We start from the raw sequence: 72,089 nt of genomic DNA, 5'->3' as shown, positions 1-72,089 counted from the left end.
TGACAAGCAACAACAGTCTATGATGGATTGTTTAGTGTATATAATAATGATGCTAATAACATAGTATCTAACAATTATATGACATTTAATATGTGCTATGCATTGTTCTAAAGGCTTTCTATGTACTAATGCATCTATGAAATAGGTACTATTTTTCTTCCTATTTTGTAGAAGAGGAAAGTAAATTACAGAGAGATTAAGTAAGTAGCATTGCCATTGTTTCTCTGAACTGCCTATATTAACCTCCTAACTACTATTACTAAATATTAGTTCAAGGGGAAGATTAATGTGCAACAATGAGGATGGTAAAAATATGGAACTTTGAGGACTGAGGATCATTGTATTTACTGAGATCTACTATTGGAAGTCAAGGTACGCAGGGACAAGAAATAGTTTTAGCCTTCAGGATGCTTGAAATGCAACCAATGAAAGAAGAAAACATTGGAAATATTATTATTTCATGTCATTTTTCAAAATGCTCAGCTAATCATATTACATGTTTTTAGGTTAGTTTATTCAACAAACATTCATAGAGTACCTCTACGTGCAAGGTCTTGTTGAAGGAACTGTGATACAGCAGCGAACCAAACAAATAAAATTCCCTGCCCACATGGGACTTATATTCTAATGGGGGGAGAAACATATAAGCAGATAAATTAGTAAAATATATTGTAGATTAGATACTGCCAAGGACTGAGGATAAAGAATTAAGCAAAGAAGAAGGATAAGAAATGTCAATATGAGGGAAAAGGAAGGAATATAGATCCAGGGAAAATCTTACCGAGCAGGTGACTATTGAGTCAACACCTGGAGAAAGTGAGAGAGCTGGAGCTGGAGGGAAAACATTCTAGGCAGAGGGAGCAGCGAGTACAAAGGCTCACGGTTATGCCCATGTAGGGCAATTTTGAGAAACAATAGAAAGGGCAATGGGATTAGAGGAGAGTAGATAAGAAGGGAGAATTAGGAACTGGGTTTAGAAACTTAACATAGAGGGATGTGAGTGTGAGTATAGATCATGTAAGACACTGAGGGTTATTGAAACTTACTGGGATCACTCTGGCTACAGGCTGAGAAAATACTGAAGGAAAACAAAGGTAGAAGCAGTAGGCTTTGTTTACTATTGGAGGAATCCAAGTAAGAGATGGTCATGTGGGGTCCAGGGTGTAGCAGCGGGTCGGGGGGCAGGTGAGAGGGCGGGAAGTGGTCCAGTATATCACAGAAGAAATGGAATACCCATTTCAAGAAAACTAACCTTTTAACAAACCATGATAGTGATGTTTAAGGTAGTATATTAAAGGGATTAAGGGCAAAAACTATGATTGAGTAGAATGATAGCATCCTGATAAGAAAATCAATGTTCATCTAAGATTGCTATTTGATGGGTTTGGAAGGTATCCAAGCCTAAATACCTACAAAAAGAAGCTGATTGTTTTTAAAAAAAGAATTTTTATATCCCACTGAGTTACTGGCAAGGGGTTCAGAAATATACAGATTTTAAAAAGAAAAGAGTCCTACGAAAGTTTAGAAGAATGTTCTTTTAAAAAAATATGCTAACTGACTGATGATCAAAGAAAAACTTGGCAAATTCTCCTGGCAGTCAAATGAAAAGTAAAAAAGAAAAGATCAAAGAATAGATTTGTTAAATAACATAAACGTATTCCTAGAACTTCCAACTAGCTATTTATAGGCACGTATTCAAATGTCAAGCCAAAATTAAAATGGATGTCACTATTTTCTCTCTTAAACACAAACACGATTTATGGGCCAAAAGACTGTGTATCAATAGCACATGAGTCCAGAGTAGTGAGAGATTCAGTGCCTCACTTTGACATCGTCGCGGTCAAAACAAAATATCTTACTACTGGGGAAAATTAAACTCTTCCAAAATGGTTAGTCATTCTACAAACATTTGAGTGCCTATGGTGAACCAAATGCTAATGAATTATTCCAAAAACTTTTTAAGTGTCTTTCCTTTCTCAACATATGCAATCAATAAGTCAAAAATTCAGTATTCTAGACTTGGAAAGAGGCACAGAGATAATTTAATCCATCTTCCTTGACCCCCACCCATTTGATAGATGAAATAAATGGAACACTTAGAAGTGAAGAAGTTTTCTTAATGTCACATGGCTAGTTAGTTTCAACGTTGATATTGGAAAGCAGAGAACTCTTTCACTCTTTGCATCTTTATCTCATTCTATTAATTCCACAGTCACTTTCAAAAATTAATTTGTGTTTTTTTCTTCACTAAACCATTGAAAATGCACATGTTTCCTGTTTGGATTCACACAGGAGTCTATCCACAGTTCTGTGAGGACAAGTGAAAGGGAAATGAGTGAGGATGTCATGTCCCTGTCCTGCTGTGGAAGTGTAATCCAAGGCCACCCAACCCTTGCAGTGCAAGGGAGAAGCTCGTGGAATCACATACAAACAAGTCTGTTTCATTCATACTTGCACCCTTGATGCTACTTGGTACCTGGTACATACAAGACACTCAATACAATTTTGCTAAATAAATGAGTAGATTTCTCTTCCCTTATTGTCAACTGAACCCAGAAACTAGGAAAGGGTAAATCACAAGGATTAAACATGAGCTGTATCTTCCAGTTCTTCCTGGATGACATGTCTGCCTCTGCCGAGGTGGGAGCTGAGGCTGTTAAAGACAGAAGACCTTGGTGATGGCACCTGATTCTACCTTAGCCTGGGCTAAGACACAGGTGAAGGAAGAGATAAAGAATGTGTGGTGAGAGTCTCCAGATGTCAGAGGAGAGGAAAGTAATGTGAGTGCTAATGAGAAGGAATAAAGGAAACAGGGCAGGAAGAAATTCAAACACAATTTGCTATTTCTTTTAACACTGCCTGCAATGCCTTCCTCCTATTGTATATAGGTTATAAGTGCCTTTTCAGGACAGTGTTTTTTGAAATTCTGGTTCTTATGAAATTCGACGTACTAAACCATACTCCTAATTTAGATATATTTAGATATAAGACTCTAAAGCCTCAATTTCAAGACGGGGAAATGTAAGTATTTAAAGTATAGCCCCCTAATGCGATAGCAGAATGCGTATAGACAGTTTACTTTCCACCATAGGCACACAACAGAAGTTTTGTCTTTCACTGAAACTTGCTTTTCAAAATGAAATTTGGCAAATATTGAGTTGTAGGACTTTGAAATCCTTTCACTATGCAAGAGTATTCGCTTTGAAGTTTGACACACAGTCACTCCATAGCTGCATGGCTTCCTTCAAGTGTGATGCCAGAAAGCAGCTGACCTCTAGAGCATTTAGCAGTCATCTATTGTCCTTATGTCCAACCAGGAACAGGTAATAATTTACAGCCAGACAAGTGATTGTAATGGAGTCCTTTTAAAGATGAAATTTTTAAAAGTCAAAGTCATATTTTAGGGCTGGTATAAGCTCAGTTCATTCTCGATCAAAAGGTAAATGGCTGCAGTCATGAAGGAAATGTTCCTAACTTGAATGTCTTGTACACAAGAGGTGAGATGCATGCACAAATATATACACAAATGCGTACACACAGAAGTCAACTGCTCCCCTCTTCACTTACCTCGTCTTTACCTGGATCCAGCGGTAGGATGAGGAGAGGGAGGCACTTGCTTTGCAAGCCAAATTTAAGGGGCAAGAAAAAACTCACCAATCAAGGCAGGATCAGTAAGATTGCTATAAAAGCCACTATAGGAGTCTGGGATAAAAGGAAAAACTGATAATATTGATCCTGTTTTTATTTTAAATGTAGATATTTTCTTCATCATGAATTTTTTGCATTACATTTAATTTTTAAAATATTGTGTTAAAATATTATTTATTTTGATTGCTGAGTTTTTGATGCTTTTTAAATTTTGCCCCTGGGACAAGTATCTCACTTGCCTCATGCATCTTATCCTAGTTTCAGCCCCACCTGGATGAGTCTGCTTTATCAAAGAGAATGCGAGAAACATTCGTGGATTCAAGGATTCCATTCTATGATTTCAATTCTTCAATGAACATTGAAAATGTTCAGTCCCTGAAGAACCCCTCCCAAAGCATGGTATACGGGATTTTAGAAGGGCAATGGACAAGTTAGGGAAATGAACAAGTCAAAATATATCAGTATGAAAATCTAAGGCTTAGCAAGAATCTTGAGGATCGGAAAGTATATCCATGTTCTGAATTTGAGTCTCCTTGATTAACATCCACCCAAGAACACATCTGAACACCTGCAGTGATGGAGAATATGCTACTTCCCAACACAGGCCATTCTAACTAAAATCTGTTAGAATATTCTCCCTTACACTGAGTTATATTTGAGTCTTCCTTCTTGAAGTTTCACACTTTGGCTCATTTTGAGTCCCTTGAGCTATGATTTAACAAGGCTAATCCTTATCTCACTCTACTGCACTCTTTTAAAATGTAAAGGGAAATAAGAATGGCCTTCTCTGGAAGCAAGTGATTTTTCATTTGGACATTTATCCTAAGGAGATGATTATTAATTTCCTATTAAATGTTGTTTTGGAACTCAAATTCTATGGAAATAAGAATGAACATCTTGGTAGCCATAACCATCATCATTCAGTACTCAAATTGTTTTCGGGTACTGATCTTCTCAATCCTCGCTGGTCATCAGAATCTTCTGACGGAGTTTAAAAATAGGAATGCTTGAAAGTAACGTTTCAGATATTCATCTCCTTGGATCTGGGGTGGAGCCCAGCATCCTTGTTGTTTAAAAACTCCCCAGGAGATTCGAATCATAGTTCAGGCAGGGCTGGAAACCAGCGCAGTCCTACCTCACAGATGAACAGGGCCATCCATTTGCCCTCGACTTCTTCCAAGTCAGGCAAAGATCTGCAGGTTAAAATATTTATTTACTTTCAGAAAGTAAACCCCTTCTCCGTACTTAAGCTTCTCCTGCAAATGCGATGATTGTTTTATTGTCAAAAAGAGACTATGTGGGGATTGACTATTTTTCCTAGATTGCTCATGGGGTAGAAAAATTAGGTAAATACGGTGGTACCCTGAAGCAATATGTGACAGGTGTTCTTGAAGCCAGAGAAATCTTAGCGAATTTTCTGGATCTTAACTCACGGAAAACATTTAATTATCTTGTAAAACACTGCAATTATGGATAACAGTAATAACACTTTACGTCAAAAATTCTGTGCCTGTGTTGTTATCTCTTTGAGGCCTCATGAAAACTCTGTGATAAAGGAGAGAAATGAATCAGTATATCTCTTTACTTCAGTGGCATGTCCGTGGTCACAATTCTAGTGCCAGATATAGAAGACAGGCATTCTAGTGCTAATATTATTCGTTTAATCTAGTAAGAGCTACCATACTCGGAATATAGTCTCTATAAAATATGCCATAAGGTATTTTACCAGTTTAAGAAAAAAATAATAATTCAAACAGGAGAGTTAAAAAATACTGCAAATTAGCCAGGTTTATCTGAGAGTTTTATTGGGCTTTCAATTTGGCTAAAAGATAAGAAATTTTTCTAATTATTATTTTAGGATAAACATTCATTGGCTTATTGAAATTTTACTCTACCTGATTAACAGTTGATTTCAGACGCAAAAGCTGAGCCCCACAATTAGACAGAAAAGCCTGTGTGGTCTTGCTGGCTGTTTATTTAGGCAGAATGAGAAACACTTTTAAATCTGGCCATATTCCCTATTTTTAAACTATTTTCCATTTATAAGCACATAACAGGCGCCAGGAAATACCTTCAGGTTTTTTGTACTACTCTGAATTGGTTCTTTCAAGAAAGGATACCTTCAAGTTGGAAGGTATATCTTTAATTGAGAGTAATTTCAATTCTAGGATCCAATATACTCATGAGCAAGGGTCATGTGCCAAATATTGTACTAAGAACTCTAGATTCAGAGATGAATAAGACATAGTACTAATTCTCGTGTGTCTTTCTTCTAAATCTCAAAGAGATAACAGTTGGATAATGAGGCTAATCTATTTCAGATCCAAGGTGGCTCCTGACTGCAGCTTGGATTCTAACGCTGATCAGCCACACTTCCTCTAATCATATTGAATGAGATTGAAGCCAGAGAATTGTAGTGTCCAAAACAGAGAATCCGAATTCTTGAGCATTGATCTCTTTCAATATTTCAAGGCTATGTCTACTAGCCTATCTCATGGTGGTGGTTTTGTTTTGAGTTCATAAAAATTAATAAAATTAATAACCATTAAAGAGAAGTATCTTGATTTTAGAACAAGGAGTATTGCCATCATGCTTTCCAAATATCAAATTCATTTAGTAAACCCACCGTTTGTCAAATCATCATCTGTCAAATCAGGAGCTTTATGCACAGGAATTAATCAAAGTAAGATATATTTATATATTCAGAACTGAATTTTTTGAAAAATCTCTCACTCTGAACTTGTTAGATTTTGTTAAGCAAATTATTGCTGATTCGAAGCTTTTGAGTCATAACTGAATTTCACTGTAAATTCACGTAATCTTTAACCATTCCCCTTGAGATAGAAAGATACACATTGTCATCTCAATGTAGAAAATTATCACTAAAGAGAGCAAAAAGGAGATATAAAATGTGAGAATTTTCACAGACACCTTCCATGCTATAGTTGTCCAGTGTGTCATGTTGGATTCATTTCGACAGAAATGGCTTTCACAGAATGCCTACCAGACATGTTCCCACAGGCTGTTTTGCCATCTGTAGTATTAAAGAGTATCCATTATGGGTGCCTTGGGGCTAATCTTTTAGAACTGATTACAAAGTGTTCATGACGCATTACCCAAAGTGGAATTATTGGCTTTAATTTTTCCAAAAAAAAAAAAAAAATCCAACCAGTAGCCTTATTAAACCAGAAACAAAGAAGAGATGGTAATTTAGACTTTACTTCTGGATTGAAAGAATAAACACACACACACACATTTGCTTATGATAGATCTCTGTTAATATAATTTTTGACTAAATAGTCATAGAAAATTTACATGTAATATAATGTACTGTAGATACCACTTTCTCCTTGATTTGTTTATACAAAAGGCACATATCAAAATCCACAAGCATCTAGCTCATAAAAAGAGATTATGGGGTCTCATTTTCCTTAAATTTGGCATTCAGATGCAGTTGAAAATACAAGGAAAGCAGTAAAGATGTTCTAAAACCCTATATTATGAATACATTGATATATCCCAATTTAGTTAACAGAAAATAAAGATCATATGGATATTTTAAGTCATTTCCTTGAAGTTGTAACATTTCTCCCTTAAATGTTCTGATCAGTAAGCTATTGAAGGAAATTTTTATTTTTATAAATTAAGGTATCTTTTTTATAACCCCTAAAGAGTTGGAAATACCAATGTGGTTGTACAGCCAGTGTTCAGAATCATAGATACTCACGAGCACGAAGAAATCTTTTAAGTGGCTTCCAAAATAATTATTCTAGTTCTTTACTTTCTCTTTTATGCAGTGTCTTTGAACTTCTCAAATAGCACCATCTGAAAACATATTCTCAGCCTCAAATGACAAATTATGTTCCAATATGTTATCAAGAGAAAAAGGAATAACCATTATGCAAATTGGATGCTTAATTGCTGTCCTCTATTATTCATAAAAGCTTGATTTGAAACCAACCCCAGGGGTCATTCAGTCACTGAGTCCTCTCCCACTCCAAGAAGCCATAACATGTACCCTGCTAGGCTTCTCACAAGTGTATGCGTGCAACATACTTTGTGTTCATTTGAACTAAGTATCTGTGACAGCAGCCTGAATGGCCCATGAGCACAACTTTGGAGATTCCTAAATATAGGAAATTTCTTCTTTCTGAGGTGGGCATTTATTGTTTTTCTGACCACCTAATGTCCTTTTCCTAATAGAGAATTTTTCTTTGTCATTTTTGTCCACAGTCTTAATGCAACTGTAGGCGAAAATGCTCTTCACTTCCACTTCGCTAGAGCAGGCATTCATTCTTCACCAGATGCTTCCTCCCCAGCCCAAGGGGCAGGCACTTGATTGGACCAGAGAACTCTCTCCCAGGACTTTAAATCTTCTGCAGTGTGAAACAAAGATGAAATAAGAAGACAAATAATTGGGGATTTTAGATCCACTCTAGGGCTGGTATGCTAATCCGATAGTGCCTGCTGGCCCACAGATTTCCTTGCATCCAGCTTCTTGCTAAGTCAAAGTCTCCAACTTTCATTTCAGTTTTTGTGGCTCCTGATATCTTTCCAATCCGTCCTGTTTGCTTAAGTCAACCAGAATCTGTCTATATCGCCTGCAAGCAAAAAATTCTTTCATCAGAGTTCCTGGTAAGTTTCCCCTTTGTTCTTAAATTTACTTTCCAGAATTTGAACATATTCACAAATCCCACTTTTAAATATGAAATCCTACCTTCTATTGAACTCCCTTATTCTGGTCAAACAAATAAGTTCCTACAACTGTTACTTAGATTATTTGAATTCTAGACTGTAGACAACTCTGATCACATTTCTTCTCTGGAGATTAGACTCATAAAGAACTTGTAGTTTAATAAAACCCATGAGTTTATTGTTCTGCAGACTACTTGAATAGTTTGACTCCTAAGACAAAAGATGGAATTTAAGTAAAGATTTATCAAGAGGAAGTGATAGCTTTCTTCTAAGACTATATTTTAGATAGAGAAGAAAATAAAAAGTATTTTTGGCTTGAGGTATATGAGTATGAGCCAAAATAGAGGGGACATATCTTGTTTTCTGCAACAGAAAACTAAAGAATCTAAAGGGATCACATTTGGAGGATGACACGACATCATCCGAATGAAAAACACCTTGCTCTCTGAAGCCATGGACAGAAAAGAGAAGACTTCCAGGGTCTCAACAGGTAAGAGGTTGAGGAAAAGGTCACTTCAAGCATTTGAACATTTGAAAACAAAAACCTCACTCTGCAAAGGCAGTATTCTGCTTAAATGTTGGCAAATTTCTCCTTGCGTACATAGCTACGCAGTGGCATTGAAACAAAGGCTACTGCTTACGAACTAGCAGAGGGAAAACTAGTTCAGTGGCTCCAAATATTTTCAATCACCATCCTCTTCAGGAAAACACCCCTAATATGCAGATATGCATTTACTGTTAAGTACTTTACAAATTTCAGTATCTTAATAAATTAAGAACATTATGATGTATATAAAAATATAAATTAAGAATACTCAAAGAATGTGGTGAAATAAATACAGTTTAGAAGTTCTAATGCTTAATTCCTTGAATTCTGTGATCAGCTAGCATGAACTTTCGGGTGTATATAGTCTAGTTTAGAGACTCTGATCCATATGATAAGTATTTAGTGCTTAAATACATTTTCTTTCCACAAATGTCAATCTACACAGAAATACCAAGAAAAGACTTATCATAAATGATAAGCGTGGATCCTTTTATCTTTATTTCCTCACCTATCAAAGCAGTGTTCAGCTGTACCATTAAAACATAAGATAGTATATAATATTATTGTCATATTGGGTCTCTCTATTAAAAACATTTATTGTCAGCTTAGAGGGACAAATTGTAGAAGGATTATAGGATGATACTTTCTCAACTCTTCTAACAATTCCCTTTTTTTTTCCAAGGAAGATTAGGCCTGAGCTAACATCTGCTGCCAATCCTCCTCTTTTTGCTGAGGAAGGCTGGCCCTGAGCTAAGATCCATGCCCATCTTCCTCTACTTTATATGTGGGAAGCCTACCAAAGCATGGCTTGCCAAGCAGTGCCATGTCTGCACCGGGGATCCGAACCGGCAAACTCCGGGCCACCGAAGCAGAACGTGCGCACTTAACCGCTGTGCCACAGGGCCGGCCCCAAACATTTCTTAATTAGTGAAGCAATTTGCACAGTTCTCTTTACAAAAGGCGCTAACTAACTCTATTTTAAGGTGCATTTCACAAAAATCCCATTTCCAAGTCATACAAGTATGTTTATCTATCCTAATTAATTCATTTTGTAAAATGTGGCAAAATAGGTAGCTTGTAATCTTTAAGCCTGTGAACACATTGGGGTCCCCTTTGGGTTTTGTATTTGTCTGTATTTTTGGCACGTGAAGTTTGATGATTTTTTCATTGTAGGTTTTTGGTTGTTTTTCATATATGAAACACTAGCGATAGTCCGATCACATCTATTTTTCCAAAGGACTATCTGTATTGTCCCAGCTGGCGGGTCACCTCTGGATGCCGAACAGCAATTCAGATGAATCAGTCTGCAGCAGTAGCATGTTTTGCCTGAGAAGAGGAAACTGAACTCACTTGGGATGTGCAAAGACCCTCCTTAAATCCAGTCTTTTCCAGGCCTTAGAGAACATTTCTAATCTGAGCCTCCACCTGAGGAATGCATCACTACTCACTCGCTCATCAGAGAGGAGATTTTTAACTTCCAGGTGATGGAACAGTTCAGGGAAACCAGAACGGAAAAGACAGCGGGGTATTTCACATAACAAGCAACGTGGCCACAGATGTACCATTAGCTGCTGGCTTTTGGTATTGGCAATCCTATAAATGTAGTCTCTACCTCACATTTCCATGACTAATTGAATTTGTTAAGTCAGGCTGGAAGACTATTTCAGGTGAAATAAAAGCAATTCTTTGCAATAACATTTCACTGCAGTGTACTCACATAATTTAGCATTTATTTCAAACTCAATTTACTAAGGCAGCACGCATACAAAAATTAATGCTCCACATACACTCTGCAGTCACCACTGAATAAGCGCCTTTGACAAGTATGTGTCATACTTGTCTTTTTAACATCACCACTGACAGTTTGTAAGGTAATGAAGGTAACGCAACGGTGAGTAACACCTTCACACTCATACTGACATCAGTGAAAGTATAAAAGAGAAAAGTTTGTGAGATCTGCTTCCCAATACCTTGCTCAGATTTTCCATGGAGTTGGTAAAATTCTAGTTTTTAAAATAGACGCATTTGTCTGCAAAGAACAGACACACTCAAGTTAGCACAAGCAACAAGGCTTATAGGCTTATAAGGTTACAAGCAGATGTAAATTAACCTGGGAGAAACAGGACAACCTGGCTTGAGAAAGCCAGGAAGGGCAGGGCCTATAGTGAATCAGGCCATGGAATCTTATTCTGGAACTTTGTCATTGGATTGACTCAGCTACTTGTCTGCTCTGTGCTATCAGTTTCCAGTTGCCGAATTCAGTTTGTCCTTCCTGTCTATACTCTGCACAGAGGGAATCTGACTGACTCAACTCATATTTTCATAGCCTGCTGGCAAGTACCCACTGCACCTTGGGCTGTTGAGTAAATGGAGTTGCACAAAGCAGAGAGCATTAGGTGAATGTTAGGCAGAAGGTGAAGCTGGGGATCGCCAGAGCAGGGATTGGTGCATCTAGCATACCTAGTTTCCTGAACCGGTCGTCTGGTAGGCTAGACCAAACCAAGCATTCAATTCTACCAGTACCCAAAGTCTTTAGTTTCTAACTTCTTTGGGAAAAACACACCAATGTGGCTCACCCCCATGCCTTTCCTAGTGAGTCCAATTGTTTGTTCCCAATCCTAAATTGTCTCTAGACAGACATCCTTCTTGTTGCCATCTTGAACATACTTGATGCACACAATTAATGACTCTTGTCATTGTCAGCTTCTCCTCTACATATCCTCCTGAGCCAACTGATTTTAGCTCTGCCACTGTCACTAGATCATTAAAATAGAGATGTTTCCAGCTCACCAAGCTAGAGAAGTAGTTCTCAGAGGGAGGGGGGTATTGGTTCCCAGGAGACATTTGGTGATGTCTAAAGACATTTTTCATTGTCACGACTGAGTGAGTGCTACTGGTATCTAGTGACTAGAGGCCAGGGATACTGCCAAACATTCTACAATACACAGGACAACCCCCACAATGGAGAATTATCTGGTCTGAAATGTCGATAGTGCAGAGTTGGGAAACTGGTCTAGAGGCATTTGGAGACTGACACCCCAGGAGAACCTATGTGCAGGCTAATTTTGAACAGACATGTCTCTGACTTAGAACAAATGTTACGACCAGAAGGAGACCCCTACTGTGAACATCCACTTTCACAGGATTGGCCATCCAATTCAAGGTGACTGTCACCCTACACAGCATTCTTTTCCAGAATATGAAATTTCTGCTTATCCATGCACACACTCTGATGGAACTGGGGAAGTATTTCTCTTGACCTTTATTCCGATACAAAGCAGGATACCCAATTCTACATCTCCCCAAACATCTTCCCTGTTGCACTCACATATGCTTAGAAATCTGAATACAAATGGGACTCCTCATGCCCAGTTAAGAGCTTACAGATCAAGCCCTCATTAATCCTCAGCTACTTCAGTGAATTTAGGGAGGCTTACTCAACTTGATCTTCACAAATGCCTGGAATTCAAATGAAAGGGTTGATCAATCTAGTGAGGAGCTAGCATTTTTTTCTGGGTGTTTGCTGTATGCCAGACCCTGTGCTGGCTTGGAGTAAATTGTAGAATTGAAACATATACCCTTTCACTGATTATATCATTGTTTCTCTCAGATAAAATTTGTCTCTTTTTATGAATATAATCTTACTTTTACGTCAATGGTAGCACACAATGCCACGCCTATCTTTGTTTCTCACTGACTATTTTCTGAACACAAGAATTTTTCTCAACTCTTTACTCTTCCCCAATGCATGTGAGGAACACATTCACACTTCCACACTCCCATCAATAACGATAAAGTGGCTACGCTTAAGTAGATGTGCAGTGCGTTGTATTCAAATACGTATTGGGTGGGAGAAAAAAAGAGAGAGGGATGTGAGAATCTTGCAAATGTAACTGATTCCCCAGACCTCCAGTTGAAAGTGACTGCTTTCTACTTTCTTACCAACATCTCAGTCCCAGGGAAGCATTTACTGGTTTCCAAAATATCTTAAACTTTATTTCTGCCTCAATACCTACTGCATCCTTTGCTCATAAATTTTCCTAAAACCAGAACTACAATAACAGAATAATGGCTAATTATTTTGAGGATTTATTAGGTATGAAGCACAATTGAAATGTTTATATATCTATAAGGTGGCTGCATATGGGGCAGATATGTAACTATGAGGTAGCTATTATGTCCCCCCTAATGCAGAGGAAGCAACTGAGGCACGGAAAGTTCTTATGAGGTTAGATATTGGCAGGCTGGCTCTAGAACCTGAGCTGCCCCTACATTTTACCTACCTAAACCTTTTCAGTTCTTTTTTGATCCTCCCTTGTGAACCCAGTCGGCTTTATGTCTCAGGAACCTGCTCTTCAAATCAGAGCATTATTTCACGTACTTTGGAAATTCAACGTGCGCTTGTTTATTTCTCTGGTATGGTTGTGTTGCATCTTTGAATTTGTGCACAGGTACTGGATAGTGCGATCTCTGAGGGTAAACCCTGCTGCACTCGCTTCACCTTTATCTTTCTAGTTAGTCTACCATTATCCTGACTTCCAGCAGACACTCAAAATCTAGTTGCTTGTATTTAGTACTGAAAAATAATCAAATGGAGTCCAGAAGGGCAAAAATAATTTCAGCCGTATTCCAAATGAGAGGATTTTTTTTGTGTTCAATTTTCGAAGACTAAAGACCTGAGGCACTGCCTTATGTCATCTCCCAGATTTTTCCCTCAGGAGCAGGGAGCTCTGGCAGCACAGATGATGTGATGGGGAGGGAAGATGGACCCATTGGTGGCCACACAAGCACATGAGAAGCCACTCTTCTGGGTGGCTCTGACTCAGACCACTAATGCTGCACCTTTCACTCTGTTTCCCTGAATGTTTTTCCCTTCTCAGAGTCAGAACCACCATGGAAAGTGAACAAGTTTGCAGAATTTCCTCAGAGAAAGCAGAGCCAATCCCCTTTGTCTGGTCTATTCCACATCACTGCTCCTATAACATTTGATGTTACCTTGTTCGTTATCATATTTTATGCTCTAAAATGATTTTTTTGAAATTCCTTTGCAGGGTTCTCTGTCTCTAAAGATGTTCAATGTAGTTCACTGACTTTATTCAAATAAAATTAATATACTCATTAAAAGCATGCTTAAAATATAAGAATTCCTCTTCCATTCTTAAGAGGAATATGTTTTCTAGGTGTGTGTTCACATATGTTGACATCAATAGGTATTTGGTTACATATATAAATGTGACTCATGAATACTAGTGACAGTGAGGAACCAAAGCTGGATGTTCATGAATTACATATGCGACATACTATACACGTATATTCAATGTGACCTTGTTCACTTGATATTTCGTATAGTTTCTTCTGGAAGCAAAGTTTGCAGTTCTAAGCAACAGATGTTAAAACTTTTTATATTGCACAGTAAAAAGTCCTCCACACATCATAAGGGCAAGATCAACTTGAATGAGATTGGATGCTGATATAATTTATAATTTACTTAGTGCCTAACAGAGAGCAAAGATAACCCAACCAATATGACATTCGATAACAAAAAAGAAACATTGCAAATATAATCAAATGGCTAGAAGATGAAGCAGCTGTATAAGCAACATTGTGGAAAGCCAAATACAGGACTTTGAGTCTAAGTGTTGGACACCATATGCAAATTTTATAGCTCACTCTTCCTGAGTAAGAAATCTTGTGCATGATTTAAATGTCATAAACATTTTACAAGTCTTTCCTAGCAGCAGATTTCCTGTACTGGGAGTTAAAGGGCAAGTGTAAACCTGAGAACATGTTCTACATATGTATGACAGATATAAAAACACACAGAATGTCCTTCACAAACATATCAGGCTGACCACTTTTATCCTGAAGAGAAACTTCCAGATTGAATCCATATTCTGATGGGCTCACCGATATTTGACATCTGTAGCTCTGAAAGTATAGTAGTCTCCTTTATAATTATATGGACAATGGGCTCATGTTCTACGAGTTATTTCAACTTTTTATCATTCAGAATTTCTTCTCTCTCTTTTTTTTTATGTCAAACCCAGAAATACAAGACACGTAGTTTATCCAGATAGAATAAACTATTCTCTACTTAGTTTCCAATGCACTCCATTAATGTGGTTAATTTCATACGTTGATTATGGCCTGCACAGCATAATTGCAGGAACCAGGAGCTTAAAATCAGTTCTCTGCCTTCAAATGACTTGATAAGTTTGTATTACCTGACTACAGATTTGGGAAAGAGGGAGGAGAAAGGATGAGAGTGAGAAGAGGTGTATCACTTTGAGCGACACAGTAAGAAGAGGAGACAATGATGAATGGATAGCAGCTTGTGTTTGTGTTTTGCTTAAGGCCAGATTGAGGTAAAAATATCAAATAAATGCCTTCCCTTTCGTCTGCCACCCTAAAAGAAACTTCTCAAATGGGTTAATTATCTACAAAGTAAAAGGCTGGCTCTATAAGCCAGAAAGAGAGAGACAAAAGCTTAAATGCAGAGAAAGGAATCTGGATCTGTTTTTCTTTTTAAACTCGGATTATGGTCTAGACCAGTTTATTAGCACTTTTACTTTAATCCTCTCAGGGAAATTAAAAATTGCAAGTCAACAAATCTTGATATAACGAATCCAACCTATTTGACATGGCATCCTTATGTTTTCTGGTTTTTTTCTGATGTCATGGAAATACCATTATCAAACTGGAATTGGAGAAAGCAGCAGAAAATATATAGCCTGAAAATATAAATCATGGTCTCATATCTGCACCATTTCAAGTATCTGGAAATTATGTTTAATTTGAATGACTGATGTTTCCAATGATCTTGTTGCCTTCCACTAATTCTAAAGGATATGGTCAGCAGGCAAAGGAAAGTCATTATGCCCTGCTTATTGGTTATATATTCAGAAATCTCAATCATAAAAGAGGGTTTCCTTCTCTGCTGCAGATTGAAACCCCAAAGAATGTGAATTTTAAACATGCCGGATCTTGAGAATTAAGCTCTTACGTATCTGGATACTCAAGTTATTTATTTATGTAAGAAACATTTTACAAGGCTCTTTTTTAATGTCTGAGCCAGTAGCGCAGCCTTATGTACATTGAGAAGATATTAGCCTAAGAGAAGGATTGTTTCAGCACACTAAATGAATTAAGATCATCAGACATGCCCTGAGACCACTGTGGAATCTAATATATAACATCAGGAAAGTTTATTTTTCCATGTATCTTTCTTCCAATTATTGTATATTCTAGCTCTGCCACTTCATGTAACATGATGTAAAGACTTCTCTATTAAAGTCATAGCAATAAATGCCAGTGCTTCTGGTCCACTTTATGTGGGATAAACACCCTACACGTGGTATTCATTTCAAGCGCATTTCGTCTGTGTTTGCTGTCATTGAGCTAGATAACAAATATAACAGCATGGAAGGTAATGCAATGCAGAAGATATTATTATTTTATCTGGATTTTTAATCCAACTTCCAAGAATGTTTTTCATGTCTGACGAAAAAGGAGACTGTAATCCTATCAGCGGACAATCTGTTAATAACAAACATCAAGGAAGCATAATTCGTCTGCTTTGATAACTTTGTTGAGGGAGGTTTAGAAACTACTCTGAAAATTAGCTGTAATCCACTTGGAAGAAAAGATGTAAGCACATGAGAGAAAGGACTTTTCCCACTGGGTATGGCTACTTGGTTAAGCGCAATCACATAACATTTTGAAATTACATTCCCTCAAAAGTTTAAGTGAAATATTAGGTGTGTGGCTTTATCAGAATCCTGAAGTTTATTATTTCTGTGCTGGGCCAAATTTTTATTCCATTCTCTGCTCCTCACTATAAAGTTCTTTAGATCTTACTAATATGACACTCATTTTGCATATGCTTTTCGCCTTGTTGCCTGATTTTTTTTTTTGAGCAATATGTCTTGTTTTATCTACTAGATTAGAAGGCTGCCAGAAGAGCTATCTTATGACAGATTTCTATAAAACTTAAAATGTTACTAGGTACCCAGAATGTTTGAGATTAAATATATTATATCATCTTATTTTTCCCGTTGGACCACACAGCTCCCCTTCTTCTCTATTTTTTGATTGTGCAATATCTATTCCTCGAATCTGACATATAGTCAGTGGTCAATAAATGTTTCTAGGATTGAATTATTTAGTTTTTCTCATTTAGTGGTATTCCCATCGGTACAAAAAGTATTACGTTAATCCTACAAATATGTAATTTACATCTAGTTACTACATCTAGGTAGTAACTTATTCAACTGGTCAAGGCTGGTCTAATTTTAACTATCTTCTGAACTATTCCCAGCATTTGTTCCTCAAGCTAGTTGAGGATTCATTACTTTATTTAAATGTTAGTTTTCATCCATTCTATTATGGATGTCAAAAGAGAGAATAAAATAGTATCAATGTTGAGTTGTTGAAATACAAATTTTGGACAGAGCAGAATTGCTTCCCATAACATACACTGACACTTCTGAAAGGCATTTCAAATTGAATTAAATGGTCACATAAAGAAATGTACGGATTTATTATTGCCTGGTGTGTGTGTGTGTGTATATATATATATATATATATATATATATATATACACACACATATGTGTATATATGTATGCATATACAACAATATGCAACCAACAGGCAATTAAAAATGAAATAAATGGGCTTAATATGCCTGAGTTTATAAAGTGAAAAAATAGCCTATGTTGAGAGTGTTTATTCAATTGAATATTATAAATTATTCTTTGATTAGACTTTCCCACAAAGAAAAGAATCTCTTTTTCTGGACATATAAAATAGGGAATCAATACTAAATTGTGATACATGATAATATTACCAGAAGTAATTGTCTGCTAAGAAGGTAAAACCTCTGGTTTTAAATATACATATCTAAAAAGTGATTTATAAAGCAAACACCATTGAATTTTTCTGTCTTCATCTTCATATTGAATTGTGTTCCTCTTCAGTACTGGCGATACCCTCTCTCAGATTCTGGGAGCTGACTGTTATGGTTATACCATAAATATGATACTTTATGCGTTTGACATAATGCATGAAATAAGCCTTGGGTGTATTGGGACCAAGCTAAGTTCATTATTTTTTCACTACCACACTGTAAAATGCATTTTAGTTCCTGTCCAAGTTATTTATGTCTTAAAATTAGATGTAATCTTTTCAAAGAAGTAAGGTGAGATATTGGAGGGAAAAGGACCGGATGTTACATTCGCAGCTTTCCATTTGTGAACTGTGTTCTCGGAGCCCTGGGACCTCAGCAACACAATTAAGGCTTTATCGATCTGCTCCCTTCATTACACTGCAGACAGACAGACTGTGGTGTACAGTTTACACATTTATGTGGCTTCTCCTGGTTTTTGGTTGTTTTTAAGTGAATCTAGAGTTTCAAAAAGGTGTAAAATAGACACTCTCTGAGCACCTCCAGGCTTTTGTGAAATAGTAGTAAAGGAAGTGAGGCTGGAGTTCCTCACACAGATGTAAGCCCCAATGCGAGATCAAGGCAGGACAACGGGGAGGCCAGGGACTCAGCCCTGAGGGCAGAGCATGGCTCCAGCCCCTTCCAGAGCCCTGTGCACATGTTTGCCGCTGGTAATGCTGCCTGCCATCTCCTTAGTTCTCACTCTGCACTAGGCTCTGTGCTAAACTGCCTTCCCGTGCTTTCTTCTACTCCTCACAATAAACCTGAAGGGTATGCACTGTCACCCCCATCTTGCAGATGAAGAAACTGAGGCACAGAGAAATTAAATAACTTGTTTCACGCCACAAAGCTGTGAAGAGACAAAGCTGGCATTCAAATCCAGCTTCTGAGCCTGAAGCTAGTCCTTTTATCTCCTACACATCAAGTTCGCCATTCCCAAACATGGCACTGTATTCAGCCTGTATCTCTGGGATTTCAAGCTGTTTTATTCCTTTAATAAATAGGCTGTTACCAATGATGCCTTGGTCTGAGCATGTTTGACAGGTCTCCTCTATTTTTAACTCCACTTGACTATAGGCAAGTGGGTCCCAACCCAGGTAAATGACTTGGTCCTTCTTCCACTGTGGACCATGGAGTTTGATGTCCACCCTTCAGGAGTGCCAAAATAAAATTCTGAATTCCTTCCCACTTTTTTTTTCTTTTCAAGCCAAGATTATCCCTGAGCTAACATCTGCCACCAATCTTCCTCTTTTTGCTGAGGAAGATTGGCCTGGAGCTAACATCTGTGCCCATCTTCCTCTACTTTATATGTGGGATGCCTGCCACAGCACGGTTTGATAAAGAGTGTGTAGGTCCATGCCCAGGATCCAAACTAGTGAACCCTGGGACAGTGGTTTATGAATTTGGTCAAAAAAATCTTTTTGAATTTACTACTCTACTCAGTGCCCTTAAAAAAGAGAAGAAAATGCCTGACACCAAAGTGGTATGCATGAACTTAACTCCTCAGCCACCAGGCTGGCACCCCCTGCTCACTTTTTAAAATAAAGATTTGTAAGACTTATGAGAAAGTCTAGGGTGAAACTAGAATGCAAAGATGGGTCAGTGGAAGGCAGTGTTGTTCTAGCTTTCTAGAAAGCTCTGGGCTTCCTCCTCAAAGTATCCCTTCTCCCACTGTTGCTACAGTCATCTAGGGCCAGTTCCTTCTCCACTAAGTGCCACCAGAGAAAGGAATTATGGAGACCGGGCTACTGGCCAAGTTCAGGAATCAGACCAGTCGAAGTCTGCATCCTGACCTAACACTCACAAGTTTTGGGTTTTCATACAATTAACCTCTATAAGCCTCAGTTTCCTTCTGTCTAAACAGGAATGATAATTGTACTGTAGCATCCAACTCTTTGGGGCTCTCACTTTTCTACCTCCAGCAGAGCTGTGGGTGCTGCCGTTTGAGGTGGGTCCTGCTCTCCTTACACTGTCAATACAGGTATGTTTTTCACAATTGCTTTTCAATCACTGTTGGTAAGGAAGAGGTGGGAAATCAGCAGGGTGGCTAGACTGCAAGTAATGGGAAAAGTCGGGGATTATTTGAACCCTTGGTGTTGTCATAAGTGGTTTCGAGTAGGTGGGGGCATGCTAGGAGTTGCAGGGGAGGAAAAATAATATTCTCTCTATCCTTCTAGGGTCTTGGTTGGGACCCCTCTGTAGTAAAAGATAAACAAGAGAAAAACAAACAGAAGTTTAATAACATGTATACCTCCCGCATACATGGGAAATATCCAGGAAAACTGAGTAACTCCCCAAAATGGGCCAAGCTACCACTTTAAATACTATTTTCAGCTAACGTCGAAAGACGTTGGGAGGGCTGGGGGTGGAGGATGGCTTTTTAATTGGAGGTTACAAGTAAAAGGACAGTAACAAGGAAAAAATGTGTATGGTTGTCATGTAGACCAAAGTCTCTGCCTGTCCATTGATCAGAGTTTCTAGAGATTCGGTCATCCCCCTCTTCCCGGTACAGAGAGAAACATCCTTACAAATGAAGATTCCTTTATAAAAGTGAATGTTTCTTACATAAGGGCAACTTCTACTTAGTTTTCAGAGCTTCTCCTGTGTCTGCTGTTTCTTAAAAATAATCAACCTAAAATAATCCTTATGACAAAGAGGCATATTTTGGGGTGGCATATTCTGCTCCCCTTCAGAGCTGAGGTCACAGGGAACACAGATGACCTTTATTATACTGTCCTTGGTCCTAGGGACCATTTCCATCAGCAGTGAGAGATGCTCAGAGCCAAACACAGGTTTGATGTGCGCAGGATCCATGCTGAAAAGGATCACTTCAGGCTCTTCAGCAATTCTTTCTAAGGACACACCTAGAGACAAGATTCATCCCAACACTGAAAGAATTTTCTTGAGGGATGCTTTGGAGGTAAGACTTTCAATTCAGTTAGGCCTCCTGCCAACCAGGCACATGCCAGTTCCCAAATCACATTGGTAGAAGAGTAGAGCCCAGCAATAAAATACCTGAAAATTATAACTTGCTCATAAGCAGGCCCTGACACCAGCTGAGTGAAGTTTTCCTGTAAACTCACTTTTGTCATTCACAGCAGGTCTTCCCTGAGGCTTCTCCTGTCAACTCGGTCCCTGGAGAAGTGCCCAACCGTCAACACCCACACTTATCCTAGCACCTTTGTTCTCAAAATGAACACTCTCTTTGAAGACTATAAAGACTCAGATTCAAATATCATCATAAATTGTTAAAGAAATGAGTCCATGTGAATATAAACAGCTATCGAACAGGCAAGATGCAACAATACATATTATTTTCCAATCCAAAAAACAGTGATTAAATCAAAAGATTTTCATGAGTGGCTCTAAATTTCAGTGAGCCGGGCCAGAAAATGCCTGAGAGGACGAATATTACCCACAAAGAGTTGAGGTGAGTGGTTCTTAACTCCTTTTTATCTTCACATGATGCTTAAAACCCAGTTGTATTAGGTTCCTATTGCTGCCATAGGAAATCACCACAGACTCTACGGCTTAAAACAACACAAACATTATCTTGCAGTTCTGCAGTTCAGAATTCTGAAAAGCAAGATGTTGGCAGGACTGCGTTCCTTCAGGAGGCTCCAGGAGAGAATGCATTTCCGTGTCTTTTCCAGCTTCTAGAGATTGTCCATGTTCCTTTGTTCTTGGCCCCTTCCTGAATCTCCAAAGCTCATCTCTCCAACCTCTGATGCTGCCATTGCAGCTCTCTCTCTGTGATCCTCCTGACTTCCTCTTATAAGGGTCCTTGTGATTATATTGAGTCCACCTAAATAATCCAAGATGATCTCTTCACAAGTTCTTTAACCTAAATGTAGCTACAAAGTCCTTTTTGCCACACAAGGTGATGTATTCCCAGGTTCCAGAGATGAGGATGTGGACATCTGTGGAGGGCCATTAGTCAGGTTACTTCACTAATTAACTGATTCCTATTGATCATTTCTAAGTCATTCTTTCCTTCCATTTAAAAGTATTGGGTATAAGGAACATAACATAAGGAATCTGCTAAGTTATAGTGACACAAAAATGAATAAGACTTTGCTCGTAACAATAAGAAAATCATCTAATACTTATTCAGTTCTTGATATCTGCTAGACACCCTGAGTATTTAATTCTTCTTCTCATCTCATAGTAAACGTGTGATGTAGGCACTATTAGTTTCTCCATCCTACAGCTGAGAAACCTGAGTCACTGAGAAGTTAAGTAATTTTCCAGTTTAAAAATCAGGCTCTGAACCTAGGCCGCATGTCCCCGAGCCTGTCACTTGCCTAGTTTGCTGCCAGACGGTCCTCTTTACAGTTCAATATCTACTTCTTGTCAGTATAAATCATTCAGACTTCAGCTAACTTTAAGAACAGTTCCTGGCACGTAGTAAGTACTCTGTAAATCATAATGATGGCAGTGATGATGATGACGGTAGTTATGATAATGAGGACTTGAAGAGCAAATTGGCTATCTTTATTAGGGAAAGGTTTGGCTAAGCAAGGGCTGAGCTCTAATGCTCACTTACTCATTAGCACTGCTGAGATATTACATCCAAACATAGAAGGATGAAATGACTGGGAGTTCCAGAAGCCAGGTCCTGATGAGCAAGGGGGAGAGTAACTAGTTCTCAATCGCCATTTTTATCTGAAGACTCTGCTTCTCTGCTCCTGGAATGAAACACTGTATTTGTCCTACAGCTTCCCTAATTATCAACTAATTAAGGAAATGATGGATAACTACTGCCTCTTCCCAGTAGTACAACAAGGGAGGTGGGCCAGGCCCTAAGCAAAGGGGTGTGACGGATACACAGCATGGCGTCTGCCATTAGCAGCCTAATCTCAGCTCCCAGGACAGTAAACCCAGCCAACCTTTTAAACCGCCCGGTGATTAGATTTACTCAACATTATGCCCCCTCTCAGATGTCCAAATCCAGGAAATTCTATATCATCTCACACTTAAGCTAAACATATTGAAGTACACAAATTAACATCTCAGTTTATTAGCAGCAACAAAAGGAAATGTCTACAAATGCAAACTTAATCATGATAATTGAATTTCTATTAACCATCCTGGGAGGTATAGCTGTACTAACAGGAAGGGAAAGAAAGTCATTTTAGTTGCTACCATGACAAAATGAGACTCCACGGAGATTAATCCCAACATTTTACTTACTTTAATTATTTTCTTCATTTTCTGAACCACTCTCACCCCCATCACTGTCCCTCCAATGGTTCGGGGTTTTAATCTTGCATTTTATTTCAAGCATATCATCACACTGGCTTTCTTTTTGCTGTATCAGTTTTTATTTGAGTCTATTAAAATAAATAATATTTAAGCCTTTGAACAAAAGTATTGAGTCAAGCTGAAATAACCACTTATAGACCAGGTGATGATGAAAATCACTTTATCTTGTAAGATTTCCAGATCAAATACAAGCCGGAAAGGCACATGAGGCACCATTATGATAGTTGCACAAGGTTCATATCAGAAAGCCCTGAAACTTGTAACATCCAGTTTGAAAGATTGGGGACACAAATTCTACACATATTTTCAAGCCAATCTGGCATTCATTTATTCAACACTTATTTAGTGAGTGATTATTACATTAGGGGCAGTGTTCTATGGGAGTGGATGCATCTGTATCAGGAGTGAGGGTGAAGATGGAGAATGTCAGAGAAGCTTCACAGAAGAGTTGGTCTTTGATATGTAATTTTAAAGAGATGGATGAGTAGAGAAGAGGAAGTGAAAAGAAATTGCAGACAGATAAAGCATTAGGAATAAAAGAGTGGAAGAAGGCTGGTTGAGCAAAAATCTTGAGGGTGTGAATGCCAGTCTAGAGATTTGGGAATTTTCTTTGGTAGGTAATAGAATGCCATGCCCAGGAAACTCATTAGAGATGAGTGGGAAAAAAGGGATAAGAGGATTCTCTCCGTGTTGGTCTCTCACTCCTTGCATTCTACAGATGTGCTGAGCCAGAGTAGGAAAGCAGTGTATTAGTTCCCTGTTGCTGCTGTAACAAGTTACTACAAACTTGGTAGCTTTCAACAATACAAATTTATCTTGCAGTTCTGAAGTCAGAAGTCCAGCGTGGTTGCCCTTGGCTAAAAACATGTGTCAGCAGAGCGGTGTTCCTATCTGGAGGCTCAGGGGGAGCAGACTTTCCCTTGTCTTTCGAAGCTTCTAAAGGCTGCCTGCTTTCCTTGGCTCATGGCCTCCCTCCTCCATCTTCAAAGCCAGCACCTTATGACCTTCTCAGTCTCATTTCTCTGGTTTTTCTGTTTTGTCCCCCTCTTCCACTTTCCAGGAGCCATTAGATTATAGTGGGCCCACTCAGATAATCCAGGAGAATCTCCTTATTTTAAAGCCAGCTGAATAGCAACTTTTATTCTATCTGCAATCTTGGTTCCCCTTTTGCCGTGTATCATAACATATTCACTCATTCCATGGATTAGGACATGGGCCTCTTAGGGAGGTGGTGGCACTATTCTGCCTACCAGTCAGGAAAGGCACTGAGTGGGGGGAACAATGATGAGATAGACTTGGAACATTCTGAGGTTATAACACTGGGTATTCTTTTAGTGGGAGAGCCTTATAAAAACGCATGGTTCCCAAAGCCTGGGGCTTTTAGCTGGTCACGAACTCAATACGAGCCAATCATTTGTTCAGGAAAGACCATGGGCTTTGGGAGTGATGCTGGCCACATTCTGCCAGTAAACCCACTGTATATTAGATACCTGTATTAGGTGCAGAATTAGACATTGAGTTAAGTCTCTTTCATTAATGAATCTCATTAAAAAGTCACAAGAACCAATTTTTTTTTTAATTGATGAGGACACTAAGTTTGACAAGGCAAGTTCAGCTAATACCAAGCAGGAGGAGAAAATGTCTGATTTCAAATCACTCAAGCTTAAGGTTATTTCCTTTCCTTGTTTGAAGGAAAATCAGGAAATTAGATTGACCAGTGAGATGAATTGTGCAAGTGCAGTGAATTGATAAAGTATTTTTTTTTACAAAAGTATCTTTCTTCTAAAAAACAAAATCCAGCTAATCTAAAAGGATGCAGAATCACTTTAAGAGTATTAATAAAAGCTTACTTTTATTGAACTCTTACTTAATATCAGGCAAGGGACTGAATGGCAGGCAATCTTCTGAAGAGTACTATAATAAGCATCTTTTTTTCCTATTTCACTGAGAAACAGATGCAAGCAATATTCCTGCAGTTGTATCTACCTGCCTCCTCATGTTGGCATCAAATACCGCTTTCCCTCCTATTACAATGAAGAACTGGCCATGAACCTATCTATCTTGGATCAACTCCTTCACTTGTGGATTAGATCTTATTCCACCCACCTCTTCAAAAACACTGCTTCTGCTAATGTCCACTCTCTCTTCTGCAGTGTTTATTTTTCCCTCTTCACTGGATCATTCATATTAGCGAAAATGTAAACCGTATGTTCTCCCATCTTAACAAACAAATATCTCTTTTGATTCCACTGCCCCCATCAACTTACTCTGTTCCACACAGAGAAAAACTGTTTGGAGAGTTGTCTATGCTCTCTGTGTACCATTCCTTGCCTCTGATTTCTCCCTCTCAAACCCCCCCACCTCTAGTCAGTGACTGGTGCCCCTACTATACCACCAAACTACTCTTGCAAAGGTCGCTTCTGACTTGGGCGATCATACAGTTTATCACCCAAACTGAGACACCTTTGAGAGTGAAAAGAGTGCCGTTAACAACTACATCAGGATAATAGGCAAAAACCTGGGTGGTCCATGGGCAAACCCTGTGTCTTAGACAGGGTTCTATAGAAGTAGACGCTGTAATGGAGAGTTCCATGCAGAAGGTTCATGGGGCAGCATTCCAAGAGGCACAACTGGAAGAAAGTGAGGAAGGCAAGATTAGGCAGAGGTGGAAGCTGACTCACCATGTGCCTACAAGTGAGGCTCAGCCCATCCTATGGGAGAGCTCTGAAGCCATGTTGGACCTTCATAGTGATGTTAAATTGAGGTAAGTTGGCTAACATTTGTGTCCCTGCGTCAGCCGTGGGCTGCCTATTGGGAGCTAGGGATTGTAACTTTGGGTGAGGAAGTTTCTTGTAGACGAGGGCAATTCCAGTGAGAGATAAGATGCAAGCCACAAGCAGCTGATATTCCCAATGGCTGGGGACACCTATGTCAGCCCTGAAAAGGGGGCATCTGGGGGGCATACTTTATTATCTATTACACTAAAATGTAGGGTCCTTCTACCAATGTCTGTCATGTGACTGAACACAATGATCAAGTGTCAGTTCTCACCTTAATAGGTGACATAGGCGATCTGTCCCTCTTCCTTGACATATGTTGACTTCTTCTCGTCTGGATATCACCTTGTCCTGGTGTTCCCATTCTCTCACTGGTCTCTTTTCAGCCTCCTAGTCTTGTGCCTCTTAATTTCTTTGATTAGTGACCCCTGAGCTCTGTCTTCTCTCACTATCCTAACTCCCCAGGTCAGGGTCTGCAAATTATTATTCAAAGGACAAATCCTGATTGTCTGTTGTGGTAAATCAAGTTTTCCTGGAACACAGTCACACTCATTCCTGTTGTCTATGGTTGCTTTTATGTTATAACCACAAAGTGCATAGTTGTGACAGAGAACGATGGCCCACAAAGTCAAAAATATTTCCTATCTCGTCCTTTGCAGGAAAGGTTTGGCCACCCTTACTCTAGGGGATCTGATTTCATGTCTAAGAAGAGAGCATCTCCTTCAGGTCTTTGCAGACATCATCTCTAGAGTGAGGTTCTTTCTGCCTTCACCACCTACAAACACCTCACATATTCTCTATACCTCTTCCTCATTTTAATTTTTCTTCCTTGTCACTATCTGTGTTAGTCAGAGTTCTCCAGAAAAACAGAACCAGTAGGATGTGTACATATAAAGAGAGAGATTCATTTCGAGGAATTCACTTATGTAATTATGGAGCCTGGTACGCCCAAACTCTTCAGGGTGGGCTGGCAGCCTGGAGATCTAGGGAAGAACCCATCTTGTAGTTCAAGTCCAAAGCTCACCTGCTGCAGTATTCCTTCCTGCTTGAGGAAACTCAGTCTTTTGTTCTATTACATCTTCAACTGATTGGATAAGGCCCACCCACATTATGGAGGATGATCTGATTTATTGATTCAGTCCACTGATCGAAATGTTAATTTCATCCAAAAATGTCCTCACAGAAACATCCACAGTAATGTTTGACCAAATATCTGGACACCATGGCTCAGCCAAGCTGACACATATATTAACCATCACACCACCTAATGTGCTTGTATATTTTATTGTGTTCTCCTACCCCAACTTAATAACGAGCTCCACGTGGAAGGGATTTTTGTTTGTTTTGTTGATGCCACACATCCCGAGTTCATAAAGCAGTTGCCCAGTCATAGCTGGTGTTTAATATATATCTGTCTGTTGAATGAATGGTTTTTGATACCATATACGTAACTCTCAAGTGTCTATCTTTGGCCTAGATCTTGTTTGGAACTTCTAGCAAGTATATCCAGTTACCTCACAGGCATCTCCACTTGGATTTATAAGGAATTTCAATATAATGTGTCAAAATGCAACCGACGACTTTCTCCCTGACACCGCCCCCATCTCCTTCAGTGAGTCCTTCCCTGACCCGCAGCCCCCGCCCCGTTTAAAACAGCACAGCCTCTTTCCCTCCCTCCTTCTTTATTTCTCTCAACCATACTTATCACTGTCTAATGTACTATCTATTATACTAGTTTATTTATTTGTAACCAGTAACCGTCCCATGACGAAAGTTACTTGAAGGAACAAATTTCTTTCTTTTTTTTATATTTTATTGTTTGCCTTAAGTTTGCTTTTTTTAAAAATTGTTTATTTTTTTTAATTGCAGTAACATTGGATTACAACATTATGTAGCTTTCAGATGTACATCGTAATATATTTCGAATTCTGTGTAGATTACATCATGTTCACCGCCCAAAAACCAATTATAGTCCATCCCCTCACATGTGAGCCTAATCACCCCTTTTGCCCTCCCCCCACTTTCCCTACGGTAACCACCAACCCAGTCTCCAATGCTATGTGTTTGTTTGTTGTTGTTTTTATCTTCTACTTATGAGTGAGATCATATGGTATTTGACTTTCTCCCTCTGACTTATTTCGCTCAGCATAATACCCTCAAGGACCATCCATGTTGTCACAAATGGCCGGATTTCATCATTTCTTATGGCTGAGTAGTATTCCATTGTGTATATATACCACATCTTCTTTATTCATTCATCCCAGATTTCTTTCTTTTACTTTCCTTTTTTTAAAAAACTGTTTTACAGAGGCTGACCCGGTGGCTCAGCAGTTAAGTTCACGCAGTGGCCCAGGGTTTGCCAGTTTGGAGCGGGGCAGGGACCTATGCAACGCTTATCAAGCCATGCTGTCGAAGGCGTCCCACATATAAAATAGAGGAAGAGGGAACAGATGTTAGCTCAGGGCCACTCTTCCTTAGCAAAAAGAGGAAGATTGGCAGCGAATGTTAGCTCAGGGCTAATCTTCCTCAAAAAGAAAAAAAAATAAAAAGATAAAACTGTTTTACGCTTTCTTGCTATATCCCCAGTCTCTGAAACAGTGCTTGGTGTATTTTATGTAAGCATATCTCAAATCTCAATATAGAAAATGAACAAAAAAGTTGCTACTCTAGTTAAAGAGAATGTAAATGCATAGAAATAATGCCACAAAGCCACCTACCTGTCCCAGAAGCATCTCTGCAGAAGTGGGCACATCCTAGAATATTCTAATCCACAAGCCTGTTAGAAGTCCCACCGCTCATTATATAAAGCACATTAAAATGCACCCACATTACAAGTTAAACATAAGTCTTTGCTCTAAAATTTGGCTTTGAATTAAATTGGCTATGAGTAACTGCTTAACGTTGATTCTGACTTCATATCAATCATTGCCTGTTTTCTGAAAAACTTTCAAGAAGGAGAAAATTCTAACCTATAAACTGTTTTCAATTATGACAATATGTTCACAGATACTAAATCCAACACTTAATATGGTTGGAAAAAATGCCATAAAGTAGATAATAAATGATAAATGAAATATTTGTTAATGCCAAACCAATTTTATAATTTCTGTATTTTTGAGCCAATACATTTCTTTTTTGGAATTTTTTGTTGGCCTCTGGCAGTTAGATTCAAAAGAGCCTGTCCAGAACCAGAATGTGTTTTATTTATTTATTTTTCTTTTGGTAAGGAAGATTGGCCCTGAGCTGACATCTGTTGCCAATCTTCCTCCATTTGCTTGAGGAAGATTGTCCCTGAGATAACAACCCTGCCAATCTTCTTCTACTTTATATGTGGGATGCCCCCACAGTGTGGCTTGTTGAGCGGTGTATATTTTCACGCCTGGGATCTGAAGCTTCGAATCCTGGGCGGCAAAAGTAGAGAGCACAAACTTAACCACTAAGCCATTGACCTGGCCACACAAGGTGTTTTAAAATCCACTTGTGTCAGGAGTCTGAGGAAGTCATTTGGAGTCAGTGTGCAGAGGCCCTTTAATACCACGCGTCAACGATTAAACTTGCTGGTAAAGGCAGTTGGGGGCTGTGGCAGCCTCTGGTGTGCACCACTCAGATTTCCCTTCAAGAGAGAACTTGCCTTGTAGGCTGACAGCCTGCAGCTGTGGGCTCTGCCTCAGCTTTAGAGCTGAGGCCGTGCTCTTCCTGAATAGCTCCCGGACCGTGACTACATGTGGTGGTAACACTGGGCCTGTGTCATTTCTGCCTAAAGTGGACTCCTCCAACACAGGATCCTTGGGCCAGAGACAGCATTGGTCTGGCTGGGACTTTCTCATAGATGCACTGCAGTCAGAGGACGCTTCTAACCAACCCTCTTTCCTTCCTCCTCTTTTTCCACAGATGTCAGACCTGTAATGGTCTGAAGGTCTTCTTGCTACCTCTGCTCTGCTCTCTCCCTCTTTATTTTTCACAGACGTTGCCCTCAATACATTTCCTGTGCTTCTCTGTCTTGACATCTGCTTCCTGTAGGACCCAAATGTCAGAGGGGCATAATCTAAGGTACTTCGCCTGACTTTTAAAATCATCATAAACTAGATCAATAATGCCTAGTCCAACTGGTTCCCCAGTGTTTCCCACACGGCCCTCCTCTGCAGGCAGGCAGACTCCAGCATATGCTGGTGATGCTGCCTCTAACATAGTCTCCACTTATCTAGGCCTGGGCTCATATGCTGTTTTCTGTGCTCCATGATTCCATGCATCCAAATCCTCGTATCTCAAAATTCAGTTTAATGCCATAACCCCAGACTTTGTGAATCTCCAAAATTCTACTGCATTTAGAGGAAAAATCTCATAGTCCATCCCTTACATATTTTGTTTATCTATTTAATTTTAATATTCTTGAGGTCAACTAATAAACTTTATAGCCCTTTTCTCTCTCATCAGCTAGTAGACTTTTAAAAATAGTAGATTCTTGGGGGGCCGGCCCCATGGCCAAGTGGTTGAGTTCACGCGTTCTGCTGCAGGCGACCCAGTGTTTCATCGGTTCGAATCCTGGGCGTGGCCATTGAGCCATGCTGGCGCAGCGTCCCACATGCCACAACTAGAAGGACCCACAACTAAGAATATACAACTATGTACCGGGGGGCTTTGGGGAAAAAAAGGAAAAAAAATAAAATCTAAAAGTAGTAGATTCTTAAAAATCTTTTGTTTTGGAACATAGTAGAGTCTTAAAAATTTTTTTGTTGATGGATTCAGATGTATGCACCAAAGACTGAAATGCTTTGGAAATAACTGAAACAGCTAAAGTCTAATAGCAGCTACTATCAGGTATTAAAGAAAAGAGCTGGACCTCAGAGCCTGTAGGGAAGTAGTCGTGTTTCTAACTAAATTTCAAACTTGTTAGGAGGTTGTACTGTGATTCAGTGATAAGAAGTCTGGACACTCGGAGGGAGCATAATACAGAAGTGGCTTTATCATATAAATCACATAAGATATATATTAAAAATTCGCATACAACCTTGACCAAAGCAGTTTTATTAACTCCTCTGCTAATGCAAACCACTTTCTGGGGGAAGGGAGAAACAAAAATACTCTTTGCCTTCTCTTTTTCCAAAGTCACGATTTATTTAATGAGTCTGAAACGGGATCTTTTTCAGGAAGTAATCCTGACAAACATATGCTTATCTCCTTTTGACAGCAACAATAAACTGAGATTCAAGAAAGCAGGGGACAGGAAGAAAAGAGGTTTGTGAGGTAGGTGTGTGGGTGGCTATGCAAACCTGGGTCTACGAGCTTCCACCATGAACAAGAACCGGCTTCGTGGGAGAAAGCAGAATGTATCACCGCCGACAAATATGGAGGATCTTTTGAGTCCTATTTGCCCTCTGGAGGGCATGCGACTCAACGAGACAGCACTGGGAAAGAAAACAGACAGTGTTTGAAAACCTAGCACCCAGCATCCTGAGAGCCAGTTCCTCTCCTGGAAACTGAGGAGGCAGGGGTCAGGAAACTTGGAGCCTTGAGGTCCCTCAGGTAAAGAGAGATCAAGACACAGGAAGAGCACAAATAAATTTCAGGATAATAGTTTAGGTGTTTCACTTCCAGATGGTTGGTTGCTCTTCTCTTTTGAATCAGGAACAATGAACCAATAGAAAACTCTTTATGAAAGAGAAAGTTCTGCCCACTTTTATAATTGTAATACTGCACTGATTCATAAAATTTAGTATATCATTTCTTTTCAGAGTCAATTTGAAGGTCACTATAATCTTTCTGTGTGGCAAAGCCGGTTAAGTGGCAATAAGGATGAGAGTCACTCCCTACTACACTCATTTTGTTATGTGATCCTTTTGCTACATATTTTCAAAACCTACTAATGACAAGGATCTGCTTCCAAAACAGAATGATTTAATTTAATGTGAATTTCTGTCAAAAACAAGTTACAGAATGACTTTTTAGTATGACCTTATTTACATAAATGTGTATAAATCTCATCATCCAAATACTTTATTTTTATGTTTTCAAAAAGAAGTGGAACTTTTTGACTTTTGACTGTAATCTCTTGGTGACTCAATTCATAGTACTAACACCCTAGTCCTGGTTCAAGTCCCTCTGATTTACCCACATGGCATTCATTAATTCAGGGATTAGTTTCAGGTCGGAATAAGAGAATTTGAGCTACATCTTTATGATCTCTGCGATGACGGATGCTGTTTATTTTGAAATCACTGTCATGGTTTATGTGAAACATATTGGTGAGGAGTAGAGACTTTCCCATTATCTCCAAGGAGGAGTTCACATCCCTCCATTGTAGAGAGTGGAAATGAAAGCATTCTTATCATTCACAAAAGTTTTTCTTTTAGTAACTGTTCTGCATAAGCAGCGAAAGAAACATTAAGCAAACTTTCTTACTGCATCTGGTAAGAAAGAAACTGGTTATGTCTGTTGTTTTGCTTTATTAGAACTTATGTTGAGGGCCGGCCTGGTGGTGCAGTGGTTAAGTTCGCACGTTCCGCTTCTCGGTGGCCTGGGGTTCGCCGGTTCTGATCCTGGGTGCGGACATGGCACCGCTTGACAAAAGCCATGCTGTGGTAGGCGTCCCACGTATAAAGTAGAGGAAGATGGGCATGAATGTTAGCTCAGGGCCAGTCTTCCTCAGCAAAAAGAGGAAGATTGGCAGTAGTTAGCTCAGGGCTAATCTTCCTCAAAAAAAAAGAAATTATGCTGATTGGAATAGATCCCTCCTGGACCCCATGAGTCGTAGATTTTTGCTGTTTTATGCATATCCTTAAATTTACAGTGCCACACTAAATTTCTAAGTGTTTGAAGCCTAAATTTGAATCAATATCACTGATGTTAGTATTTCAGAATAAATAATCAATTAGGTATCTGAAAATATGGCAGAAAATCAAAAAAGAATGTTTAAAATCACGAGAGGTTCCTATAAAATGTCATGCTTAGGTAACAAATATAATGCAAGATAATTCAAACTATGTGAAATCTTTAAGAAATATATCCTAGGTGATGACTGAGAAGTATTTTACTGTAGTAATTGATGAACATTTTTCTGTACACTTGACTTTAAAATAAAACAAAAACGTCACTGTTTAAACGACATCTTTGAAAACACAAGCCTTTTGGGAACTTTAACAAAGCAAGTAAGTTTTACTGAGCAAATATTATGCCTATAATAACAAGGAGGCAACACAAATTTAAATTGAGGCCAAAATAAAAAGGAATTAAGTTTTCTAGAATATTCATATCCTAGAGGTAGGGATAGTTAACTCTTAGTGTACGGCTTCTGGAGACAGAAAACAACAGCTAGTGGGTGACATGCTACCTGAGGGTCATGGCACCCTTCTGCTCTGAGCAAACTGCATAGTTCCCAAAGCCTCCGCCAGAAGCTGAGCCATGCTGGAGGCTGACTCAAATAGCACTTGCAGAAATTTGATATATCTGCCAAAGCAAGCTGTCAGTTAGCATTTATGAGAATCACACACATATTACCTCTACGGTACCCCATCCCCCTAAGAGGTGTTAATCCACTCAGACTATCGGGTAGGACAATTCAACTACTCTTCAGTAAGGGAGATTAATCTTTTAATTCTTTCTAAATGATTCACCAATCTGGCTTTGATAATTCTAGTTTAATAGACATAGCTGGCTTAACAATCATTTCTCTTCCAGTTATTATTAAACATGTGACTTAAACTTGACTGCACAGTCACCTCCTTGCCTCAAGGGCAAGTCTGGGAGATGAAGTGAGGCTGAGAAGAGTGTGCAGAGGGAGGACAGGGTGAGAAAAAGACATCTCCCAGGGGTTCTTAAAATTTAGTGTGAATCAGAGTACCCCTGGGGTGCATACAACTGCAGAATCTGGAATCCGACATCCCATAATTCTGGTTCAGAAGGTCAAGGGTAGGATTAGGTTTAGGAATCAGAATATCTAACAAGGACTTTTGATAATTCTGATGCCAGGGGTCTGAGGACATACCTTGAAGAGTTCAGCTTTGTGTAAATGAAGGTTTTGATCTTTTACCTAACCTCAGCTTCCTTTTAAAAATAACCTTTGAGTTAGAGGAGCTATAAAGCGATCATCGTGTTCTTGAAGACAGTGGGTAGTTGACTCATCTTCTGTCCCATGGGCACTAACTGACATTTATCCTCAGCAGTCACTTTCACAGCACACACATTTTTTAATAATAGCACACTCTGCGGTTATCAGCTTCATAAATGGAAATATACACAGCAGTGGTGGCCTTTTATTTATAAACTCATTTCAAAGAGAAGTCAGAGCAGTTAGCTGTGTGCTGTCTGTTTACTAAACAGAGTTTAAGCCATGGGCGTAGACAGAAGAGATCCTTTCAGCTTAATATCTACCAGATGATTAAAAAAGTTTCCAGTAACTTCCTGCCCTCAACCTACCCAGCAAAGCAGCAATATCTGCAAAATAGTTAGGGTACAGTGTGTGCTTAATTTGTTCCAAACATTGCAAGATTTTCACATTAACATTAATGGCTTGCTTATAGGAGAACCCTAGAGGCCACATTAAATAATCGGAGGCTCAAAAGTTGTAGCTAAAAAGGAAGTGTTAAAAAAAATTGCACATACTGTTTGGGTGTGCTCGACCAAAAGATTGAGGTTCAATGTTCACATTGTTCTCTCCAGACAGTACTAATTTGTTTCCAATTAAAAGAAAATGGATTGCAAATGACTTCACAGAGCAGTCTGACCAAGGGAATAAGGCCTAGCTTCTAATGTTGCCTCAGGAGCAGTGTTTCTGCCGCAGGGCACAAATCTAGATTTCATTGAACAGAGTCACTGTGTCTAAAGAGAAGAGTTTGGTTGTTCTGGTGCTGGAATTTATTGTGCTGTTTAAGCTAATTAGTGTCCTCTATTCAGGTAGTTTGCAGAAGCATACTGGTCTTTATGGAGGGGAGAGATTAATAAACTTGCATCACATTCATTTTGAGTAATTGTTAATGATTACCCTCATTTTTAATAATGTAAAGCTTTTTCCCCCTTGTCATGAGAGGGTAATTGTTTCCTTATGATCCTCATGTCTTTGATATCTGGACAATGAGGTATGAGGCAGGCATCTTGTGAAGTAAGGGAGACGGAGAAAGGAAGTGTTCTCATTGGTATAATAAAAGACACTGAAGATTTGTGACCCCCTCCAACTTCTGACAAGCTAAGGCTGGGAAATGCTTCTCATTCCTACATTCCCATTAGAGTCCAGGAAGCAAGAGAAATGAGGATGTTACCATAAGGAAAGGGAAATACTCTTGCCATTGAAAAAATTAAGACATATACCAAAGCTTAGCTCACATACATGCTCTTCACCTCCCTTCCATAGCTGGGAGGACTGGGACGTTGATAATTGCTAATTAGAAGCACAGAATTCCTACGTACATTCTCTAGAGAGAATCTGGATCTCCAAGGTATGATTGTGTCTGTGTGGACTTAGCCCTATGCATTGAAAACTACGGGTCAAAGTAACGTCTTTAAAATAAGAAGTGAATTGTTTCTAGTAAGAATAATCCATTGAACTGGGTCAAATATTGGAATAGAATGAACTCAAACAGCTGTTCCCCTGAGTTCTGGTGCCTAACAGTGAGGACTGTGCTTATATCAAGAGAAACAAATCTCAACTCAAGAGATTATTGGAACAAAAGAGATTGTTGGGGAGAAAGAGAAAGAGAACTCTGACTTGTCCAAATCTCATTGAATAAGGATCTTCATCTCCTGAATCTTTAAAGATAGTAGAAACTAACATACACTGAGCAACCACATAGATATCTCATTATTCTTTTAAAGCATATCTCTAAAAGTTAAATTGTGTTAAGAAAAATTATCTAAAAGTTGGAAATAAGGCAAAAGGTGGCTGGCATATCCTTTCAATGTTATATAGGAGAATGGACTCCCTCAAGGCCCTGTTTATTATTGTTTAAAATCTCAATTTAGTGAGATTACATATTAACATGTGGATTTTTATCTAGTAGAGATGCAAAGAATTTTTGTCTGGTAAAAAGTTAATCCCAAAGTTAGAGTTTATTGCCCTATAAGATAATTACAAATTTTGTATCTAATCTAGTAATCTATCCTAACTTTCCCTTATTAAATTGACTATAAATACCTAGATCCACAAATATTCTTTAAACTGATCTTAATACTGGTTCCACCATTAACTAAAGAGTTGAATAAAATCTTTGATAAGCTTTCATGGTTCATTTTACTCTTGCATGAGAGTTATGATTTTACCCTTTGGACAATTAGGCTTTAGAAATAAATAAAATGCATTTATAATATAGACACTGGTAAAGTATAAACTAATCCTAGTGTGCAAATGCTTTTTAGAAGTTAGTTTCACACTAAAATTTCCCTGACTAGGGAAAATGGACTTTCTCTGTCTCTATGGAAAAATGGACATCTTTCTCTTTGAAGAAAATCGACTTCTTACTGTTGTCCAACAATCTCGGTTCTTTTGTGCCTGTGGGATCTTTGAATTTATTGTTCCCTTTCCTGGACTGCTCTGCCGTCACATGCACACACGACTTACTCTCTCATTTCTTTCAGGTCTCTACTAACACACCATCTTCTTGCCGGTTCAGTCTGAACTAAGTTTTTCCCCATCACTTAACAATTTATTTTCTTCATAGCACTATCCCTTGACTTGTATCTATTTGTTTATTGTCTGTATTCCTCCATTAGAATATAAACTTTATGAAACCAAGAACGTTACATATCTATTGAAGATTTAGATTGTTGTCTGTATTGGTTTTCCAGGTATAAAAAAAATTATATTATTTGTCACAATACATATACACAGCTAGTAGGAAGGCAGATAGGAGACCTTATCAGCAACACAACACATCTGGTTTAGATGTATAATGAACTTAAAATATAATGAACACTAGTAATAGACAGCAGTGAGCACTCACTATGTGCCAGGCAGTATTCGAAGTGCTGTATTAACTTAGTTTATTCTTATACGAATTATTGTTATCCCTATTTAATAGATGAAGCAGTGAGGCACAGGATGGTTAGGTAACTTGTGTAGGTTCACACAGGAAGAATTGGAAGAATCAAGTCTTGATGTCAGGTAAGTAAAACTAGATTTTGATATCACACAGTCATGTGTGTATCACAGTCTTGTTAATAGGATTACAAGCCCCACAAAGGCAGAGAGTTTTGTCCTTTTTTTTTTGTTTTGTTGTACTACTGTATCCCAGAGCCTAGGAGAGTATTTGTCACATAGTAGATATTCAATAATTAAGAGATGCATAAATGAATGGATTTTTGAGGGTCTAGTATGTTTCAGACGCTTTCCTTGGTGCTGGAAGGGCAGACAAGAGGCAACCTCCAAGAAGACATACAACCTAAGGAAAGTTAATAATTCCTTACAGAAAATTTAAGACATTTGAAGTGTGACACAAGCTTCAGGCTTTATACTACCCTTGATATTTTCTACACACTCATCTCAGGAATACAAATATTTTCCCTGACTCTGGAAATGTTTTGTCAGCCATGTCAAAAGGAAGAGTGATCAGGGGCTGGCCCCGTGGCCGAGTGGTTAAGTTCGCACGCTCCGCTGCAGGCGGCCCAGTGTTTCGTTGGTTCGAATCCTGGGCGCGGACGTGGCACTGCTCATCAAACCACGCTGAGGCAGCGTCCCACATGCCACAACTAGAAGGGCCCACAACGAAGAATATACAACTGTGTACTGGGCGGCTTTGGGGAAAAAAAGGAAAAAAATAAAATCTTTAAAAAAAAAAAAAGGAAGAGTGATCAGCTTCAGCAAGCACCCTTGGGCCCGAGAGTGAAGACTACCCCTCTGGAGATGGGGAACAGACCCCTGGGGTGTTTGAACTACAGTTTAGAGTTCAACCGCCCCTGCCTGCATCTCCCTTGCTAACGCAAACGGGGACAGAATGCCACTCCTAGTTGGGCAAGTACTACAGCAACTTAAATAAGTTGTTACCGCCTCACCTTCTACATTTTCCCTGGCCTGACTCAGTCCATAACTGAATCAATTTATCTAATAATTTTATATGTGATAGAGGTAGGTATAATAATGCAGTTTTAAAATAGGGATGTAGGAGTGAAGTAACTTCCCTCGGGCTGCCAATTCTGCAGTAAAAGCCAAATCAAGCTTATGGGGCTGGCCTGGTGGTATAGTGGTTAAGTTCACATCACTTCAGCAGTCCTGGGTTCACTGATTCTGACCTTGGGCACAGACCTACACATCACTTATAAAACCATGCTGTGGTGGCATCCCACATAGAAGAACTAGAAGGACTTATAAGTAGAATGGACAACTACATACTAGGGCTTTGGGGAGAAAAAAAAAGGAAAATTGGCAACAGATGTTCGCTCAGGGGCCAATCTTCCTTACCAAAAAAAAAAAAAAAAAAGCATAAAAGGACAAATATTAAAAAAATAATCATACCTCAGAATTTCTCAGTTTTAAACTTATTTTCTATAGAGAAATTACCATGATGATGCCTTAAAACAAGAAGGCTACCAGCAGTGTGGTTAAAGGTTTAGCATTAGTGGAGTTGTTGTTTTAAAAACTTGTAAAAGGAACACAATTTTCTACATTCTGTTGAAGTAATAGACAGTTCTTGCAACAGGTGGCCCAGGGAATAAATTAACACACAAAAATGAAATGAGAAAGTGGAGGACCTTCGAAAAGAATTGTAAAGAATAGTGCAAATCTGAAACATTTAAAAACGTTCAATGTACAGCTGAGACTGAAATCATGAAAAGATTTTCAAACAGATAATTTGTTATTATAGCTTGCCAAATTAGCCTTTGCTCACCTATTATCCCTGTGCAACCTATAGGAAGGCTGGTAGAATAATTAGCACCTGCATTTCTGGGTTAAAGAAAAAAACAAAAAACCTTCAATCATCTGATTGATCATCTGGTTTATTTTCTCTTCCTTTTTTATGGTGCCTCTTTGCCCCTATGGTGCACAGTGGGGGATCGAAATGAAGCCAAATGAGAGGAAACAAACAGTCTGGGTCTCCTTTGAAATCTTAAGGAAGAGCTAGAGTAATTTACAAATGCTGGCTTGAAGATAGTAGTGTTTTTTTTTTTGGTTGCTTTTTAAATATCAATATCAGTACATTTTAATAATTTGAACTTTCACCAAAGCATTTCCATCAAGGAAAGGATCGCTTGTCAGGTTGTGAAACAGCGTTCAAATTGAGGTTAGAAAGAATAAAAGCTCTCCATTTGAGAGAAGGATGCACAACTTCTATTCTCTCCTTCAATTATTTGCACAGGAAACTGAGGTCCCGAAATGTTCATGGCTGTACTTACCTATTCTTTTGCCTTCTTAGTGGGAGAAGGAATGCTAAAAACCACATCCTTCTCTTTGCACCACACCACAATACCTGAATTTTTCATTGTGTGGCTGAAAATAAACAATGGACTATCAGGTAGGCATTTCAGACTAAAAGTACAGCCATTTAGGAGAATTCTTCTTTCTTCCTTATCTTGAAATATGTTATTATTCTTTGTGTTCTAATAGATACATTTCCAGAATTTTACATATATGTAGCTTGTGCCAAAGATCAGGGTTAAATATTGTCAAAGATAAGGTGAATGTGTTGCTTTTCATAGGTCATGATATAAACTCTAGTCATGTGTCACTTAATGACACAGATACATTCTGGGAAATATGTCATTAGATGATTCTGTCATTGTGTGAATGTCACAGAGTGTACTTTCACAAACCTAGATTGTATAGCCTACTACACACCTGGGCTATATGGTACTAGCCTTATGGAAGCACCATCATATATGGGGTCTGTCATTGAAACGCATGGCTGTAATGTCCTAGAGTCCCGAGTGTTTAACTCCCCAGGTGATAAAAGGAACCGATTTTCCTCCAGGCTGTTTTTTTTTTTTCATAAGAAAGTTCCAGAAAATGTTTGAGAACCTTTCCTACTGCCAGGAAAAACTATTTTAGGCAAAAGAAAAAGAATGAGCTCTTCCTTGGGTTCAATGGATAGGGCTACTCAGCTTGGAGAAACTGAAGAAGAAACAGACAAAGGCACTCTGTTACCTAGAGTCAGATGGGGAAAAAGGACTAAAATGTAAGGAAAGGCACAAAGAAAGAGGCTGGAAGATGAAAGAAGAAATAATCTAATGTATAATATTAGAGTAGCTAAAAATAGGAAAACAAAGTATGGAAAGTATAATCGGTTAAATGGTAACTCCCCAAAAGATAGGTCCACGTTCTAATTCTCAGAACCTGTGAGTGTTATCTTATGTGGCAAAAGAGGTGGTTAAGTTAAGGATCTTGAGAGAAGGAGCTTATCTTGGATTACCTAGGTGGCCTTAAATGGAATCATATGCATCCTTACAAGAAAGACACACATCAGAGAAGACAAAGAAGAGGAAAAGACAATGTGACCACGGAGCAGAGATGGGCGTGACGTGGCCACAAGCCAAAGAATGCAGCCAGCACCAGAAGCTGGAAGAAGCAAAGAAATATTCTCCTCTGGAGCCTCTGGAGTGATTGTGGCCCTGTCTACACTCTGATTTCAGACTTCTGGCCTCTGGAACTGTGATAGAATAAATTTCTGTGGTTTCCAGCAGCCCAGTTTGTGGTAATTGGTTACAGCAGCCATAGGAAACTGAGAGACTGCAAGAAGGAACAGGTGAGAGTCTGTATTCTGCTTCTCTTCAGCCTCAGCGTGGCCACGGAGCTTTTAGATGGCATGCTCATGGAGGGAATCACGATAAAGTTGTATGTTTTAATGCATTTCCTTCTAAAAATATTGAATACCTCTGTATTCTGGGTGTGATCATTGAAAAGGAGCATATTTTTCCATCCCAAAATATGCCTCTTTGGCATGAGGATTATTTTAGGCTGACTATTTTTAAGAAACAGCAGACACAGAAGAAGTTCTGAAAACCATGCAGAAGTTACCCTTTTGCAAGAGACATTTACATTTATAAGGGAAATCTCCATTTGCAAGGATGTCTTTCTCTCTGCACCAGTAAATCTCTAGAAACTCTTATCAATGAAGAAGACAAGGACTTAAGTCTCCATAACAACCTTACTTTGGTTTTCTGTGCTTCTCCTGGTCACCTCCCATAACTGGCTCCCCTCACCTGAGAATGTCTCCTTTTGTCTTTAGCCAAAGATGGTGTTAAAGATGGTGGTTTGGGCCATTTCAGTTTCCTGGGTATCTGCCATGTATACAGGAGGTTTACATGTTATTAAACTTCTGTTTGCTTTTCTCCTGCTAATCTGTCTTTTATTACAGGGACAGTCTCAGCCAAGAACCAAAAAGGGTACAGGGAAAATTCTCTTTTCTTCCTTACCATGCTCCAAGAGATTCATGTCTTCTGGTAATAGCTACAATCTAGTATGATTATAGTTTGCATATGGGTTGAATGAGTTGATGAGGAGAGTAGTAATAACAACAACAATAATAATAAACAACAATCATAATAATATTTATTGAATATCTACTGTTTCAGTCTGGTCCTAGCAGGGAAGCGAATGTATGGCAAACCATTCAAATTCAGAAACTTTAATGACAGTACTACCCACAGAGGCATGATCAGAGCTAGAGAAACACAAAAGCGAGGAAATGAGGGATGACGCTGTACCCAGAGACAACCAACCGTGGTAAGCAAGTGCTACTCCTAAGTTTGAAAGGACATGAAGAGGAAAGAGTATTGAGAGAGACCAGGACAACTGGAACCAGGGAGACAGGGCTTCTTGTAAGGGGCTAATGTAAGAAGAAAAATATTCTCCTGTGTGTCTCCTCTGCCTTCAAAACTTTTCTACAACACTGCTTCATTTCTGGCACCAGATATGTGGGTTTTGCACACATCATGCTATTCTGCAACCCCAGCTGGACATTCTACAGTTTAACTCAATTCTGATACTCTCTACCTGGAGTTGATGTCAGATCCCATAGGTGAAGGGCTCAGTCCCACAAGAATGCGTCGTTCCTCCCACTTCAGGTGCCAATGGCAAGTCCAGGTTGGTAGTTGTGCTTCTGAGTGACTGGCTGTAAATCAGAGCTTTCTATGATCCCTTCTTCTGGTTCTATTAATTTGCTAGAGTGGCTCACAGTAATCAGGAAAATAGCTTGCTTACTAGATTACAGGTTTATTATAAGAGGGTATAGCTCAGGAACAGCTAGATGGAAGAGATGCATAGGGCAAGGGATGGGGAAAGGGCTCGGAACCTCCATGCCCTCTCCAGGTAGTCCACTTTCCCAAATCTTCTCGTGTTCTCCAACATAGAAACTCTCTGAACCCTGTCCTTTTGGATTTTTATGGAAGCTTCCTTATTTAGGCACGACTGAGTAAATCATCGGCCATTGGTGACTGAGTCAGTCTCCAGCCTGTCATCTGTCCCAGATGTCAGGAGGGTGGGACTGAAAGCTCCAACCCTCTAATGACATGGCTGGGTGTCCTGGCAACCAGCCCCCATTCTTAGGTTATCGGGGGCTTTCCAAAAGTATCTCATTAACATAAAGTCAGATGTAGCTGAAAGGGTCTTGTTATGAATAACAAAAGACACCTTTATTGCTCTCATCACTTAGGAAATCCCAAGGGTTTTAGGAGCTCTGTACCAGGAACAGGGATGAAGACCAAATACATATTTCTTATTATAAATCATGGTATCACAAGGTCATATTCTCGAGGAAATGCAGCTACTGACAGAAATGTAGCACCAAAACAGGAAGTAAGTGGAGAGGAAATATCCCAACCCCTCCCTTCCTGGCCTCTGATCAGGCCCACAAGGGAGCCTGGGAGGTGTGGTTCACAGTGGTTGGGCTCCCAGGGCATAGAGCCAGGCACAGATGGGCGGGTAGAAGGGGGTGAAAATGGAGAATTACTAGCTCATCTACTTTGAACCAGATGTGCAATAAACCCCTTAAAAGTTTTTGCTCTAGCCCTTACAATAACTCCTAAAAGATGTATTATTATTCACACATTTAACTGAATACTAAAGCTCAAAAGAGGTCATTTACCAAGGTGACCTAGTCTTCTGTGTACTCCTCCTGACTCCGTCTACTCGTCCATATTGGCCTTTTTACCCTTCAACAGGACACTCCCATCCCTGGCCCCGGCACTTACCGTTGGTTCTGAATAGCACACCTTTCCCTCAGAGTTGTGTATGGCTCACTGTTTGGCAAGCGTTGGCTCAAGGTCATTTTATCAGCCAATCTTCCCTGGCCATGCTTCACCCTAGTTTTCGTTTCTTCACAGCCCTCAACTCCACCCCACGCCTCGGGTTGTGTTTACCTAGGTGTTGTCTGTTATCCCCATAGCAACATAAGTGTCGTGAAAGTGAGACTTGCACAACGGTGTATTTCAGTGCCTGATACGCAGGAAGCATCATTGAATGATTGATTATGGGGCTGACTTGGGATTTGAACCCTATGTGTGTGACTCTGAAGCCCACTGTCTTTCTATAATCATGGGTTGGGATTCCATGGGAATGGATGTGAGTGTAACATGTGCTCTACTTCACAATTAGTGGAAATCACAGGAATAATAGCAAAATGCCATCTTTAAAGAGGGGACAGGCATCTATCATCAAGATAATATAAAAAGGAAGAGCAAGATCACTACAAATGAAAAAAGTCTGAAAAATTGACTAGAATTTTGTCTCATCAGTTCACACACACACGAACACACACACACACATCATCACCACTCCCCACAGGCTGTCCTTCCTTTTCCAGAGGAAAAGCTGACACGTGTGTACCAGCTTCCACGCATTCATATCCGGACTGGGCAGATAAGCAGATGATGGCTCCACACTGTGTACCCAGATGGGGGCTTTGACACCAATCGGAGCTGTTTGCACAGATCTTCCAGCCAGCACTGAGGTGCCTGGAGGCCTCTCCCGAAGCGCTTCTCACTTCCAGATTCACAGAAAGAGAAGCAGCCTGGAGATTTCAACCCAGTGCTGCTATAAATAACAGTATTGAGAGAAAGTGGGTTCAGGCTGCGCTGGAATCATTCTCAACTGATTGCTTGTCGTTGGAGGGTACATATTCCCCTCTTTGGCCCCTTTTTGGGGTACTTACCCTGCAAAATATCACAAAGCACATAGTAGAACTAAAAACATTTGCCAAGAAGACTTCTACCTTAAAGGGGAGGAAACTGTTTTCCTTAATCCTCTTTAAGCATGCTAAGGGTTATTAGCTTTCAAAATGATAGAGGTGGCCACTCTGGAGAGGTGGACATAGATAATTCCAGGTGCCAGCTGACCGTACAATTTGTGGAGGAAAGGGAGGGTTTTAGAGGTAAGTGGCAAAGACTTCAACTTTTTGCTATCATTTCTGTCATCCCGAATGGTCTAATAATTATATTTAATAATATTAAATAGGCAGCACCTGCATTACATGAGGTAGGGTGGGAGGGAGGAGAGGTTTTCACCTGCCTAACCTTGCTATTCCCTGAGCAGGACTCCAGTTCCTTGTCTTCCATCGTATGGAGTCATTGGCTGGACCACAATGGTCAAGTCCTGGATGTGGTGATGCTCACAGATGCTTGCCCTGCTAGAATCACTTCTCCAGAAGGCGTTTCTCCTTTCATCACATTTCTTCTGAAATATCTGTGATTACTTTCTGTTTAAAATCTCTTCCTCCTTGGGAGGCAGTTTGGCCCCCCTTTCTGGTCAAGGATGATACAGACTGGGACTCGCCTCCCTGAGCACCCTGGGGTGCAATCACTGAGCACCCTGCAGTCCATGCTAGTTCCACATTGGATGCACTGTCAACCCTCTCAATGATCCTAAGTTTGCAAGTGTAGTATTTTGGGTACCAGGAGAAGGTACCCACACCCAGCCTCAGAATATGGCGCTTCTTTTTGCTTTTTCCACCTGATTATGTGCATGCCTAGGCCAATCCTAGTGTTGGTGGTGGCCATCCCTGCTCATACTTCCTCTCTTTGCATAGGATAGAGTTTTTCACTTGTCCCCTCTTGTGGCAAATGCCTCAAGGACACCTCTTGGTCTATGTGTCCCCAAGATCTGCTTCGCCCTGTCCCTTCTGTATGTGATATTTTCAATACTGACATGGCATTTCAGGCCTCTGTGAACGATGCAGACCTGCAAATATTATCCCCATTCCTCTGCTTGCTGTTTCTTGTACCATCTAGCTCTCAAGTTTCACCTTCTTCCAAATGTAACGCTCAACTTTTCTTCTGCCCTTTTCCTCTTTTATGACTTAAACACTTACTTTTTTTTAAATGCTGCAAAACAAAAACTTTCTGTACTAAGGGAGGTCAAAGAATTAGGACAAAGACAATGTCATAACATGTTTCGTAGAGAAAAAAAGCTCCATTTAAGTAGCAATAACAATTTTACTATTATTTTAGAGGCAAAGAAATTCTAGGGTCAGTTAAATTATTGAACCATGAAAGCAGCATTGTTCAGAGGAGTGTGTGAACTCTGGACTCAGACTCCCTGCGTTTGAACCACAGGTCACCACTCACCAGCTGTTTCACTTTGGGTCATTTACTTACCTCCCTAAGATTTGGTATCTCCATGTAACAAATGGGGTGTTAATCGCTTTTTATGGCATAATATTATCTGCGAGAAGTCCATGAGTCTTTACTTAGCACAGTGCCTCATGTGCAACAGGTGCTCAAGGGGTATTAGCAGTTATTATTAAGAATTTTAGGTTTGCATTATAATTGAAATATGAACTTCAAAATAATAACTTCCGATCACATTTCTGGAAGTTGACAAACTGTGATACTGAGAATGGGTTTCATTACTGTCTTTGAATATTAAAAGCACATTTCGCGTTCAAAAATTCTAAATGTCGCTCTGAATATTATCCTTGCATTATTTCCCTTCTAAAATGTAAGTGTGCTGAGAAGAATCATACCAGTTTAAGATTCAGGCTCTGACACAAACATTCCTAATATTTCCTGATGCCACTATGCCCGCATTAAGGCTGTGAATCATGGAACGGCTTTAAAACTGGGCAGATTCTGCTAAGGATAGGGCATACATGGAAATAAAACACAATTTTTCATTCCCTACTCATTCTTAAATCCTACTAAGGTCAGTGAGAATTATGTATTATGTAAAGGAAAGAAAAAATATATTATCATTTCAGTCTACTGGTCTGTAAATTTTGCACCCTGCAATATTAGATTTCTTTCCTTTTACCGTCTTTCTCTAAGCATGTGGTAGGTGTTTAATGCATGCTCATTAAATGAATGTGTGAATACCTAATGCTGCTTAAGTGTCCTTCAGATTCTGACTGTCGCTATTTGTACCCAGTCAGTTATATGAAGGTGCCAATGAAACAAAACCATTTTTTACATCTCCTATATTTTATTTTGATTTTTGGCTTCATCTGTAGCCCATTATCCTCCTCTTTCAACACACACATACATACACACACACTTTTCAATGTAGCTGAAACGTAGCCTTGGCCCCTGGAATTGATCATAAACTCTAATCTTGGAAAATAATTGTAAATTGATATTACTACTCTGTCCTGTATCCATAGTATCAACTTTAGCATGAATTGTATGTGGCCAGGATATAATGTGTAATATTGATTTTGATTTTTTTCCCCTCCAGGCTGTGTCTTAGTTCCTGGCCTTGATCTTAAAAGTAAGATAGATGTTGGGCATTATTATCTAGCAGAAGGAGTAAAAAATCAATTTTATCTCCTGGCACTTCACTCCCTTCCCCTGCAATGGTCAGGCAGGAACGTTGGATCTGCTGTAAGCTCATGTTTACTTATTAAAGGCTGTGGGGCTGATCTTTGCTGGGAATCCACTTGTCTAGGCTCTCAGCTGTACTCATTGCATATTTTCAGATGATAAATATGCAATGAATATGGGAACCAACAAACTTGCTTTTTCACAGTAATAATAATTTCAAAAAAAAAGCATGTCTGTAAGGATGAGGTAACATTTTTCAAAAACTTTTTATTTTGAAAGAATTTTAGATTTACAGATGAGTTGTAAAGATAGTACAGACTTCCCAGCTTCCCCTAATGTTAATGTCTTGCCTAACCATGGTATGTTTCGCAAAACTAAGAAATTAATACTGGTGTAATAGGAATATCTAATCTACACACTTTTTTCAGATTTCTACAGTTTATCCACTAATATCCTTTTTCTGTTCCAGGATCCAATCCAAAATACCACATTACATTAAAAGTCTATTTTTTGAAAAACACATTTTTGAGAAACATATATTTGCTAATGGCAAGAATGTAAATGTATCTGAATCTTAAATCATAGAGATCTTTTCTGATTCTTTACAGTTTTGAAGGTTGCCAGGAAATGAAAGATGCATGGTGAGCCAATCAATAGTCTAATGGAATGGTTTCCAACTTTACTGTCAAGACACACAGGTGCACTTTAATCAGTGGAGGGATATATTCACAAGCAAAGTGCTGCTAATAATAAAGTATTGAAGTTTGTGAATGGTTTATGTATTCATGTATTGGATTGAATGAAAGGTTATTCTAATAGCAACCCTCTCACTTGCCTTGTGAAATGCTTTTTGGAGTGAAAAGAAAGAGATAGCGTTACAACTATGAGCTCAAAATTACTCCTAAACTTATTACCTGTTCTCCTTAACTGCTGCATCCCTCACTTTCTTCATCTTTGAAATGGGACATGCATCCCTCATGCCTTCTTTAATTTAATAGCAACAAAGATCCTCAGAATAAGAATAGTGTCTGCATCAGTGTCCAATATCTTGAGGAAGTAATTTGAAAATAATTTTTTTGGCTCTTTTAATCATCTTGTTGCTCAAGGGTTGGTTGTCACCCACTCAGATTCTGTCTAGATCTTTGGGACTCTGGTAACATACAAGGACACATTCTATAGGAAATCTGCTATAAAATCCCACCTTCTCTTCACTTGCTTTTTTGTGTGAAAGACCATATTTGGTGCTGTTGCATTTTTTGGAACATATAATGTGCTCATATTTGCCATGGTATTATTCCCAAATTCATTCATTCTTTCATTCATAATGTCTAACATGGCGCAGTCACCATGTTAGGCATTGGGGAAAAGATGGTTAGTAAAACACAGCTGCTTCTTTTGTTTAGCTTAGCACTGAGTGGAGGTGGTAGAATAAAATCAATAAGAGGGTCTAAAATAGTCAGACATAAAAGTTATTTTTCACAGCATCAGTGCCTAATTCTGCCCAGTGAAACAAAGGAAGCCTTCAGCAAGGAGGTGATGTTTTAAATGAGTTTAGAAGGATAAGTAAGTAATTCCCAGAGGATCAAGGAGAGGGAGAAAATGGAAAGATTATTCTAGGCAGAAAGAACAGTGTATTAAAGTATATGGGAAAAAGCATATGAGAACATGAACTTTTTAGAGAATTTCAAGTACTTTGGAAAGGCTGAAGGGTGGGGCACCATGTGAGAGAACAGTAATAAGTGAGATCAGAATTTACATCTATCAGGCGGGGCACTAATGTGTGTCTGATCTAAGCAAGAGGTGATGGGGTTTGAAAGAAAGCAGTGACAGGAATAGATGAGAAGATGAGATGGATTCCAGAAACAAGGAGGAGGGGACCTGATTGGGAATGAGAGCAGAATCAAAGAGTTGAAGGAGACACCTAGGTTTCTGGTGTGGTTACCTAGCTTGTGGGTAAGATAGGGACAGAGGTGAAGGAACAATTTAGTGCCTGGTGTCCATATTGGGGGAGGTGGAAGTTAACGCCTTCCATTTGGATATGATGATATTGAGATTTCCATACAATATCCACTTTAAGGTAAGCAGTAGGAAGCCCAGGAGAGAGAGAGATGCGAATGGAAGAAATTTATTTGGAGTCTGGCAACATCAGGTGAGTATTGAAGCCATGAGCTTAAGTGAGATCATTAACTTAAGGTAAGAAACAAGAGGAGTAAACGGGGTAAAACCTACTTGTTAAGTGGACAGAGAAAGAGGAGCTCAGGCAAGAGAATGAGATGGAAAGACCAGGGAGGTAGAGGTAAAACCAGAGGCTGATAGAGCATGTCAGACAACAAGATGGGAGGGAATCTCAGGATGAACAGGGTTAATAGCATCCGATGTGGCTGGCAGGTTAAAGAAGATGAGGATTGAAAAGTGGTATGGACTGGAGTTGAGAATCATGAATTTGCTGGTTCCATTAACAGGAGTAGTTTGAGTGGGAAAGTTGGGGACATAGGCTAGGAGTCAGTTTACAATAGATTGAGGACTGAATGAAAAGGCAAGCAACCAGATACAGAGAGGATAGATTACCCCTTCCAGAAGCTTGGATGTGAAGAGAAGGCTGGAGCAAGGACTGAAGCTAGAAATACACAAAACTTAAACACAGGTTTTCTTTTTTCTGTCTTTTACTTCTTTTTGCTTTTGTTTGCTAATGAAGGAGAAAATTATTCTGTTTATGGGAAAAAGGGTCTCTTCCTGTGGAGAGGGAAGATTGACAATATAGAAAAGAGAGAATTGGACAATCATTGACGAAAGGAGGTTGCAGAAAACTCTGAAGATCACGTAAGTCTAGTTAAGAGATCAACCTTGAAGAGGAGTAACATGATCCTTATCCTCACAAATCCAATGGATGGAGGTGAAGAGAAGAAAGATAGTGATACATTGGTAAGGGGTTCAGGGGAGGGGCATGGTGGGAGTTCTGATGATGATTTCTCTTCTCTCTATGATTTAGGAGGCATGTTGAAGTGTGAGGCACAGCAGGGAAATGTGGCACAGTGAGTTTGATGAGCATGAGGAAAATTCAGAAAATACTCTGGGCAAAATGGGAAAAGGAAAATGTTGCCAAGAGACATTGAAAATTCACTAAAAGCTGGAGCCCATACAGAGGTCATAGTCTAGATTGCCATGGTTTTTTTGCCCACAAGTCAGGATGTAGAAAGAAGAAAGGCAGGTGCAGGATTGAATCAAAATTGAGAAATTTCTAATATGAATGGTGGGAACATAGTGACAAAATTCAGTGCATTGTGTTATTAGGGGCTTAAAGTGGTGGACTATGGGATCTAGAAAAGATGATAAGTTTAGGAGAAGGTAAATGGATTGTAATAAAAGGAAGGGGGTCAAGCAGGAGGACAATCATTCCTGAATTAAATGATGGCATTTGCTGAGTAATTGAGAAGGAACCGAGGCTGATTAATCTCCGACATGCTCTCTCCACTTGTGTTGCAAGATTGTCAAGCTTTTAAGAATGGTATAGAATTTGGGGTGAAACTGTAGACAAGAAAACTTGCTTTAGTCTCTTATGAGAAAGAAACAGGATTAACACCAAAAAACAGTCTTCCTATTATCACTCTCCAGGAATAGTGTGTAGGAATGAGGTCAACTCCAGGAACCTGCTGAGAATGAGCATACTATTTATTGCCCCTTTGGATGAAAACCCAATTTCATCTTCTATCAAAGATCAAGCCAGTGCTATTTCATAGTAAACATAGAAACTGCCTTACAGAAAATTACTATTTTAACAGGTGCAGTCTTATATTCGATAGTGATTTAAAAATTGGCTTCATGACTGGTCTTGTGCTCCCAGCATCCATTTAAATAATCTCCTCAGATACACTCTCACACATAAACATCATTAAAGGGGATGCTTACATTATGTTGAATCACAAGGTATTCATGAAAACACCTCTGCCCAGATCAACTTTTACCACTTAATAGACTTTATCTTGTTTGTTTTCATTGCTGATCAAGGCATCATGGAGAAAAGTAATTTGAGTTATTCTACCTAGAGAGGGAAAAAGAGCTACAACAATGCTTTCTGAAGTTTTGTTGTTATTACTACAAGGGCATTAAGAACAGCTCTTCACTCACTTAAGAAATACTTCTCTGGGGCTAGCCTCGTGGAGTAGTGGTTAAGTTCAGCACCCTCCACTTCAGTGGCCTGGGGTTCACAGGTTTGGATCCCAGACGTGGACCTACACCACTCATCAAGCCATGCTGTGGGGGGCAACTCACATACAAAATAGATTAAAGATTGGCACAGATGTTAGTTCTGGGCCAATCTCCTCAACCCCCCAAAAAGAGAAAGGAATACTTATCTAACATCTGCCAAATACGGCAGGGCTTTGAACTAAGTAATGTGCGAGGCATCTGTTTACAAGACAAAAAGATTACTCTGCTGTAACTGGTCCTTAAGTGGCAGATACAATGGCAGGAGCAATTCATTTATTCATGATAAGACAACACTCACTAGAATGTGTGCTTAGCAAGAACAGGGACTTTGTCTGTTTAGTTCATCACTCTAGCCCCAGAGCTTTGTCTGTAGGACCTGTAGAGCCTGATGCGTCATGAACATCTGAGTAGTGTTTGCTGGATGCAGGAATGAATGGTTTGGGTATAGATCCTGGAGATATGAGAGTTGGGTGTGCTCAGATTATATTTCCTAGTGGAGGGACACAGAGGATCACATGCACATAAGCAAGCCACATACCTAAAACAAGCTATTTCATCTGAGTCCTTGTCATTGGGAGGTCATGAACTTAGATGGGTGAAAACTTACATCTTTTTTTACTCTAACCTCTGACTCAAAGTTTGCATTTCCTTCAATTATGAATGTAGAAACAAACACCAGAGTGTGAATTTGTCACCAATAAAAAACTGATAGTTAAAAAACTACACAGTGCCAGCCCCATGGTTTGGTGGTTGGATTCACTGCTTTCTGCTTCAGCAGCCCAGGTTTGCAGGTTTGGATCCTGGGTGCAGACCTACACCACTCGTCAGCCATGCTGTGGCAGTGACCCACATACAAAATAGAAGAAGACTGGCACAGATTTTAGCTCTGGGCTAATTTTCTTCAAGTAAAAAAAAAAAAAAAGAGGGAGATTGGCAAAAAATTTTAGCTGAGGGTGAAATCTTCCTCGGGGAAAAAAAAACAACTGCACTACAACTATTGCAGATATCTCAAGATATCATAGTACTCATTATGAATTTGAAATTATGCTAGTTACTAGACTCACTGCTGGATATTGTATTCTTAATGGAAAAATAAAGAACTCAGATTTCTATATCAAAAATTTAGTTCTTTTGAATAGTCTGATAATTGGATTATTCTTCAGTTGGTTTCCTTTGTAACTCTGTGCAATTTATTTTATGCATTTAAAAACATTACTCCAAGAAGTGGTATTGAAATAGATTGCTTGCAAATATGGCCACAGCAATTCCCCCCATCCTCGTTGGTGCATTCCTGTGCACTTTGCAAAGAGACTTTGTCTCTTTTCCCATCGAGAGGGATTTTTTTACCCCCCTTGAAACAGGTGTAGACTTGTGACTTACTTTGACCAATAGAATGCTGCAGCTACGATGTGACTTCTGAGCCTTGTCTTGTGGAACTTGGAAGCTTCTCTTCTTGCTCTCTTGCTGCCTCCTTCCCTCCATGGATAGAAGCCAAGGCAAATCTTTAAGATGGGAAACCATGTAGAGAGGGAGGCCCAATTATGGCCAGCGCCAAAACCAAATATGTCGTTGAAGCCGTCTCTTATCATCTCAGGCCGAGTTTCTTGATGACTGCCCTCACATGAGGGACTCCATGGGAGACCAGCAGAAGGTCTTCCCAGGTGAGCACAGCCCAGATTGCCTCCCCACAGCATCTTGAGCAAATAAATGTGTGTTGTTTGGGGCCACTACATTTTGGGATGGTCTGTTAGGCAGCACTACACAACTGAAATAGGTGGGGTTCCACCTGACTGCAAAATGTGTCCATGGCCTCCCAAATTAAGAACCCATGACCTGAACAGATGCTATTTACCCAGGCTTCTGGTTTTTCACTTTATGTATCAAAATCTAGACTGCCTGTCGATTGGGTACCTCTGGTTCAGATATTTTTCCTTAAAAACAATTCCTTGATGTGTTTTTTGTTTAGGAATTCTCAAAATAGAAAACTATTAAATTGATTACATTTATGTTGAGGAGTAAGGTCTTGAGATGGCAGATTTTTTAAAACTCTTTGTATGATTTGAAATTTTTATCAATAGTTTAAGAATCTATCACTCTAAAATTATTCTGCAATGATGATATAGGGGCTTCATTTTATATCTAAAAAGAAGAACACAATATCCTGTGAATTTTAGGCCTATAATAAGAATTATTTTATAGAACTATAAGTTCTTAACATGGAAATGAGATAGAAATCATATTTTAAATAATATCTCCACATCTGGTAAGAGATACTGAGAAGGATTAGCAAGAGTTAGGGATCATGGGGGACAAGTCAAGGAAATATGAAAAATGTTTCAAGAAGTAATGTTTTCAAGGCTGCTGAGAAACTAAATTAGATGGAAACCTAAAGTACTCACTGAATTGAGGAATTGAAGGTCCCTGGAAATCGTAAGAAGAGTTTCTGTGGAGTGTTGGAGTGGACCGGAGAGCTTAGTTCATTGAGGTGCAAAGAGGTATAAGGGGATAGCAAGTGCGATCAACTTTTCCAGAAGTTTGGCTATAAATAATAGTTATAAATGATATTTAGAACATTTGCCAGATCTCAGACAGTCCCTTTGGTGCTTTCTGTGCACTCCCTTATTTAACCCCTACAATATCTCTATGGAGCAGGAACCAGGAGCATATTCTTTCAGAGATGAAGAAAACCAAGGTCAGAGATGTTGTTTCTCCAGGTCACTCACAGAGTAAACGGCAAAATCAAGATTTGATCCCTTGTCAATCTGATTCTGGAGCGCATGCTTAAAGCACGAAACTGTCTCTGCTGCGTTGTGAGGGTGGGAGTAGAGAATGTGGTAGAGAAGGAAAAGATCGATGGTTGGAGGAACAGGGTTAGATTTTCACCTTCTGAAGAAGGGAGAGATTTGCACTTGTCTCAGTGCTAATAAGAAGGAGTTATTGAGCCTGCAGAGGAAGTAATCGTGAGTTTACCACGGGGATAATTGTTAGTTAAGGTAAGTTTCCTGAGAGGTGGGCTGGATGTGATGCAGAGCACCCACATTAGGGGGCTGCCTCGTAGAGTAGGAGGGAAACCTCCACTGGAGAGCAGATGAAAGTAAGATGAGAGCAGATGTAGGCAGGTTTGGACATTTTAGTAAAGTCAAAGTAGTTGCATATTATTTGTTTTTTTTTTTTTTGGTGCAAATTAAGTTGCAAGGTCATCTGCTGAAAGTTGGAAGGTAGATGGGGTGTTTAAAGAGTGTGGAAAAAGTTTAAAGTCCTGGTTGTTAAGAGAGTGAGAGGGAGCTGGTGGGAAACATGGTAGGATTGTAAGCAATGAGGAGGTCTGTTTGAGATTGGACTATGATTTTATAGAAGTATCAAAATGCTGCCTTGTGAGGTTTCCTCTGCCTCAATTCCACAGCCTGGCATTGACCTGAGAAGTTAAATCCTAACTCCTCCAGGCTGGGAGTATTTCCTGGCATGAATAAGAAAGGGTCAAAGAAGTTAGAGGATTTAGGGAATTGGTAAGAAAAGGATTGGAATGAAGCTGGGTATGGAGGGAAGTGATCCAGCGGGGCTGATAGACAGGGGGATGTGAAGTCTGCAGATGAGGGGTCCAAACAACATGGTCAGCAGAAATGGAGCAAGGAGGGATAGAGGGTATATGTAGAAGGACTGAGAATTTCTCTATCAGGAGTAAGGATAAGTGTTTAGACTAGGAAAAGAGGATGCTGACCTACCTACCGCCTTTCAATCCAGAATACATCAGACTCCATCAGGTGAAATGCAGAGGCAGCATAGATTCAGGGAGAGTCCGTTTTAGTTGAAGTGTGAAAGGTGCAGATATGGGGGAATTTTCTGGTTATGTGATTGTGTTCCAAAGGCCCCATGAAAGGATTTGGAAGAAAAAGGAGGTATGGGAGGGTGAGTTAAAGTAGAGGATGCTCAAAGGATCATGAGGCTAAAAGTCAGGTGAGTATAGGTAATGGGATGGGCTTATAGTTTTGGCAAGGATTGTGAGAAGGAATTTAGTCTCAGTAGTCTCTAGAAACCTTTGTCTCACAGAATTTAGTTATGACTTGAACGAGAAGGAACCTGATGGCTGTATTGTGGGACTAGGCATTTCTTTTTCTCTTGCTAGGTAAGAGAGGGTAGCAGCTGTGGTATAGCTTGTGTGGTGGCCATGGTGTCAATGGGTAGCAAGAAGCAGGCAAGCTTGAATCACCTGACCTTCCGCGTTGAGTGAGACTTCTGTGCCAGCAACTGAACAATCTTATGTGGCATAGTCTGCCTCTGCCTTGATTTGTGGTTGGTGTCAGTACTCCAAGGGCCCTGGGTGGCCAACAGCTATGTAAAAATGTATTACCACAAACATCCTTCCAGCTCCCTCCTTGTGTACGCTTATAATTAATTTACTTAGGATAAATTTCCAAAAAGGAAATTTCAATGTTAAAGGAAATGGATAATCTTAGAGTTTTTGGTTTATACTTCACACTCCCAAGCATGAAGTTTCTAGTTCTTTCCATTCTCACTTGCATGAAAGAGACGCTCTTTCCAGACTCTCTTCTTTGCATAAAATTTTAAAAGTTTAAAACCACTGACAATGTAAACAGTAAACCTTGACATCCTACTATTATTTTACTTTGCCCTTTTTCCTATTAGCAAGGCTCTGGAAAAGGATCATTCGTATTGCTTTTGTCTGTGTGAATTTTTCATTTACATCTTTTGCTCATCCTCCTAGTAAGTAAGGTTATGGTGTTTTTTCTTTCTAACACCTCTTTATATAAATCTTAACACTCTGCCCTCTATATTTGCAAATATACATCCAATTTATTATTTACCTATTTTTTTATAGTTTTGACTAACAAATATTTTACATTTTTCTATGAAAAAAAATTACATATTCGCTCACTTAACTTCATTCTCAGGCTCTCTTTGGTCTGTAGCGGTGCAAGTCTTGTCTTAGAATTTGATCCATAATATGTAATGTCCATGCTTCTGCGGGCTATTGGTAGAGAATGCATCTCAAAGGGAGTAGGGGGCTCCTTTCTCAGCAACCCATTTTTACTGCATCTTTTGATTTTCCAAGTCAAAGCTAGAATCTGATTTGAGATCATGGTTATCTTCTTTGAATGTAACAGGTGTTTTGCAAAATGTAAACAGTGGTGATCTTGATAAAGCCTTTTCAGTAGGGTAGTGACGAAAGTCTATTTGAGTGGGTTCAAGAGATAGTGAGAAGCAGCAAGCTCAAGTCACCTTCCCTGCAGAGTAATCATTCTACACCAGCAAGTTAAGAGACAGGAAGGAAATACAGCTCTTGAGGAGCTTTCTCATGAAGAGGAGCTAAGAAATAACCAGTAGTTGGAGACAGATGTGTAAATAGAGTTAGATTTGCCCCATTCTAGACTCTCAAACCCACCCTATTATACGGTAGTCATCTCTAGTTATTTTTAAAAACATGGATTAATAATATCTGTCCAAACTAAAATATAAGATAAGTCTTCTACCCTTAACTACTGGGTAATTAAATGATTTTAAGTGTGTACTCTATTGTAGTTCAAATATCTTAATACCATGCACTTTCAAGTTCTTCCATAATCTATTCTTTCAATATGTTCTCAAAGATTAGCTGAAAATAATGTTAGTGATTCACTTCAAAGGGTTTTTTGTTTGTTTTTTTTAATTTTCGCCACAAACCTCTGTCCTAAAAATTATAATGTCACCCAGAAAGTGTGATATTCATTATAAATGATGCCCAAGGGTGCTGGATTAAGTCTGATTAATCCCTGGCTTCAAGAATTTACATTATAAGAGGAAGGATGTATCAACTACTGACAAAAAGACAACACTGTTAATGATATCTTCTCCTCTATGTGCCGATATTGGATGTACAATAAATATTTTTGGAATGAATGTAACTGGATTTTATAAAATGATGCATTTAGGCCCCTTCACCCCTTTGTGACTGCATTTCCCAGACTTGATCTTACACTATCCATGTCACTTAGCTTTACTATTGACTCAGGATTTGTAAATCTCTTCTAGATGATCAGCTTGTACACTAAAAGCCGCTTGAGCAAACCTGCTATGTACTCTACTTGATGTTACAGACAGAGAGGTTAAGATTTTTTTCCCTAGAGCTCACATTCTGACTGAAGTGTCAGATGAATGAGAAAAAAAGAGAAAAAGAAAAAAGTAGATATTGAGATCATTACCCTGGTAGAGGAATATTCCAAGTTTCTGGGGGATATTATAGGTGAGGGAGCTTCATGGCACGTGTTGATATTGGACTATGAGTTCTTAGTATGTTTTGTGTTTATGTATCATGTTGGTAGGAGAGCCTGAGAACATTCTGATCTTCTATTCAGACAGATCCCACAAAGCTCCAGACAAGTGACACGCAGTACACAGCTCTGCCCGTGTCCAAAGTCTTACACACATCCCATTCCTACTGTAGCATCTTACCTTCATTTCTGGCCTCTCAGCTTATTTTTTCTTTTCCTGGATTCACATGTGCCCCTTATTCCTAAAGAAAAGTTTGATTTAGCAGTTTGATCCTTAGTATGCCCTTAAATACAGAACATTTTTGACCCTCTCTTTCTCTTTGCTTCTGACCATTCCAGGTCCTCTCTACAAAGATCATCCTTGACTCCCAGGCACAACTCTTGCTTTAATCCATTTGACTAATTCCCTTAATGTATTCCTATGCCCAAAGGGAAAAGATTGACCGGTTACTTCATCTTATGTTGACAGAATTTAAAAATAATGAGACATATGTCCGATAAGATTGATGAGCGGATGCAAGTGAAAGGTCTATTTTAAAACTGTACATGATGCTCAGGAGGAGTAGTGTGTGTATGTGTGTGTGGGTGTGTGTGTGCACGCAGTGTGTGTGTAGGTGCAGATGTTTGGGTGTGGGTATTACAGACAGGAGATGGGCTGCCAAGGATCTGTGAATCAGCCCTCTGCTCAGTCTGAGCACCTGGAACTCAGACAGGGTCAGACATTAAGCTTGTTGACTGCCCGAGCTGAGAGATTAAATATTTGCAACAAGCTGTGCAATTTGAACTCTCTTTAACTACCTGGAACAAGTTCTCTTGCCTCATCTTCACCAGGATGGAATGAGGGAATTGAGCCACTGGTAAGTTCAATCAAATACTCTGCATTCATTGGTGTGAAAGGTATTGCAGAAAAATGATGTTGATGAGCGGTGTGCAAAATGAAGATGTGCTCCAGCAATGTTGTTTCGAAGTGGAATTGAAAGGATGTCATGAAAGTGGAAATGATTTTTTATTTTCAAAAGAAAAAGATTGCTTTCGGTGAAAAAGTGAGTAACATTTGTGAATGTAATTTTATTCATGTTAGAAGTCTCCAGATCTAAGAAAATCATATACTTTTTCAGAAAATCATATGCAACAACTCTTTAGCAACCCTAGACTTTGCTAATAAATGTTCATTCCAAGAGTATATCATACAAAATGAGACAAGTCAATTACCTTTCCAACATGTGCACTCAAGGGCACGTTATTTTTTTGTGGGCTAAGACTCCCTCTACTCAGGCTGAATGAATCAACAAGAAGAAAATCTGAATTGCCACGGTTGTGTGATAAATTCAGCACACACCTTATATTCATGAAAACCAAACGGTTCGCTCTCCATGTTAGCACCATGTGGCGTTCCTCAACTCTTAAAGGAACTGTGAATTTTGAAAGAACCCCTGTGAAAGGGTAACAACTTACAGTTTAATAGACTAAAGCATATGTTAATCTCTTTACACTTAACTATTTGGCTACTCAACAAAAAAAAAAAATAAAGAAATAACTACTAATTTAACTTTCACCATGGTAAATTCATGAGAAATGAATTTTCAAATAACTTAGGCAAATCCTTTTAAAGCAGAAATTCACTAATTAACATCTTATGTGCCAGGCCCGGTACTAGGCACGTTTGTAATTATTACCTTATTTACAACCACCCACAACCCCACTAGGGAGATATTTTCATGTGGATCTTATAGTTAAGGAAATCTGTCTCAGAAAGGTTAAGGAACCCATAATTATGCAGCTATTCAAGACTAAGTCTTTGCCACAAATATTAATTATTTTAATGATATCACTCAGCAATGCATTTTACACTTTAATTTCATTAAAAGAGATAGTAAACATAATTTAACTTGTTTTTGATGACTCAGTCCATCACTTCAAGCAGTAGTTATTATGCTGTTTGTAATGTGCTGATGCATAAGGAGAAAGAGGTATGATAGAGGCAACTACTCTTGCACGAAATCACGCCAGCTGCTTTCATTTTGAGATTCTAATACTTGATTTTAATGGGTTTTGTCTTTCTGTCTACTCTATCAGTTCATTAGCTATCACTTTGCTTTGCTCCAAAACATCGGCCATTAGCAATAAAATCTATCTTACCTGAAAATTTTATTTCTAATCTCCCATGTAATAGGAAACTAGATAGATGAATGCATTGAACTGCATGTATATCAGAAACAAGAGTAAACAGAACCCGAGTAAGCAAGAAGACAGCGTTCTGCTTTGCCATAAATGCGTAAAGGTTTCACATTGCTTTGCACACCTTTGCCACAAATGCCTGAAGGTTTCACATTGCTTTGCACACCCTCAGAGATCCTTTTCTCTACTTCTTAGTTAAGTTTTGCCAAATGTGACCTCTGGATAAGTTCTATTTTGTAGTCCAGCTCAAATCCTACCTCTTTCTCTTGGCCTTCCAACCTCTCTCTCTCTCCTTCTCTCCCTACCTCTCTTATTTCCCCTTTATATTTTGCACGTGTATTTCAGTAAGCATCAAAGCTTACTTTGTGTTTGGGTCCCAGTGTAGTAGACTAATAGTTTTGTTCATCTTTGTATTTACCATATACCTAAAACCCTATAGATGTTAATTCTAATAAATTTCCAGTGTCCTTTCATCTCTGAACTTCCGTGACATATTTGAAGTCAAATAAGGCAACTACATCTCCCACAATGAAAGGATAATGCCTGCTGCCTATTAGGTTTCTATGTAAACCAGCACTTCATATGCAACATCTCATTTAATCTGCACAATAAAATGGCAAGGCGGGCCCTGTTATTACCACTTTAGAGCTGAAGAGGTTAGGCTCAAAGAAGTTAATTGAGTTGGGAGATTTTGCTATAGTGTGTAGGGCCTGAATTTAGGGTTCAAATATAGGGCTGTTGAACTTCAGAGCTTATGATTGTTTTCCTATATGTGCATGCATATAATGAAACGTTATATATGTGTATACATATATGGTGTGCATTTATAATATGTCTATGTGATTTTAGGTAGATAGATGATCGATCGATCGATCCATAGATAGATAGATAGATAGATAATGATTATAGCCTTACATATAGTCTTGAAAACAGTCTAGAGATATAACTTCTTTTGTAGTAGATTCATTTCCCAGGGTGGCTGAGTATAGACTGTTGGGCGTGTGGCTTGAAAGGATAATAAATCTCTCTGAAGCACACCCACTCTGAAAAGAGCAAGTCAACCCAGCTTGAAAAGCTGTTTTGGATTTCTTCTTTGAAGAACAGATGACTGATGCTGAGGTGAGAGAAAATGAGGGAGAGAATGACATGTCAAATTGGACTTTGACTTTATTAAAAATCCTCCTCTTTTAGAAGGCAGACTTCTTCCTCTCCTCTTCCCGTCACTGCGTCTTCCCGCTTCTTGTCCTCCTCTTTTTCCTTCTCCTCCCCTCCCTCCTGTGTTTCCTCCTCCTCTGTCTTCTTCTTCATCTCCTGACAGTTTTCTCTGTGTGTTCTAATCCAGTGACCATTGTGGAGCTATAGAGAGAAAAAATGTGTAGAAAAATCTCTGGACTTGCCATGACCTGGAGGAGAAATGTGCTTTCCCAACCCAAATCTGAAGACTTAGACAAAACTTAGAGACCATAGAATCCTCCAAGATTTTTCTGAACGCGTAGGATTAGGTCTGCTAAGGGCAGGTAACAAATCAGACGTCTGCCGAGAAGAAAGTATACCTGCTGAATATCAACCAAGTCAGGCCTCTCCTCTCCATCCCTTTGTTCCCGCCTTGGTGGAGGCCTTCACCATCCTTCATCTGAATTAATACACTAATGTCTTATCTGACTCCTTGTTCTCTGCTCTTATGCATCCTTCAAACCATTCTCAACCTTAGGGGTTTCCAAACCTTTTTTGAACACTCGACCTATCAGTTAAAAAAAAAAAATGTACACTCATGTATGTCTACTTAAAATTAAATGTGTGCTACTGTATTTATTATAAAACATTTGGAAAATAGACATTTTAAAAGGACCAAATACAAAGAAATATAAGTTGAAGTTCTAATATTTTCTTCCTAACCTCTGACCTACATTCTTCTAAGTGATCTTTCTGGTGAGTTGAAAACCCTTCACTGGCAGCTCATAGCCTTTGAAATCATCTCCCAGTCTTTAATATGCTCAGTGTGTCCTTCCATGATATGGCCCTTAGCATTTCTCAGGTCTCATCTGGGGTTTTTCTCTCTTGTACTTTACTTGACATTTTACTAACACACACTTATGATTTTTTTTTAAGATAAGTCACGAAATTACATATATCTATATATTTAAAACTATTCCCTGTGCATTAAACATTGTCCCTCCTCTTCTTCATTAAAAAAGTAATTGCAACGTTGAAATCTTAGATCAGGAACCTCCCTCTTCAGAAAGTCTTCCTTTAATAGCTTGAATTCTTGTTAATTCTATCCTTTATGCCATCGGTCTCCAAAGTGAGGACGATCTCACCAGCTGAGGAAGATAAACGATTTGGGTGTGGGAAAAAAAATAGGATTTCATGTTGTTACCTCATCTTTTTAGTTTTATAACTTATTTCAATATAGAAGTAAATGTGTATATATATCTGTGCAGTGTATGTGTACTTTATATATAAACATGTGTGTGTATATATATATATATATGTATATATACATATACCCAATCCATCATTATTTTTATATATACTAAGGATATGTTCAATTGACATACTTCTATTGTTGTTCTTATGATGCAGAATAATTTATTGATTAAAGGTACATTTTCTCCAATTTTTATTTTTAAATCTCTGTAGCTTCAGAAACCAAAGGATTACTTGGCAGAGTATATATTTAATATGTTTGTTGACTTGAATAAAAAGGACTTAATTTAATATTTAATGTCTCCTCATTGTTTTCTATCACATATTTATTGTGCCAACAGCTTTAGTCCAACAAATTTAATGTCTTTGGAGAGTCTATTCAATAAGAATGTCAATACAAGACACTTTTTTCCACTTGAATCACTAAAAAGTTGGATATACACATAAATGAATGATGCATCTAACTTACTGTAGAGTGACTTAGACACTGGGGTAAATACGACCTCATCTCTAAAATATTATTTACATTTTCTGTGTTCTTTTACCCGTCCATATTTTTGTGTCCCTGTTAAAGAATCAGATAAACGTTAGGAATATATTTATACCAAAGAATCCATCTGGCCTGTTGGAAATGAAAGTTTAAGAGCAGCTTTCTCTATAACTTTAATTTGGTTAAAAAATTGATATATTAGTACAAGATATTACTGCCTTAGGAACTGAATTTTTAAAACTTTATCATCTCTTGCATTATTTCCCATTCCCAAAATTGCTAATAGAGACAGGCTCGTCGTTTGAATTTCACCCATAAAGGTTGTGATAGGACATTTGAAAATTTGTCAATATTGCATCCTTAACATCTTAGGGAAAAAAAATGAAATATTGCTTTTATTCTTGCTAATTCTACAGAGAATACACTGTAGTACAATGCAATTTAGAATTTGAATAGCAGGTATCTGCCAAAAATTATCCCGTTTACAAGTTTCTTTGACTGAATTTAAATATTCCATACTCCTTTCATTTCACATTATTAAAGAAATGCTATTTCAAGTGAGGACTAAAATGAGTCAGAGAAATCCGGTTCTGTGGATTAATCATATTGCTTTTCAAAGAAATTATGCACAGAAGGGAAGAACATAATCTTTCTAGAAAATGTATACCTGTTTCCCCTCCAACGCTGCAAAATTAAAGGTTTTAAAGTTCTAGCGTTCTTGATTTGACTGGAACAAAATGCACCTATTATTAATTCTAGTCGTCTTTTGGCACCGGCATATAGATTTGTCCTTTCCCTTCCACACACAATGAGAATAAGCACTAAGCACCTTCTCTCCCAGCAGACTGACATCACTTTCTCAAGCTCAGAGAGCAAAAGCAATCATTTTTCTCTCCACTGGAAAAGATAGCTGGCTCATTATGTATCTTCTCTTTGTAAATTGCATTTTGGGCTTGAACATAGAAAGAATGTATGATCTGAATTGTGAAATCATTGATTTTAAATAATGGATTTTCTCCTCCTTATTCCAGTACAGAAAAAATATATATATAAACCATTTATGATATATTCTTGGACAGAATCTAATTTTCTCAGTCGAATCATAGAAAATCATCAAATACATAGATAAAATATAAAAAATTGATTTGTAAAACATAGTTTGGGTGGCCTTCTTTCAGGGAATTAATTGGATCACCAAGAAACCTCAAAATATCATTACATCGGAAATTTATATTATACTGGGTATTATGGGATATGGAATATTAGATATGTTGATGTTGAAATTTATCTGAAACGTTTCACTTACTGAAGTTCCATCAGGTCTCTAGATTAGAGCAGCCAGATCTAGGAAAAAAAAATGCAGGACTCTTAGTTAAATTTGAACATCAGATAAACAATAAATATGTTTTTTAGTACAAGTATGTCTCATGTAACATTTGGGTAATACTTATATTAAGTAGATATTTATGCTTCCCCATAAATTTCAAATTTGATTGAACATTTTATATTTGTTTCTGGCAAACTTACTCTACATTAACATAAGTGTTTGAAAAACCACAAAATATACCCCAATGCTGGCATCCTTTATCATTCCTGTAGAAGGATTACAGTGGCATCCGAATTCTGATAGCAACTTGTGTTTTTATTTTTGCCCTGGCTGCCAGGCAGCTCAGAGTAGCCCTTTGCATTCAGTCACTCCACCAGAGTCACCCTTTTCTGTATCAATTGATTGAAACTCAGAGTCAAATTTCAGGTCTATTTCAAGTACTTGTCCAAGAAATTACAATGTGTTTTGAACAATAATTTTAACTGCTTTTTCCTATCCTTAATGTTGCCCTTGTTCTAATTTCCTCACTTCCTTTTTTCCCTGTTCCTATGACAGGATGGTATAAAAAAATAAGCAAAGTAAATGTTTAATAACATATAGATAAATGCCTTCATCAACATATATGTTTTCTTCTGTTTTCTGTGGCACTGACTTTCCATTTGTATTATATTAATCCAGTTAAAGCATGCCAGTTTTCATATGCTTTTCAAATTCTTTTGGGAATCAGGCAGGGTAAGTACAAAGTATTTACCTAAGTTTGTTAAATGTGGTTGCACTGGTAACATTGGGAGAAAGGAAAATTTGATGCATCCAAAAGTAAGATATTAACTAAGGAGTCTGAATGAACTTTAAAGTAATGGGTCTTTAAACTTCCAGGGACAAATTGTTGCTTTAATTTCATTTCAATTACTTTCTCTCTGCTTTCCTCTAGACCTTTAAACTTAAACAAAGACATTTTGTATGCTATTAAACTAATGGTAATTCTTCCTTTTATTCATTTAGCATTCTTCAAACAAATATTTGAATTTCTATTTTAGGCAAAGTCATGTGTTGAGGTATAAAAATAAAATAGTAAGTCAAAAGAAACTTGAGAGGCTTAAGTTTCAAGTGGAAGGACATTAGGGGATATAATTTTTAAATTAATATTCTTTGATCTTGTTCCTTGGAGAATAACTTTCAAATATTTTAGATGTTTCTTTTTGTGCGTGTGTGAGGAAGATTGGCTCTGAGCTAACATCTGCTGCCAATCTTCCTCTATTTTATGTGGGATGCTGCCACAGCATGGCTCGACGAGTGGTACTAGGTCCATGCCCGGGATCTGGCCCTGTGAACCCTGGGCCACGGAAGTGGAGCACATGAACTTAATCACGATGACACCAGGCTGGCCCCCAGAAGTTTCTTTTTTATATTTCCTTCTACATAATATACTTACATTGCTCTGTCTTGGCTTCATCAGTTTGGGGATTACCTATTGATTTTCTGTTGGTTTAGATAAGAAAGTAGCTTTCTTATATTGAGTATCCCAGCACCTAAAATGCCCCTCACACTCATCCTCCCAGAAAAGTTATATCATAACTTTTGATTCAGACAGTACACATTATGTGCAGTTATTACGGCTGTATAAATTCTTCCATTGCTGAGTCGAGTAATAAACTATGGTTATACTTCTTTTTCATTGACCATTCTCGGGAAACTACAAATGGTGGTCAAGATTTGAATATTCCTGAGACTTTCAACTTGGACTTGGCTTAATAAACCAGCAAACAAACAGGACAAAAGATACATCCATGATTAGGATAAGAATAAGTGGACACGGACTTCATTGTTTCCATGGTGGAAGAGTACCCAAAGTTAAGTGGTCACTGCCTGGCCACAGGGAGAGGCTTTTAAGGTCAGAGGGGTCTGGCCACAGCTTACCACATTTCCACCGAACCTCTTAAATTTCCAGGAGTTAAAAATTACTTTCTTTTCTTTTTTTTCTTTTTGAGGAAGATTAGGCCTGAACTGACATCTGCCACCAATATTCCTCTTTTTGCTGAGGAAGAATGGCCCTGAACTAACATCCATGCCCGTCTTCCTCTATTTTATGTGGGACACCTGCCACAGCATGGCTTGACAAATGGTGTGCAGGTCCATGCCCAGATCCAAACCAATGAACCCTGGGCCTCTGAAGCAGAACGTACTAACTTAACTGCCGTGCCATGGGGCTGGCCCCTCTTTTTCTTTTTTGATTAGTTTTCTATGTACCTATTTTTATTTTTCTTACATGCTCCACTAATTGTACAATGTATACAAAATATTTTCTGACAAGCAAATATTAGACGTTCTATCAGCTACATTTCCTTTCTCTGAAGCCCTGTTTTCCTGTTCCTGGTTGTACTGAAGCTCTTTAGGCTGTTGCAGTCTTTATCCTGGCTCTTCCTTTGTCTGCTCTCTGAAATAGCGCTGTTCTGTGGACCCTGAATCTTCGTTTGTTATTATTTCCTCATTTTGCTGGAATATCTACTCTCGATGCTGCCTATGAAGAGCAGTAAAAGTGAAATACTTTTACTTTGTCCATGTCTGAATATGCCATTAGTCTATTTAACTAGTCACATTTATTTGAACATTTGGTTAGATCAAAATTTCTAGGTTGAAAGTCATTTTCCTTTAGACTTTTAACGGCATTACCCCTTGTATCTTGATCCCAAAGTTGCTCTTGTCTAAAGCTGTTGTGATTTTTGACATTGAGTAAAAAAATCTATATGTAAATAGCTTACCAACACATAAACTTGAAAGAGTTGAACATACAAATTTTACAGTCATTCATTTGGAGAAGGCAGTTAAAGCCATGAAAATATGAAGCGATTGAGAACTACTTTTAGTAGAGCTCTCATAGATATGATCAGGGAATCTGACGAATAAAGAAGAAAGAGAATAGTTGGAGAAGCACCAGAATATTGGCTATCAAAAAAACAAAGAAGGAGAAGCTTCAAAAAGAAAGGTATGGACAACAGTATGATTAGATGGGCATTTTATGTATTTTACCAGTAGGATATTAATAACAGCATTGATAGTAGTTGTCTAATCCTGTGAATTGAGGGTCAATGTAAAGAATCTGAAACATCCCTGGACCAAGTCTCTAAAGAACTGAATCCTTGCTACTCAACTTCTAGCTGCCCTTGAGCAAATCATAAATCTCTGATCTTCTGCTGCTACTTTATTTCCTGGGAAGATTGGACTTCATAACTTTAAATGTCTCTTTGACTTTTAATGTTGTATGGCTTGCTTTTTCATATGCAGGATTACGTTTGACTGTTATGACAATCCTCTGAGGGCAGTAGAATAGAAATTTTCTTTCTTATATTCTTCTGACTTTCCTTTCTTAAGCATTTTGTAGATAACAAAACAGAAAGAGTAAGTAAAATTGATTGTTTTGAAACAGAGCCAGATTTAGATCCCAGGGGTCTCATCTGCCTGGTCATGGTGCTTTTCACTATGTGACACGAAGTGTCTGATGGACAACATATCAACATTCCTTTGAAGCAAATGCGCCAATGTTTCTGCCACAGTCTAAGTCTGTATTCGCTGATTCTCAAAGTATCGCTTATGATTTCGTGGGACCAGGAAGAACTTGTTAATGGATCACAAACAGATGTGAACTTCTAAGTCCCATCTTCTGGTTTTATAGTCAAATGATGAACAAGATTGACAGAGCGCTTAACCTAAAAGCACAGGTTGTCTCAAGCTGCTCATTCTTTAGTTATTGTTATTATTCCTTTTCAATTATAAATTACCAGTTTAGCCTTATTTTAATCAATTTAGCTTCCCATGGTTTTGGTTACCCTCGAGAATGCAATGATGCATATTCTTTGCTTTCAAAGTATTTTTACCTATAATTTTCCAATAACTAAATGTTAAGATGTGTATTCATTGTGGTTCAAATGTGAATCATACGTAAGTTTATTGCAAAAGCAGATGGACGTAGAAAATATGTTGCCCATTTGTTTTCTTTTTGTTTATTCATTTTTTACTTTTGCTGAGGAAGATTCACCCTAAAGCTAACATCCATTTCCAATCTTCGTCTTTTTTTCTTTGTATGTGGGCTACTTCCACAGCATGGCTGCTAACAGATGAGTGGTGTAGGTCCGTGCCCAGGATCTGAACCCAGGCCATCAAAGCAGAGTGTGCCAAACTTAACCAGTAGGCCACTAGAGGTGGCACTTGTTTTTTTTTTAAATACTACAGTGACCAATCATTTTCATCACTCAGTCGCATTCCTCCATATTCTACTTTGAATATTTTTAATTTTTTTTATTGAAGTAACATTGGTTTATAACACTATATAAATTTTAGGTGTACATGATTATATTTTGATTTCTGTGTAGACTACATCATGTTCACCACCCAAAGATTCCCGTACACATGTACCCTATCGCCCCTTCCACACTTCTTCCACCCCTCTTCTCCTCTGGAAACCACCAGTCTAATCTCTGTATCTGGGTGTTTGTTTGTGGTTGTTTTTTCTTCCACTTATGAGTGAAATCTAACGGTATTTGACTTCTCTGTCTGACATTTCACTTAGCACAATACCTTCAAGGTCCATCCGTGTTCTCACAAATGACAAGATTTCATCTTTTTTAATAGCTGAGTAGTATTCCATTGTGTATATATACCACATCTTCTTTATCCATTCATCCATTGATGGGCTAGTAATGAAAACAGCATGGTACCAGTTCAGAAACAGACACACAGATCCATGGAACAGAATTTAGAGCCCAGAAATAAACCCACATATGTATGGACAGCTAATTTTTAAAAGGGAGCCAAGAGCGTACAATAGAGAAAGGAAAATGTCTTCAATAAATGGTGTTGAGAAAACTGGACAGCCACATGCAAAAGAATGAAAGTAGACCATTGTCTTACACTATACACAAAATGTCACTCAAAACGGATTAAAGACTTTAATGAATATTTTTTAGATGAAGCAAAACATAAATCAAAATATTTTGTTCTTTATGCCCCGTAGAACTGCTAGGAACCTCAGTTGGCCTTAGCTTTTACTCAGTGTGGACAAGTGTTGTGAAATATAATATCATGCAGTGCTGGGTTGTTACAGTACTTTAGATGGGAAGATCATCTTGTCTTTTTAGTTAGATTAAGCCAGTCGTAGAGAAAATAATAAAAATCCAATAAATGACCATTGGCTTTTTTATATGCAACTCATTCAAATACTATATTTCTTTGTTTAGATCTTTGATCTACTAGTGTCTCATGTAGACTTACAAGATAAAGCAACAGACGATAGTAGCAGAGAGTGGAGTGGAGTCAATTGCTCTGGGCAGCTCTCTTGATTGTTATATTCCAATGCTCATTACATCCAAATGTAAAATGTCAGCCACCAATCACTGCATATGTTCTAAATAATCAAATATTTCACTGGCTCAAAGCAGATATCTCCGGTTGTTTATAGGCTCAACTAACCAATTGTAATTTATTGGATTCCTTCCAAATATGACTTATTGGGAAATGGTAAAAATTGAGCCCTTATGCTGGGACAGTATTGAGAATTATGGGGAGATAAAAGTAAAATAACCAAATTTGTCCATCTAGTCCAATAAGATCTAGGAATGCCTTTGTCCTACACTCTGATTTATTTTTACTATAATTAACAGCTTTTCTGCTCAGTCCATCCTTACTCCCCAAATAAAAATAAAGCATGGTGACAATCTAGTTTTAATATAATCCTACTTTATATGATGCTATGTTTAGGGAAGATTTTCTGGAAGCACGAGAGTTCTTCATTTTTCTGTAACCAGACGTTTGATTTACTCTATTTCAGTAACCAGATCGTGAGCTAGATGTTTTTGCTATTACCAGCAGTCCCATCAGGTTTAGGACATAGAAGGGTTCACATAGTCTTGAATGGTATATATACCAAAGAGTGTTCATGTTCATTGATCATCATCATGATATTGATTTCTAGAGCAGACAGAAGCTCAGCAGGCAGAGAAGTTCCAAATCCTAAATACATCATCTCACATACTGAGCAAACAAGGAATTCATCCATCTTCGCAGAACTCCATAGCTACAAAATTTTTCCATGTCTGTTACTGGGTCCACCTGAAAGACAAAGGCCTTCATATTTAACATTTTTTGGTTTTCTTTTGTTTTAATTTTCAGGATCTTTGTTTGAAGCTCAAGAACCATGGTATCTCGTTTCTCTGTTTAGCTCTGAAAAACGTGATGGATACACTTAAGTCCAAGCTCTTTGAATTCCTGAGAAAGTCCAACTCTTAAAAGTAATAAGAGTGGTCATTGTATAAATAGTGGGATTACTTCTTCTGATCATTTTCCTGGCTCCATTTATACACATCCCACATCTTTATTTAAAATAATTAGAAGGATTGTGTTAGATGTCTGTAATAACAAATTGTTATTAGTATTGATGTTTTGTCACATGAAAATTTCTACTAAGAATATTTATTATAAACTACCATTCAGTTTGCAGAATCTAAAATAACTCACTTACATGCTTTTATTGATTAAATGAGGTATATGTAGCAAATTTCAAAGTAAGCAATGCCTTATATTTTGTGAGAGTTTTACAGTTTATAAAGCATTTTTATGTGAATTAACTCATCAGATTGATGCTGACATATCCCACATCTTTAGCGGATATGCAATTCCTTTTAACAGAGAAGTTGAAAATAGGGTGTGAAGTTAAATTTAGAAACTAAAAAGGAAAAAGCTGGTAGGAGATATTCTAGAATAAATGCAGAGTCAGCTACAGATGAAGGGCAGACACAGCAGGAAAGACGGAATCAAAGCAGAAACTGACATGGGAACCAGAATCTAAGGTGCACTCTGAGAGCAAAGCCAACACTGTTCACAGAAGAGGCAAGGCTGACTCTCCCACTCGTTAGCCGTGTGACCCTGGGGACTGCTGACTTAAACAGTTGGAGCCTCAGTTCCCCCATCTGCAAAATGTCAATGATAACAGCTCTGCTCATCTCATAGAACTGCTGTCAGTGTGCTTGCGGGGAGAGTAATTTAAAAAATTTATTGTAACCACTGAGACCAAAGTTTCTCTTCTCAAGAAACTGAACTGGTTGTAGAGAAAGTCCTTAAGAGACTGCCTCCCGGCTGGCTGATGGAGTTCCCAGGGAATGATCTGGAATCAAATGGCCAAACAAGAGAGAGCCATGTGGCTTTGGAAATGACTTGAACAGGCATTGGGGATGAAGTTTAGAGATAAGAAAGAGGAGCAGAGGTTAGAGAGGAAAGAGAAGATAAGGACCACAGCAGAGGCTGAGCCTGAAGGAAAAGGCAGCCGCTGAGATACTCCTGGCAGTAATATTGCTAAAGCATTTCTACAAAATAATGTAAAATGTGAGACTTTAAACTGTTTATGGTCCGGCAATTTAAAGCCCTTATGTTGTCCTGATCCTGGGGGCTTGGAATACACATTTTTGCTTATAGAGTTTTTCTCTTTGGGATATAAAGGAGTCAGAAGAATTTTCAATACAGATTTATGTATGTAAACACTGAGATAATATATTAGAAAAGTAATTTTTAGCTAGACCTGAATTTGAGGGAAAAACATCTCCTTTAAGAATTTCATACTTATTATCAAGGATGCTGTGTCACCTGCAGCAAGTGAGACCAGTTTTCAGATAAATTTTGACTCTCAATGTCAGGGTGACCTCAGCTAGCATCTTGGTAAAGTGACATAAAAGATGTAAAATTTTTTACCACCTCTGGCATATAATAAACGGTATTGATCATCATCATCATTATTTTATAATTAAGAAGTAATTTCTCTGTATGCAAAGCAATTTTATTTTACAGAAAATTAGGATTATAACCATCCTGAAAAGTCAGGTCCCCAAAACTACCATGTGATCCTCACAACACCTCTGTAATATAGGCATTATTGCCTATGTTTTATAAAGCAAAGTGGTTCTCTAGAATCCCAGATGTTGAGCAGCAGAATCAGAACTAGAATCGAGGTCTCCTGATTCTTAGTTCTTCTGGGCCATTAAATATATTTTATAATTAGTAGGACATCATATTCAACTCTAGAAGTTAAGGAGTTACTAACAGTGTTGTTTATATTGGTAATAGAATCCGAGAATACGTGCTTACGTGACCCCATGTCTGAGGGAAAGAAGGATTCTCCTTGTTTTTCCATCAGACTTTCCTCTTTAAACAGCATTAAATTTCCTCGAATTGGTTGGGGCTGACTCTTTTGATTAATAGAATCTCAGATTCTCTAAGGATCATTCAGTCATGACAATGTACTTTTCTTTCATTAAAGCAATATCTGAGAGACTCTTAGATAGTTTTTAGTTACTCATTTTGTGAAAAATTGAAAACATTAAATTCAAATTTTTATTTTCAAAGCGATTAACTTTTAAAAAATCGTGTATTGCTCGAGGACACAGAAAACAAGAATATCTTAATTAGCATGGAATGCTATTCCAGTGGCTTTCATTTCTGTTGTTTTACTGCATAAAATTGCCTTTCACTTCAAGCCGTCATTTTGTTTGTCTAGGTTTATTTTGTTTTGTTTGTAGAATTCATGAATATGATCTTTCTCCCAACTGTGAGTCAGGGCATATCTGTTAAACTCATTGTCTCAGCTAAAAAATGCAAGATATTCCCGTGTTAC

At 38.6% G+C, this 72,089-nt stretch overlaps 1 long non-coding RNA gene across 1 annotated transcript; it reads left to right on the top strand.

The window, feature by feature from the left end:
* Positions 1–25,702: 25,702 nt before the first annotated feature.
* Positions 25,703–47,317, top strand: LOC139079289 (uncharacterized). Its single transcript, XR_011532779.1, has 4 exons — positions 25,703–25,862; positions 27,353–27,487; positions 31,064–31,119; positions 47,151–47,317. It is a non-coding gene; the product is annotated as an uncharacterized lncRNA (long non-coding RNA).
* The last annotated feature ends 24,772 nt before the right edge of the window (positions 47,318–72,089 follow it).

This window comes from Equus przewalskii, chromosome 25 (assembly GCF_037783145.1).
Source record: "Equus przewalskii isolate Varuska chromosome 25, EquPr2, whole genome shotgun sequence".
Classification (NCBI taxonomy): domain Eukaryota; kingdom Metazoa; phylum Chordata; class Mammalia; order Perissodactyla; family Equidae; genus Equus; species Equus przewalskii.
Note: the sequence above shows the minus strand (reverse complement) of the source record. Positions and strands in the feature narration are given on the sequence as shown.